This window comes from Pongo abelii, chromosome 3 (assembly GCF_028885655.2).
Source record: "Pongo abelii isolate AG06213 chromosome 3, NHGRI_mPonAbe1-v2.0_pri, whole genome shotgun sequence".
Taxonomy (NCBI): domain Eukaryota; kingdom Metazoa; phylum Chordata; class Mammalia; order Primates; family Hominidae; genus Pongo; species Pongo abelii.
The window spans coordinates 90,657,062-90,718,009 of record NC_071988.2 but is presented as its reverse complement, the minus strand read 5'-3'; the positions used below and the strand labels follow the sequence as shown (position 1 = coordinate 90,718,009).

At 36.7% G+C, this 60,948-nt stretch overlaps 1 protein-coding gene across 5 annotated transcripts; it reads left to right on the top strand.

Annotated features, from left to right (window-relative positions):
• Window positions 1-10,510: 10,510 nt before the first annotated feature.
• Window positions 10,511-55,260, top strand: UGT2B4 (UDP glucuronosyltransferase family 2 member B4). 5 transcript variants are annotated; one of them, XM_009240048.2, is made up of 7 exons: window positions 10,511-10,838; window positions 40,210-40,479; window positions 41,787-41,935; window positions 46,044-46,175; window positions 48,956-49,043; window positions 50,232-50,451; window positions 54,744-55,260. In XM_009240048.2, exons 1-7 carry the CDS (start codon window positions 10,796-10,798, stop codon window positions 55,018-55,020), a joined length of 1,179 nt encoding a protein of 392 aa, XP_009238323.1. In that variant the 5' UTR covers window positions 10,511-10,795; the 3' UTR covers window positions 55,021-55,260. The 5 variants fall into 5 exon arrangements, with proteins under 5 accessions (XP_009238323.1, XP_024101796.1, XP_024101799.1 ...); XM_024246030.2 differs by lacking the exon at window positions 10,511-10,838 and adding an exon at window positions 39,759-40,068 and having other exon boundaries at window positions 40,420-40,479; XM_024246028.2 differs by lacking the exon at window positions 10,511-10,838 and having other exon boundaries at window positions 39,715-40,479.
• The last annotated feature ends 5,688 nt before the right edge of the window (window positions 55,261-60,948 follow it).

The window sequence follows — 60,948 nt, the reverse complement described above, 5'->3', positions numbered from 1 at the left end:
TTCTTCATTTTTATATTATAATATCCTATTACATTACATACAATTAATAAAACCAAATTTATTCATATACTACATAGAAAAAATTCAAAAAAGATTCCAGTATCACAGTTTCTTTATCACAACCAAGTAGAGATAATAAAAAGACCCACCTAATTTTTTACTTCATACTATATATGGACTTCTCTCCTATATGAGTGTAAGGAAAACTCCCTCATTATTATTGAATCAATGAGAAGGTTTTACCATATAAATGTACCAGGGACAACTTATAGACATATGAGTTATTTTGGTACTATCCATGATAATGGTTGTATTAGGGTTCTCCAGAGGGACAGAACTAATAGGATATATATCTGGGAACCTGCCCCAATAGTCACGTAGTTTCTTTTCTATTTTTCCTAAGCATTGGCCGGTTTGAGAAATAAAGGGACAGAGTACAAAAGAGAGGAATTTTAAAGCTGGGCATCCGTGGGAGACATCACACGTCAGTAGGTTCCGTGATGCCCCACAAGCCGAAAAACCAGCAAGTTTTTATTAGGGACTTTCAAAAGGGGAGGGAGTGTACGAATAGGGTGTGGGTCACAAAGATCACGTACTTCACAAGGTAATAGAGTATCAAAGGCAAATGGAGGCAAGGCAAGATCACAGGACCACAGGACCGGGGCTAAATTAAAATTGCTAATGAAGTTTTGGGCACCATTGTCATTGATAACATCTTATCAGGAGACAGGGTTTTGAGAGCAACTGGTCTGACCAAAATTTATTAGGTGGGAATTTCCTCTTCCTAATAAGCCTGGGAGTGCTATGGGAGACTGGGATTTATTTCATCCCTACAGTTTCCGCCAAAGAAGATGGCCACACCAAAGGGGGCCATTTATAGACCCACCCTCAGGGGTGCATTCTCTTTCTCAGGGATGTTCCTTGCTGAGAAAAAGAATTCAGCGATATTTCTCCCATTTGCTTTTGAAAGAGGAGAAATATGGCTCTGTTCCGCCCAGCTCACTGGAGGTCAGAGTTTAAGGTTATCTCTCTTGTTCCCTAAACATTGCTGTTATCCTGTTCTTTTTTCAAGGTGCCCAGATTTCATATTGTTCAAACACACATGCTCTACAATTTGTGCAGTTAATGCAATTATCACAGGGTCCTGAGGTGATATACATCCTCCTCAGCTGACAGGATTAAAAGATTAAAGTAAAGACAGGCCTAGGAAATCACAAGGGTATTGATTGGGGAAGTGATAAGTGTCCATGAAATCTTCACAATTTACGTTTAGAGATTTCAGTAAAGACAGGCATAAGAAATTATAAAAGTATTAATTTTGGGAACTAATAAATGTCCATGAAATCTTCACAATCCACGTTCTTCTGCCATGGCTTCAGACAGTCCCTCTGTTTGGGGTCCCTGACTTCTCACAACAGATATATGTATGTATAACAGTGTTTATTAAAAATAATTGGTTCACACAATCACAAGGTGAAGTCCCATGATAGGGCATCTGCAAGCTGGGGAAGAAAGAAGCTAGTAGTGGCTCAGTCTGACACCAAAAGCCTTAAACACAGGGAAGCCTGAGAGTGCACCTTTCAAACCACTAGAGTTAAGTTTAAGAGCCCAAAGGCCAAAAAACCTGGAGTCTCATGTCCAAAGGCACGAGGAATAGGTGGAAGCATCTAGCATGAGAGAAAGATAACAGCCAGAAGACACAGCAAGCCAGCTTATTCCACTTTCTTCCTTCTGCTATGGTCTAGCCATGCTGGGAGCTAATTTGATGGTGCTCGCCCACATTGAGGGTGAGTCTTCCTCTCCTAGTCTACTGACTCAAATTTCAATCTCCTCTGGCAATACCCTCACAGACAAGCCCAGAAACAGTTCTTTACCAGCTATCTATGCATGCTTTGATCTAATCAAATTAGCACCTAATATTTACTATCACAAGTCCATCCCTTGTCAACATGGCACTAATACACATCTCCTGAAATCATATTAATCACCAAATACAGAAAATAAAAAGATTATATTTACATCTAACATAATATAGCTATTCTTTCTACAACTGGAAGTACATTAATCCTTAACCAAAATGCTATTACGTTAAGTTAAAAACACTTAAATGCTAATATGAAGTAAATAAATCTTATGTTACATTATAAAGAAAAAAGAAAGGAAATAAAATGAAGATATTTTCATAGTACAAGTGTATACATGCACAAATGTATTCTTAATAAAATAAGGAGAAAATACTCATGCCAATTACAGTTGTTGTTTCTGCAACTGTTTATGTGGTCATAGCTGGTGTTAATAACTACCTTCTACTACACATTCTGTATTCCCTTTGCCTTCAGCAGGCAAATCAGCTGTTGGTCATTTTTTAGTTGGTGGGCTAACCCAAAACCTTATTTTTGAAGGGTCTGAGCCATTTGTAGTCCTGCCTGAATTTAGTTGTTGTAGTTTCCCACTGATCTTAATCAAAGGGCATGGTAATAGTAAGAGATGCCCTAAGGAATCTCCTGTATTCCAGAAATACTGTTCCTTACATCCATTATGGAGTTGTAGTATAACTTCATTTTAATAATTCAGGTCAATCACTCCAGCCAACATGATATCTCCCTTCTTAGTCTGTTGGCTTAAAGAAAGGAGGAGCCCAAAGTGGCCAGGTCACAATCTTGACTTCCAGTTTAATAAAGTAATTGTTGTGTCTACTTGTGGCAGCATTCCTCCCTGCCTGACAGGAGTGACAGAAGCGGATGGAGAAGCTGGCTGAGTGGTGTCCACAGAAGGGGTCATCCTAATCACTTGATTATTAAAGGCCTCTAGGCCAGTAGAACAAAATGTTGTGAAAACAGGAAGCAAAATTTATTTTAGAGGTAATGGTGAGTGGCGCTACTTCCACTTCCACTGCTTGATTCCTGGACCCATGAACCTTGGCTATGGGAGAAACAGTAGAATATATTGGACAGCGATTCAGAGTATACAGAGGCTTCTGGAAAATTTTGTCCCAGCCCTGCAAAGTATTGTCACCTTGTTGGTGATGTAATTGTGACTTCAAAAGGTCATTCCACCATTCAACAAGCCAGTTGACTCAGGATGATGCCATGCCTCAGAGAACATTGCAAGACCAGTGAATTCCATGTACATGAGCCCACTGCTGCACTTCTTTTTTGGTGGAGTGAGAGCCTTGGTCAGAGGCAATGCTGTGTGGACTACGATGACAGTGGACAAGGTATTCTGGGAGTCCACAAATGATAGTCTTGGAAAAAGCATTGAGTGCAGGATTGGCAAATTCATATCTGCAGAAAGTGTCTATTTTAGTGAGGGCAAACAACTGCCCTTTCCATGAGAAAAAAAGAAAAAGTCCAGTGTAATCAACCTGTCAGCAAGCAGCTAGCTGATTACCCTGAGTAATGGTGCCATATCAAGGGCTTGGTGTTTTTCTCTGCTGCTGGCAGATGGGACATTCAGTCGTAGCTGTGGTAAAGTCAGCCTTGGTGAGTGGAAGTCCCTGTTGCTGAATGCATAATCTCCATTCCTGCCACAATGGCTACTGTGTTCATGAGCTCACGGGGCAATGACAGGAGTGGACGGAGAAGGAGGCTGAATGGTGTCCACAGAATAGGTCATCCTAACCACTTGATTATCAAAATTCTACGGAGGTCACCTTTTCATGAGTATTCACATGAAACAGAAATACAGTCACAGTGTTTGACCACTCGGAGAGGTCAATCTACATAGTTCTTTTCCAGATTTATTTGTCAAAAATGTTTCGATCATGCTTCTTCTAAGTCCCTGACCATCCAGCCAAATCATTGGCTACATAGCCCATGAATCAGTATATAATCACGAATTTGGCCATTTCTCCTTCCAAGCAAAGTGCGCAACCAGGTGCATTGCTCAGTGTTATTTATGGGTGTGCTAGAAAGGGGCTGTAGTGGTGCAGCTGTCCACTTTTGGGTGGTGTCTGCTGGATTAATCAGGATTCCCTAGAGGTACAGGACTAATAGGATATATGCATATATGAAAAAGAGTTTATTAGGGAGTATTGACTCACATAATCACAAGGTGAAGTCCCACAACAAGCTGTCTGTGAGCTGAGGAGCAAGGAAGCCAGTCTGCATAACCAAACCTCAAAAGTGGGGAAGCGGACAGTGCAGCTTTCAGTCTGTGGCCAAAGGCCCGAGAGCACCTGGCAAACCACTAGTGTAGGTTCAAGAGTCCAAAAGCTGAACAACTTGGAGTCTGATGTTTATGGGCAGGAAGCAACCAGCATGGGAGAAAGATGGAGGCCAGAAGACTCAGGCCAGTCTAGTCTTTCCACGTTCCTCTGCCTGCTTTTTCCCCAGCTGTGCTAGCAGCTGATAGATGGTACCCACCCAAATTGAGGGTGGGTCTGCCTCTCCCAATCCACTCACTCAAATGTTAATCTCCTTTGACAAAACCCTCACAGACACACCCAGGAACAATAGTTTGCACCCTTCAATCCAATCAAGTTGACACTCAGTATTAATCATCACACCTCCATACCATGCAGAACCATCTGTAAACCACGTCTCTTCCTCTGCCAACTGCTCATAGGGAACTCCCCACGAGGCCATGTGTGTGGGCTGGGAGAGAGAAAGCAGGGTGACAGAGGTGGGGCCTATGGAACTTCAGCTACTTTCTTATGTAACTTACTTGTGCCGTTAGAAGCAGCTCGAGCCCAGTCAAATATATACCTCTTCCATTTGATGATAGAGCACTGCTGTGCACGTCCAACTTTATGGCTAGATAGGTGAGAAAGCACTCAGGTCATAATAGGTAGTTCAGATGGCATGGTAACTTGGTGACTCATATTCAAACATTCAGTTTCTAACAAGACCCAGTAACAGGCCATGAGCTGTCTCTCAAAAGGAAAGTAGTTATCTGCAGAAGATGGCAGGACCTTACTCCAAACTCCTAGAAGCTTCCATGTGATTCCCCTATGGGGGCCTGCCAGAGGCTCCAAACAACATAGCTACCTCCCACTGACACATCAATCATGATTGGATTTGCTGGGTCATATGGCCTAAGTGGCATATCAACTTGGACAGCAGCCTGGACCTGTTACAGAGCCCTTGCCTGTTCTTGACACCATTCAAAACTGGCAGCCTTTCAGGTCACACAATAAATAGGCTGGAGTAACACACCCAAATGAGGAATGTGTTTCTTCAAAAATCTAAATAGTCCCACTAGGTGTTGTGCCTCTATCTTGGTTGAAGGAGGGGCCAAATGTAACAACTTATTCTAACCTTAGAAAAAATATCTTGATAGGCCAATGTAACTAGACCCTAAGAAATTTCACTGAGGTAGAAGCTCCCTGAGATTTAGTCAGCTTCATTTCCTATAACCTGACATGCAAATGTCTCACCAAAAAGTCCAGTGTGGCTGCCACTTCTCACTCACTGGGTCAGTCTAATCAGTATAATGTCATCAATGTAATGGACCAGTGTGATACCTTGTGAAAGAGAAAAGCAATCAAGATCTCTGGGAACAAGATTATGACACAAAGCCAGAGTTAATATACCCCTGAGGCAGGAGAGTGAAGGTATTTTGCTGGCCTTGCCAGCTGAAGGCAAATTGCTTCTGGTGCACCATATGCACAGGAATGAAGAAAAAGGCATTTGCCAAATCAGTGGATGAATACCAGGTACCAGGAGATGTGTTTATTTGCTCAAGCAACGAAACCACATTTGTTACAGCAGCTGCAATTGGAGTCACCACTTGGTGAAGTTCACAGTCATTTACTGTAATTCTTCAAGATCCGTCTGTTTTCTGCGTAGACCAAGTATGAGAGTTGAAGGGGGCTGTGGTGGGAATCACCACCCCTGCATCTTGCAAATCCTTGACGGTGGCACTAATCTTTGCAGTCCCTCCGGGGATGCAGTATTGTTTTTTATTTACTATTTTTCTAGGTAGAGGCAGTTCTGACAGCTTCCATTTGATCTTTCCCACCATAAGAGCCCTGACCTTACTGATCAAGGAGCCAATGTGGGGATTCTACCAGCTGCTAAGTATGTCCATTCCAATTATGCATTCTGACACTAGGGGAATGACCACTGGATGAGTCCAGGGACATATTAGAGCCCCTGTAATTTGGACCTGAGCTAAAACTCCATTAATTACCTGACCTCCATAAGCCTCTACTCTATCTGGAGGGCTGCTGTGACATTTTGTGTTTCCTGGAACCAATGTCAGCTCAGAGCCATTGTCCAGTAGGCCCTGAAAGTTCTGATCATTCTCCGTTCCCCAATGCACAGTTACCCTGATGAAAGCCTGGAGGTCTCCTTAAAGACGGATGGGAGAAAAATTAACAGTACAAGTTTTTGGTCATATAGTGGGGTCCTTCCTCAAGGAAACCTGGCTCTCACATTATTCAAGGAGTTCTGGGTCTATAAACTGCCTCAAGTCTGGAAATTGATTGAAGATCCATGACTGTCTACTTTCGTAATTCAAATTAGTATTTTGTCCACTTTATCTGGAAATTTGCTGCATTTACAAATTAAGTAAGAATGTAGTAGGCTTCCTAGTGATTTCACTTCTAAAAACATCAAAAATAATTTGCCAATGCCAGAGGTCTACATGAGTCAGACTATTCTGATTGCTGATTTGCCTGTGCTATTATCGTAACTATGCCCGCCTCACTTTTGACAATTGAGTGCTACCACTTGGCCACTGCCACCTTGGGGTTCAATTATTCCCATTGCATTTAAGTTTTCCAATTGAGTGACTGTGGTTCCCACTGTAAGATCTGGCATACAGAGAAAAGCAATTGCAGAGCTCTTCAAGGATGAGTGTACTCCCCTCACAAATCTGTTTTGCAAGGTGTTGATGAAGCATACGTCTTCTGGGCCCTCTCAGTTGGGATGAGTAGGTCTAAAGTGATAAATCCACACTAGAATTTCAATTTCCCTAAGCCTTTGGATCCCTTCCTCTATATTAAACCAGGGGAGATCAGACATTTCCAGCTTGCTCACAGTGGGGGATTTTTTAAGCCATGTTTCAACTAACCAAGAAAATAAACTATTAGAACGTTTTTAAACTCCCTGAGATGCAACATTAAATAGAGAATCTTGTTTAGTGGATCCATATCAATACATTTATCCTGATCCAACTTTGTGTTTCTTCTACCATTATCCCACATCCTTTAGATCCATTTCCATATTTCTGTCTATATAAAATAGAAAACTCAAGTAGTTCTTTTGGAATGTAGTATACCTCCTCATGGGTCACACTCTGAACCTCACCTTTAGGGGTCTGCTGGGACGTGAGTCTAGTTACAGATCTAGAAGTAAAGAGGAGTGGTGGGTATGGGTTTTGAGTAGAATTAGCATTGTCTTGCCCGACAACTCCCTTGGGGGAGGTCATAATTATTGCCTCACCAAGTGTAAATTTAATATCCTCAGAGTTGGAAAGGCTGAATGAATCCTGGATCAGGGAGGAAATGTTGATGGTGGGGAAGTCAATTTCTCCGGCAAAAATGGCTTATCAGAATTTAGGAGCTCAGTGTCCCCAGCTTCATCAGGACCCTCTCAAACATCCAATTCCAAGTTACAGGGTTCCACTCTTTCCCAATCAATGCCCTCACTTTAAGTTGACACCAGAAGAAGCTGAGCATGCACCTCTCCTTGTAGGTCAGCCAATCTCATGGTGAAGGTTTGTGATCTCATTTTCCACAATTTCAGCCCTTTGCCTATGGAAGATAAGACTCTCACCAAGGACAATCTTGGGAGATTTGCAGCTAAGTATGCACTTCTGGAGCCAGAAGATAGAATCCCTGAGCTCATCCTTTCCTTTTATTAGTTTTTCCAGTGAACACAGGAGCAATCAACTAATTTGATTATATTCCTTGGTTCTCCACAAATGGTCAAAGGCATCATGAACTGGGCAACTAAACTCTTTGCCTCTCAGGAGTGGTGAATCAGGATTATCAAATGCATTTATTTTCCATAACTCTCTAACGTGTTTTTGTTAGGGACTATCAGTGTTCTACATATTATTTGAAGTAGAGTTCTTAGCATTTTGGAGTCTAATCAGATTAAACAGCCAACTCCAGAAACCTCAAAACCAACCCTAAAAATCCATCCTGAAAATGCTGTTCCTCTAGAAACACTCCTGGTACCAATATTTGTATTACTCAGGGTTTTCCCTAGAGAAAGAACTAATAGGATATATATATATATATATATATATATATATATATATATATACACACACACACACACACACACACACACACACACACACAATCACAAGGTGAAGTTTCACAATAGGCCATCTGTGACCTGGGGAAGAAAGAAGGCAGTAATAGCTCAGTCTGAGACCAAAAGCCTAAAGACAGGAAAGCTGACAGTGCAGCCTTCAGTCTGTGGCTGAAGGACTGAGAGCCCCTGGCAAACCACTGGTGTAAGTCCAAGAGTCCAAAATCCAAAAAACCTGGAGTCCCATATCCAAGGGCAGGAGGAATAGAAGGAAGCATCTAGCATGAGGGAAAGGTGAAAGCCAGAAGACTCAGCATGCCAGTTTATATTGCCTTGTGCTTGCTTTGTTCTAGCTATGCTGGCAGCTGATTGGATTATGCCCACCCACATTGAGGGTGGGTCTTCTCCTCCCTGTCCAATGACTCAAATGTCAGTCTCCTCTGCTAACGCCATCACAGACACACCCAGAAGCACTACTTTACCAGCAATCTAGGCATTTTTCAATCCAATCAAGTTGACACCTAAAATTAACCATCAGAATGGTTCAGTGAATATTCTTGATGTACATATTGTAACTAAATCTTAGAATATGTTACTGACAATGGAATTTCTGGTTTAAAAATCTAACATTTTTAACATTTATTCATAATGTTTTATTATGAAAGTCCACGTTGATTTTTAACTAATTAAAGCTTATTGAAGGGGTGATCCAAAAAGATAAACACTGTTAAATTTCTCAGACTATAAAAATATAGTCATATCCATTTTCCACAACATAGCGTATTGTCACAGGTCTTTCTTAAGTTTATTTAAGATTTATTAAGATTTATTAAGTTTATTCATTATTTATTCAGGTATGTTCCGTTACCTAAGTTTTACTTCCCTTAAAACTTTCATCATCTTTGCGTTCATTCTTAATTACTGTAAGCCACCACTACTTTGGAATTAGTAATTATATTCTATAGTCTTTGTACATTCATTCACTGGTGAGTCAAATATTGTATTTTGTCTACCTTTCTGTTCTGCAACTTCATGTTTTGCTTTTTATTTATATAATTTTTATTATGTTGTTACATAATACTATATCATACTATATCATAATCTTAACTTTACCTTAAGGAGTGCATGTATACCTATTGAAAAGATTCTCTATTTTCCAGAAATACTTTTCTTGGAATTCTCCACGTACAATCTCTAATGTGAAGACTTTGTTATCTAGGCATTATGTGCCTATCTTAGTCATCAGTATCTCTTTGTCATTGTGCTCAGTTGAGTGTACAATTTTTAGGTCTAGTATTTTCCTCTTTATGGTCATGTCTCCTAAGTCTTCTAGTAGCTTCCAGGGAAACAGTACATTCTCAAATTTGTTACATACTGGCAACTTACTCCCAAGAAAAATTTTTTAAAAATTATATTCTGCCACCAGATCATATGAGTATCTGCTTGGCCTCTCTGGATAGGGTCAAGTTTCTAGCATAAGCAAAATTCACTTTTATTTGGCATATATATTGCAAATATAATCTTCCCACAGGACATTGGTCTTTTGCTATTATTAATAAACTTTTTAATCCAATTTGTGTGTTTCACAGAAGTGATACAGCCATACAGTAATCCTAGCATGCCTGAGCTTTATATACAGCTTGAAAAGAATATTTCCTTTCAAAGAGTTTTTAATTCAGTTTCTTCAAAGAAATTTCCTCTTTTACTATGTTTTTGCATTTTTTTCTTTTCCTCTGGAGTGCCATTCATTGTCTCAATTGCTACAAGAAACCCTATTACAATCTTGCCTATTTATGAAAGAAAAAATTATCCAACTGCTAATTATAAATCTTCCTCTCAAATAGGTTCTGCTAAATAAATTACCCTGAGACTCTGACACATTTGTTGTATCCAACAAAAACAAAAACAAAGAAAAAAAAATTACCAGAAACTATAAAATCTCTGATCCTTTCACCCTCTCTCAAAAATTCCATCGATGACTATATCGCCCAATTTGCATATGGTTCTCTTCTTAGCAAGGAGAAGATATTAAATTTGGTTTGGGTTTTAAATAGCATTCCTTTGACTTTCTAAGCACTTAGGGACATGTCACAGCTGAAGCATAGCTTTATCTGAAAGAATTAAATATGTTTGGCTTTCTGTACTAAATATTCTTTAAACACCCTTCACTATGGACTATCTCTATTGGAGCCCCTTTTTTTTTTTTTTTGAAACGCAGTCTGGCTCTGTGGCTCTGTTGTCCAGGCTGGAGTGCAGTGGCATGATCTCAGCTCACTCTAAGCTCTGCCTCCCGGGTTCACACCATTCTCCTGCCTCAGACTCCGGAGTAGCTGGGACTACAGGCGCCCGCCACCAAGCCTGGCTAATTTTTTGTATTTTTAGTAGAGATGTGGTTTCACCGTGTTAGCCAGGGTGGTCTGGATCTCCTGACCTCTTGATCCACCCGCCTTCGCCTCCCAAAGTGCTGGAATTACCGGTGTGAGCCACCTCACCCAGCCTGGAGCCCTTTCTTTAATATAAACATAAATGTTAGTCAACTTGTTTAAATATAAACATGTGAGCTGCTTGAGCACAGGGACTATATCATAATGTTTTTTGCTCTCTTACATGTATCATCAACGAATGGATTAGGTAAGTTCTATAAATTGTGCATTGAATGTGTAATGTGAAAAAATGGCAGGTGCGTAGATAGCTGAGTTGATAATTTATTGTCTAACCCATATCTTGAAACTATATCACATTGTCCAAAAAATGAGTCTCCAAAAATTTATAATTATTTATATGGAAAAGACATTAAAAAATTAAGCTCTGAAGGAACACAAATTTCAAATGGTTCATATTTTTTTTCCAAACATGCCATTCATGTTTGGTATCATACTTTAGCTAATATCATTATCTGTGTTTTGATCATTCATGTAGAAACCACATCAGTGCCTTTGCTTTTGTGCATTTTGTGCATTTCTTCTAGTCTCAGATGTAGTCAGTAATCACAAATTTAATCTCTGTTCTTCACATTTACTATTATCAGGACAGGTCCCAGCCCTTACGGTCTCATACTTAGCCTACTAATATACATTTTAATCATTTTTCCTACTTGTGAGCTCTTGACTTTACTTGTCAATCTGTGTTTGGCAACAAGAGTTGATTGCTTAAAACAATATAAACAAACAAACAAACAAAAAAAAACACTTGACATTTTGACTGGCTTTCTTAAATACTTAGTTATTTTTCCTGTAAATTAAAATAAAACCCCATATATGCTATACAAAGCTATATAAGGTCTCCAATTTCAACCAATTTTTAAAAATAATCTCTGGCACACAATTTACTCTAAAATTCATACTTACTGGAATGCTTTCTAAATATCATGACCTTTTCTAATTCTTCTACTCACTGTGAATTCTTTCCGTTACCCACACTCTGCATAGATCCTGCCAAAGCTTTTGTCTTACCCTGTATGTTATCTGTCACACCAGCTTTTTCTGATTGCTCCATAGAGGGGTCATTATGTTCTCTGGTTTTCTGATCACTCTGCACCAGAAACATGATGCATTACAATATATTTCATAGTATAAGCATACCTTATTTTATTGCACTTTGTTTTATTATGCTTTGCAGATATTTGGTTTTTTTTCTCATAAGTTGAGGGTTTGTGGCAATCTTATAATCAAACAAATCTATTAACATGATTTTTCCAACAGCAAGTCACCAATTTATATCTTTGTGACACATTTTGCTAATTTTCATAAAGTTTTAATCTTTTTCATCATTGTTATATTCATTATGTTGATCTGTGATCAGTGATTTTTCATATTACTATTGTAATTGTTTGGGGGTGTCACAAATTATGCCCATATAAGATGTCAAACTTATTATATGTTATTTGTCTACTGAGTGCCCCACGAACCACTTTTTCCCGTCTCTCTCCCTCTCCTCTGGCCTATTCCTGAGAAACAACAACCTTAAAATTAAACCAATTAATAACCTTACAAAGCTCTCTACGTGTTCAACTGAAAGAGAGAGTACCACATGTTTCACTTTAAATCAAAAGCTGGAAATTATTAAGATAAGTGAGGAAGGCATGTTGAAAGCTGAGATAGGCTGATATCTAGGCCTCTTGCAGCAGTTAACCTAGTCGTGAATACAGAAACAAAAAGTTATTGAAATAAATTACAAGTATTACTCTAGTGAATGCACAAATGGCAAGAAGTTAATCTGCATTATTGTTGATATGAAGAAAATTTAATCTAGATAGATCAAACCAGCCACAAACATTCCTTAAGCCAAAGCCTAATCCAGAGAAAGACTCTAGCTCTTTTTAATATGTGAAGCCTGAAATATGTGGATGAAGCTGCAGAAAAAAAGCTGGAAGCTAGCAGACATTGGCTCATGAAACTTAGTAAAAGAAGCTATCACCATAACAAAAAAGTGCAAAGTAAAGCCACAGGTGCTGATGTAGAAATTGCAGAAAATTATCCAAACAATCTAGCCAAGATAATTGGTGAAGATTAACACACTAAACCACAGATTTTCAATGTAGACAAAATTGCCCTTTATTGAAAAAATATGTCACTTGAGTCTTTAATAGCGAAAGATAAGAAGTCAATGCCTGACTTTAAAGCTTTAAAAAGCACAGGCTGACTCTTTTGTTAGTGTGTAATTCAACTGGTGACTTTAAGTTGAAGACAATGTTTATTTATCAGGAAGTCTAACAGCCCTTGAGAATTATGAAAAATCTGCTTTGTGTCTGCTGTATAAATAGAATGACAAAGCCTAGATGACAGCACATCTGTTTACAGCATGATTTACTGAATATTTTAAGCCCAGTATTGAGATCTATTGCTCAGAAAATAAAGACTCCTTTCAAAATTTTACTGCTCAATGACAAGGCACATGCTAATGCGAGAGCGCTGATCAAAATGTACAAGGAGATTAATGTTATTTTCATGCCTGATAACATTACATCTATTCTGCAACCCATGGATCAAGGTATAAATTTGACTTTCAAGTTTTATTATTTAAGAAATACATTTTTTAAGGATATTGCTATCTTAAATTGTAATTCCTGTGATTGATATGGGCTGAGTAAATTGAAAACCTTCTGTAAAGTATTTACCATTTTAGAAGATATTTGAAGTAGTCATGACTTATGAGAGCAGGTTAAAATAACATTAAAAGGAGTTTTGAAGAAGTTGATTTATTTATTACAATTCCTATGAATGACTTTGAAGAGTTCAAAACTTCAGTTAAAGAAACAACTGCAGGTGTGGTGAAAATAGCAAAAGAACTAGAACTAGAATTAGAGCCTGAAGATGTAACTGAATTGTTGCAATCTCATGATGAAACTTGAATAGATGAGAATTTGCTTCTTCTGCATTGGACAAGAAAGTGGTTTCCTGAAATAAAATTTGCTCTTGGTGAAAATGCTCTGAACATTGTTGAGATGACAACAAAGGATTTGGAATATTACATACACATGCTTGATCAATCAGCAGCAGAGTTTGAGAGAATGAACTTCAACTTTGAAAGAAGTTCTACTATGGGTAAAATGCTGTCAGACACCATTGCATGCTAAAGAGAACTCTTTCATGAAAGGAAGGGTCAATCAATGTGACAAATGTTATTGCATTAGTTTAAGAAAATGCCGCAGCCATCTCAATCTTTAGAAACCACTCTTCTGATTAGTCAGCAGCCATCAATACGGAGGCAAAAACCTTCCAGCAACGAAGAGATTACCACAGGGCTTAAAGATCAGATGATTGTTAACATTTTTGCAATAAATGTTTTCAATTGAGGTGTGTACATTGTTTTTTAGATGTTATTTGCACACTTAATAGACTCTCTAATACTGTAAACATAACTTTTATATGTACTGGGAAACCACAACATTTGTGTGATTGAGTTTATTGCAATGTTTACTCTATTGCAATTGTCTGGAACTAAGACCGTAATATCTCTGAAGTTTACCTGTAGATTTTTCATGTTTGTTACCTCCCACCTAGCGGATAGTCTACATGAGAAAAATGATTGATAATTCGTATTATTCTTAATTATCAGAAACATTCAAACTTAGGTTTTGTGTAATGTGTTTTTGATTGTGTGTATGTGTGTGAAGTAAATATGATGATTTCTAATTTCTTATTTTTTCTCACTAGTAACCTAGATATTAAATGTAAACCTATATTATTTATTTTAATTTTCATATTCTAGAAGGCTGAAACATTTTTAACCGATATATTTGCATCTTTTTCCATGTCTCAGTAAACATCAGTTAATTACTCACCAACCAATGATCTTTTCCTCAGGAACACATCATCTCTAAATCTTGGATAAAAAAGGCTATATATGCCCATTAAATCATCATCAGTGTTAGAGTCTTCTTGCTCAAATCATTAATATACTACTACACTTGCTGCATCATTTGATATATCAGTCCCTGAAAGAACAGTGACAAAATTTCTGTGATGATGGCTAATTGTTATATTCTGCTTATAATGAGAAAATTCCTGCTTTATAGAATTTAAGGTGATCATGTTAGCTACCTTCATATAACAAATTATTATAGTTTCCTAGTGTCATGGGATCCTCGGGATGTCACTTCACCAGCCAGAACCCTTTGTGTGTGGTGGCACTTTCTGCCTAACAATTGCATGCACCTGCTGGGCTCATTCCACCCACTTGGCCCAGCAGGCTTCACTTGACTCTTGCTACCAGCCTGGATCCCACACTTGCCAACATCAAGCTAGGCATGAAGTGCTGAGGCTTGTGTAGAATAGTGAGTGCAAGGTCCAGCCACTGTGCACAGCCAGGCATGTTGGCTGCTGCAGAGAGGTTGGCAGCTCCAGGCACCAGCACAGGTACCAGTTCTGTGTGAAGCTGCAGCTGGACCAGACGTACTGCACACAGTTTCTGCTGCAGTCGCCCACATCTGGATGAGGGGAATGTGGTGGCACCTGGAAGCTTGGAGATGTCAGGAACTGCAGAGCCCCAAAGAGGGTGTCACATCCCTGATTGGGGAGACCTTAGGTCTGGGCTCCCCAAAGAGCTACAGCTCTTCTCTCTTTCTTGTCACCTGCAATATGGCAAGTAGGGAACATGTTTCAGGCTGGTTTGTGTTACAGATGTTTCAGTCCCACCATTAGGTGGTTCCTGAGTTCTTGTCCCATGTCCAGGAAGAATTAGGTACACAGTTAAATGGTGGGTGAGCAAAGCAGAGAAGAGCTTCACTGAGTGACATAATAGCTCTCAGGAGACCCTAAGTGGGTAGCACCTTTCCACAGGCAGGTCATCCCAATGTCTGTTAGAGTCTGACTGTATCTGGAAGTTTTTATGAGCTCAGAAGGGAGGAACTGCTTGCTGATTGGTCCATGGGCTGAACATGGGTGGGCATGGAAAGGGCACCATAATTTCTTACTTCCAGCAGCAGCCTTCGTCTTGAACTGACATATCAGCCCCCAGGCTTTAGGGTGCCCCTAGCTTGAAGGTGGGGCTTCATCAGGGATCTGCCTCTTACCGCCCAGGAGTCTGTCTCCTGTGCCATGAACAAGTCATCCATGGCACTCAGGCTGTTAATACCGAGGGGCACCTGCAGGATGGTGCTGAGACATCCTCAGTCCCCACTTGGCTGCCTTCCTATGTTCGTCTGTGCTCAAAGTCTGGAGGGGGCTGAGGTGTCATGGGGCTGGTGTGTCAGCCTTGCCCCAAGCATGCACATGCCCAGCCACATCACAATAGTGCCCAGGCTTGGACACAACTTTGCTCTACCCCAGACTGGGTCCCGGGAATAAGGAGAAGCCAGGCAGCGGGAGCTGGCACTTCTGAGCTTTCAGGAGCAGGGGGGCTTCCTGAACCCCCATGAATACAGGGATGCCCAAGTCTGTAGCCATAGCTGGGCAGCTGCAGCAGCATCTGGGAGCACAGTGCTACCACCCTGCCAACTCAGAAAAGGATGGGGCTCCTGCCTGTTCTTGTTTCCTACTGAGTCCGTGGAGCATGCAGCCTCAGCAGTACTTCCCGACTCCAGCAGTGGCTGTGTGGTATGGGCTGAGGGCTGTCATCACTAGTGAATTAAATATTTTGTTATTACTTTTCATTCCTTTTTTTATTTTTGGTAATGTTTTTGAATTAAAATCAGTCATTTTCTAATGTCTGTAATTGTGTCAAGCATATGTGATATATTGTGATATATATGTGTGTGAAAAATATATGTGATATTTTTCTTAAGTTTGCTTCAAGTTTTTTCTAATTTAATATTTTACATGTGTGTTTTTGATTGGAAATAAGTAGACTTTTTAAAAAATCTATTGTTATATGTGTAGTTTCTAAACATAAAATTTATAGCTACTTGTGTTTGTGAGATACTATATTTCATTTTTAATATCTTTTAGTAGACTTTACACTTTTCTGATTATATTTCCTCATCTTTATTTTGTGAGAGTGGGACAGAGCAATAGTCATTTATGCATTCATCTATCTCAGTGAATCTGCAATTTTACACATGATAATATTGAAAAGGCAGAGGAAGCAGTAAGTTACACATTTGTCTCAGGTGAGTAGAGGAATTACTTTGAGTTCTGTCCTTTGTTCCAAACCTGTGAAGATTAACTCTCAATTTACATTGCTGGGGTGAAATTCAACAGAACTGTTTTAGGGTAAAGATCTTGGTGCACACAAAAGAAGACCCTAATGACAAAATTGTGAAGGAGGTATTTAGAGATTTTATTTTTGTAGCTGTCTTATTTAGGAATAAAACGGGAGGCAGGTTTGCATGACACAGCTCCCAGCTTGGCTGTTCACTTTGACTTAGTGATTTTGGGGCTCTGAGATTTATTTTCCTTTCACAGAAAGATAGATATCTGAGTAGATGGAGGAATGCTACTCATTCCCTATCTTAAAATGCTGCCTTTTTGCCTAACCCTGAGTATTGAAGGTCCATAAACATTGTTTATGTACCTAAATCTGCATATCCATAGTCCATAAAAACATTTATACAGAGTTGGTTTTAATCACTAAATCAATCAGTGCAGAAAAAAAAATGCCAGAAAGATTATATTTATTCTAAAACTTCCTGCTAATTGTGGGCATAATATTTTTCCTAATGACATTATCAAACTTTTGCTCATTCACACAAAAACAACATGTGTGTTTTTTCTTCTATATTTTTTTTCTGATCTCAGATATAATAAATAATCACAAGTCCCATCAGTTTCTCACATTTACTATAATCAGTTCACTTTTCATCAGGCCATTTGGATGACATACTTAGGTTACTAATGTACATTTTTAATCTTTTTGTCATTTTAAAAGTTTTGCTTTTATATGCCAATTCATGGCTATCTGTTAGAATTACTTGCTAAAACCTTGAGCTTAAGACCGTCCTTTAAAATCTGAGTAAATCTTTTTACCTATAAACTAGAATTCAAATCCATAATTTGTCGTTATAAAGACTACATTCTCCTATTTCAAGTTAGCTTTCTTCTGTAGCCTTCTGCTCTCAACTTTCTCTGTGATCTATACCCACTGGGAAGATTACCAAATATCTTTTCTATTTCTTCTAATTATTATGAAATTCCTTCTTTGGCAACACTGTATAAATCCTACCAAACCTTTCATCTCACCTCATAAGTCAACAGCATTACTAAGGCTTTTCTTAGTTGTTCCATATGAAACTTACTGTATTTTTCCTCTGGAATACTGAACACCCTGTACTAAATATATATAATTTATCAAAATGGTTCTTATAGGTCTTGAAATGTATTTTTATTATTAAATCATTGGGTAGTCAAAGTGAGCAAGTAATGTCAAACAGTATTCCCCTAAGCCATCTGGAACCTTGGACTTATTGGGCAATGGATGTCAATTGGTTTATGTGTTTATGTTTCAGTGTGTAAAACATTAACTCTAAAAGTTATTGTTTAATTTTTCTTAACATCAATCTAGGTAATAAAATTATCTCTATTTTATGTATTTTATTTCCAAGTTCTAGACAGTTGCATAAACTTTTCCCTGACATATTGTATTTCTGTTTGATTTCCTCCAAAAATATTAAACTTACAAAAAGCTAATAATCTTTAATATTTAAAAATTAACTTTTAACTTGTTTGCCTAAATTATCATTTTAACTCTGCTCAGTAAACACTCAAACTCTGCACAGCAGTGTGTGAGGTGGCTGCCATCATGGTGTTTGAGAAGTGGGTTTTCACAATTCTGTTACCTCAGCTCTGCTGTGCTGGCTGTGGATTCTGTGAGAAGGTACTGGGGCAGCACTGTAACATCAGCCATGGCTTAATGTCAAGAATATTTTGGAGGAACTCATAGAGAGGGGTCACCAGGTAACAGTGTTGACTCACACACACAGGCTTTTTCATTGACTGTAGGAAGCCTTCTGCGTTGAACTTTGAGGTGGTCCAAGTGCCACATGACAAAGTGAATTTTGAGAATGTACATAATGAATTTCTGGACCTAGTCCAGAATGTCTTGTCAAGCTTGACCTCCTGGCAGTCTGCCAAAGAGCTGAATAATTTTTCTGAATCTAGAGAAATTTTTAAAACTCTGTGTGAGAGTTTTGTCTACAATCAGACAGTCGTGAAGACTCAAGAGGAACCCAACTAAACTGTAGTGCTTATAGACTCTGCCATTCCCTGTGGGAAGTTTATTGCTGAGTTGCTTGCAGTTCCTTTTGTGCTCAAACTTAGAGCTTCTGTAGGTGGCAATACTGAGTGAAGCTCTGGGAAACTTCCACCTCCACCTTCATATGTATCTGTGCCTATGACAGGACTAACGGACATAAACACCTTTCTGGAAAGAGTAAAAAATACAATGCTGTCCATCTTTTTTAACTTGTGGCTCCACGATTATAACTTTTGGATTTTGGAACAGTTTTTGGAACAGTTTTTTAGGAAAGAATTAAGTAAGAAACTCTTTATTTTTAACGTAAGTATCACAAAATAGAATAAAAATTGTCATATATAGAACATCACATATATGTTTAGTATAGTAAGTTTTTATTTTTGAAAATGTTGTAGCTCTTCTTGCTAAGGTGAGAATAATGTTTGTTTTAAGAGTTGAACAGCCAACTTTTCTAATACCAGTAATAAACTGAAATACTCAGCATTAATACAGAGATTTTATTTGGTTCTTTCTTTAATTAGCCTACTGACTACACCACAGATCATTGAGAACTACTGATTGTTAGTCTGAATTTTATTCCATTTCTATTAAAATAAGATGGTCATCATTCTTATATCTGTCATAAATTTTAGAAGAATCTTCAGAAAATCCTTTTTTGATAGTTTTATTATTGCTGGTTATATTGAAATATTTCCCAGGATGTTTTATACTTCTTGGGGGGAGTGCTAAACTAAAATTTGAGAAAAGATTAGAAAACTCTAAAAGACTTTGGTTCTAGGGGAGCAAAATATAGTAGAATATTTACTTCACTGATGTACACATTTTTCTTCTTTTTAATTATTTTCCATTTCAGCTAAAAATGATTTTGGTTTTCCCAAAAGAACACATACAGAATGGAAGAAAATTTTTGAAGCCTATCCGTACAACAAAGGTCTAATTAAGTCATAATCTACAAGGTATTTAAAGTAATTTTCAAGAAAAACGACTCCAGGGAAATTGGGCAAAGGACATGAACAGATGTTTCTCTAAAGAAGACATACATGCAGCCAAGAAAAATATGTTGAAAAAAAAAAAAAAGAAGACTTTGGGAGCCCAGGGTGGGCAAATCACCTGAGGTCAAGAGTTCGAAACCAGCCTGGCCATCATGGCAAAACCCCATCTCTACTAAAAATACAAAAATTAGCCAGGCGTGATGGTGGGTGCCTGTACTCCCAGCTACTCCGAGAGGCTGAAACATGAGAATCCCCTGAACCTAAGAGGTGGAGGTTGCAGTGAGCCGAGATCACACCACTGCACTCCAGCCTGGGCAACAGAGCAAGACCACATCTTAAATAAATAAATACATAAATAACAATGAAATGTCCACATCACCAATCATTACAGAAATGAAAATCAAAACCACAATGAGTCACCATCTCACACCAGTCAGAATGGCAATTATTAAAAAGTCAAAAAACAACAGTTGCTGGCAAGGGTGCAGAGAAAAAAGAACAGTTTTATACTGCTGCTGAGAATGTAAATTAGTTCAACTCTTGTGGAAGACAGTGAGGCAATTCCTCAAAGACCTGGAACCAGAAATACCACTTGACTCAGCATTCCCATTACTGGGTATATACCCAAAGGAATGCATATGATTTTATTACAAAGATACATGCACATGTATGTTCACTGCAGCACTATTCATAATGGCAAAACATGGATGTTCATCAATGATAGGCTGCCTAAAGAAAATGTAGTACATATACACCATGGAATACTCTGAAGCCATAAACAGGAACAAGATCATGTCATTTTCAGGGATATGGATGCAGCTGGAAGCCCTTACCTTCAGCAAATTAATGTTGGAACAGAAAACCAAACACCACATTTTCTCACTTATAAATGGGAGCTGAACGATGAGAAGACACAGACATATGGCAAGGAACAACACACACTGGGACCTGAAGGAGAAACAGGGGAAGGGAGAGCATCAGAAAAAATAGCTAATGAATGCTAGGCTTAATACCTAGGTGATGGGTTGATCTGTGCAGCAAACCACTATGGCACATGTTTACCTACATAACAAACCTGCACATCCTGCACATGTACCCCATGTTTTAAATTATCTCCAGTAATAATACTGTTTTCTTTGTTTGATTCATTGGTTTTTAATTTTTTTAATTCTTTTCTCTTTTCTTCTTTATTAGTCTAGCTAGTGGTGTATCTATTTTATTAGCTTTTTCAAAAAATGAGCTCCTGGATTCATTGAATTTTGAAGTGTTTTTTCATGTCTGTATCTCCTTCAGTTAAGCTCTAATCTTGGTTATTTCTTGTCTTTATCTAGCTTTGGGGTTTGCTTGCTTTTGGTTCTCTAGTTATTTTAGTTGAGATGTTAGGTTATTAACTTGAGTCTTTTCCAGCTTTTTGATGTGGGCATCTAGTGCTATAGATTTCCCTCTTAACACTGCTTTAGCTGTGTCCCAGAGATTCTGGTGCATTGTCCCTTTGTTCTCATTAGTTAAAGAACTCTTTAACTTCTGCCTTAATTTTATTGTTTGCCAAAAAGTCATTCAGGAGCAGGTTTTTCAATTTCCATATGTTGGTGTGGATATAGTGAATTTCTTAATCTTTAGTTCTAATTTGTGTGTGCTGTAGTCTAAGAGACTGTTTGTTATGAATTCAGTTTTTTGTGTTTGCTGAGGATTGTTTTGCTTCCAATTATGTGAACAATTTTAGAGAAAGTGCCATGTGGTGATAAGAATGTATATTCTGTTAAATTTGGGTAAAGAGTTCTGCAGATATCTATCAGGTTCACTTGATCCAAAGCTAAGTTAAGGCCCTTAATACCTTTGTTAATTTTCTGTCTCAATGATCTTCTAATACTGTCAGTAGGGTGTTACAGTATCCTACTATTATTGTGTGGGAATCTAAGAGTCTCTGTAGGTCTCTAACGCGTACTTTATTAATCTGGGTGCTCTTGTGTTGGATGCATATGTATTTAGGATAGATAGATCTTCTTGTTGAATTAAACCCTTCCCCATTATGTAATGCCTTTATTTTTCATTAATGATTTTTGTTGGTTTAAACTAGGACTGCAACTCTTGCTTTTTTCTATTTTCCATTTGTTTCTAGATTTTCTTCCATTCCTTTATTTTAAGCCTATATGTGTCTTCACATGTGAGATGTGTCTGTAAGGTTGGCTCAACATATGCAAATCAATAAGTGTGATTCCTCACATAAACAGAAATTAAGACAAAACCATGATTAACTCAATAAACCCAGAAAAGACCTTTACTAAATTTCAACACTTATTCATATTATTCATATTAAAAATTTTCCATAAAGCAGGTATTGAGGGAACCTATCTCAAAATAACAAGAGACATATATGACAAACCCACAGCCAACATCATACTGAATGGGTGAAAACTGGAAGCCTTTCCTTTGAAAACCAGCACAAGACAAGGATGCCCACTCTCCCCACTCCTATACAACATAGTATTGGAAGTTCTGCCCACGACAATCAGGGAATAGAAAGAAATAAAAGGTATTCCAATAGGAAGAGAGGAAGTCACATATTTGCACATGACATAATCCTGTATCTATAAAACCCCATCATCTCAGCAAACTATCGCAAGGACGAAAAACCAAACACTGCATGTTCTCACTCATAGGTGGGAATTGAACAATGAGAATACTTGGACACAGGAAGGGGAACATCACACACTGGGGCCTGTCGTGGGTTGTGGAAGGCGGGGAGGGATAGCATTAGCAGATATACCTAATGTAAATGATGAGTTAATGAGTGCAGCACACCAACATGGCGCATGTATACATATGTAACAAACCTGCACATTGTGCACATGTACCCTAGAACTTAAAGTATAATTTAAAAAAAGCATATGCAAAATTTTAAAGATTTTGACATTTATTCATTTATTCAGATTTCATTCTAGGCATTAGGGATAGTAATAAAAAAATAAAAAAATAAAATAAAACCCCATCATCTCAGCCCTAAAGCTTCTTAAGGTGATAAGTAAATTCACCTTACTCAGGTGAATTTACTCAGGCTCAGGATATAAAATCAATATGCAAAAATCGCTGGCATTCTTATACATCAACAGCAGGGAAGCAGAGAGCCAAATTATTAATGAACTCCCATTCACAATTGTCACAAAAAAGAATAAAATACCTAGTAATATAGTTAATAAGGAGAGTGAAGGAACTCTTCAAGAACTACAAACCACTGCTTCAAATAAATCAGAGAGGACACAAATAGAAAAACATTCCATGCTCATGGATAGGAAGAATCAGTATTTTGAAAAGGGCCATATTGCCCAAAGTAATTTAGAGATTCAATGCTATTCTTATTAAACCATCATTTGCACTGTACACAGAACTAGAGAAAACTATTTTAAAATTTATATGAAAAGAAAAAAGAGACCAAGGCAATCTTAAGCAAAAAGAGCAAAGCTGGAGGCATCACACTACCTGACTTCAAACTATACTACAAGGCTACAGTAACCAAAACAGCATTGTACTGGTACAAGAACAGACACATAGACCAATGGAACAGAATAGAGAACTCAGAAATAAGACTGCACACCTACAATCATCTGATCTTCAACAAACTTAACAAAATAAAATAATAAAGAAAGTACTCTCTATTTAATAAATGGCGTGGGGAGTGCTGGCTAGCCATATGCAGAAAATTGAGACTGGACACCTTCTTTACATCATTTACAAAAATCAACTCAAGATAGATTAAAGATCTAAATGTAAAACCCCAAACTGCAAAAACTCTAGAAGAAAATCTAGGGAATACTGCTCAAGACATAGGCACACGCAAAAATTGTATGATGAAAACACCCAAAGCAATTGCAACAAAAGCAAAAATTGGCAAATGGAATCTGATTAAACTAAATAGGTTTTGCACAGCAAAAGAAACTACCATCAGAGTGAACACACAACCTACAGAATGGGATAAATTTTTTGCAATCTATCCACCTGACAAAGGTCTAATATCCAGATTCTACAAGGAACTTAAACAAATTTACAAGAAAAAAAACAAACAACCCCAGTAAGAAGTGGGCAAAGAACATGAACATACACTTTCAAAAGAAGACATATATAGGGCCAACAAACGTGAAAAAAAGCTCAACTTTGTTGATCATTAAAGAAATACAAATTAAAACCACAATGAGACATCATTTCATACCAGTCCAAATGGCTATTATACAAAAGTCAAACAAAAAACAAAACAAAACAAAACAAAACAAAACAAACAAACAAAAAAACAGATGCTGGTGAAGTTGCAGAGAAAAAAATGGTTTTACACTGTTGGTTGGAGTATAAATTACTTCAACCATCGTGGAAGACAGTGTGGCATTTCCTCAAAGACCTAGAGGCAGAATGGCCATTTGAGCCAGCAATTTCCTTACTGGGCATATACATGTTAAGTCACAAAGCAAATGTTAACAAATTTAAGATTGAAATCATATCAACTATGTTTTCCAGCCATCTAGAATAAACCTCAAAATCAATAGTGGAAATAAAAGTAGAATAGTCAAACTTATATAAAAAATAAACAACACACTGTCGAATAAGCAATACATAAAAGAGCAAGTGAAAAAGAAAATTAGATAAAAAATTTGAGACAAGTGAAAATAAAAACACAACATACCAAAATTTACGGGATGCAGCAAAAACACCCCTAAAGGGGAAGTTTATAGTGGTCACAACTATATTAAAAAAGAAAAAAAACAAGATATCCAAATTATCAGGCTAACATTACACATAAAAGAGCTAAGAAAGAACAAACTAAGCCCAACGTTGGCAGAAAAAAAAGAAATAATATATGTTTGAGCTGAAATACATGTAATTAAGAATGGAAAAATGGAAAATAAATCAACAAATCTAAGATGAGGTTTTTTTTTTGAAAAGATAAAATTGTCAAATAGCTAGACTGAAAAGAAAAATAGAATAATCAAATAAAATAAAAAATGAAAGAGGCATTGCAACTAATGCCTCAGAATAGAAAAGATTATAACAGCCTACTATGAACAATTATTAACCAACAAACTGGACAACTTAGAAGAAATTGATAAATTCATAAGAACGTACAACCTACTAAGACTGAGTCATGAATAAATATATTTTCAGAACCTAACAATAATGAACAAGGAGATTGAATTAGTAATCAAAACTTCCCAACAAAGAAAAGCCAGCACCAGATGGCTTCACTACCAAACACTTGAAAAATAATTAATGCCTTTTCTTTATAATCTTTTCCAAAAATCTGAAAAGAAAAAGATACTTTCAAACTCATTTTATGAGGGCAGCATTATACTGATAACAAACCCAGACAAACACGCGACAGAAATAGAATAATGAGGAGAAGAAGAAGATAAAAAACAGTCCAATATTGTTAATAAACATAGATGAAAAATTCCTCAACAGAAAATTGGGAAACTTAATTCCACAGCATATTAAGAGGTTCATTCATCATGACTAAATGAAATTTATCCCTAGAATGAAGGATTGTTGAACACACAAAAATCAGCAAATGTGATACACATTAACAGAATGATGAATAAAGACCACACAAACATCTCAGCAGATGCAGATAGAGCGTTTGACACAACTGAACAATAGGTTATGAATAAAAAAGAAAAAAGTCTCTCAACAAAATAGAAATAAAAGGAAATTACCTTAAAATAAGAAAGAACAGCTGAGAGCGGTGGCTCATGCCTGTAATCCCAGCATTTTGGGAGGCCTAGATGGGTGGATCACCTGAGTTCAGCAGTTTGAGACCAGCCTGGCCAACTTGGTGAAATCCGATCTCTACTAAAAGACAAAAATTAGCCAGCGTGGTGGCATGCACTTGTAATCCCAACTACTTGGGAGGGTAAGGGAGGAGAATTGCTTGAACCTGGGAGGTAGAGGTTGCAGTGAGCCTACCTAGTTTGTGCCACTGCACTCCAGCCTGGATGATAGAGCGAGACTCTGCCTCAAAAAAAAAAAAAAAAAAAAAAAAGAAAGAAAGAATATTTATGAAAAGCCCACAGCTTATCATATTCAATGGTAAACAACAACAACAAAAACAAACTGAAATGTTCTTACCTAATATCAGGACAAGGCAAGGACCCCACTCTTGCTACTTCTATTCCACATAGTACTGGAGTACCAGTTGAAACCATTAGACAATAAAAAGAAATAAAAGTCTATAACACAGAAATGAAAATCACCTCTGTTTGAAGATGACATGATATTATATGTGAAAAACCCTAAGTACTCCCCAAAATACTCTTAAAACTAATAATTCAGTAAATTTGCAGAATACAAAATCAACATACAAAAATCAGTTATCTTTCTGTATACTAACAAAAAATAATTAGAAAAAGAAATTAAGAAAAAAAAACCTATACAGAAACAAGTACATAGAAATAAACAAGTAGGTGAAAGTGTTGTTATCAAAAACTACAAAACATTGATGAATGCAATTAAAAAATACACTATTTTGGAAAGGTATGTTGACAGAAAAACAATACTGTTTAAAAATTCATGCCATCTAAAGCAAGTCACTAATTCAATATAATTCCTATTAAAAGACCCATGACATTTTTTATAAAATTAGATATTATTTTTAAATTCATAATGAGCCATGAATGCTCATTGAAGACTCATGAAGGAGCCGAAACAATCTTGAGGAGAAAGTCTAACAAAGCTGGAGGCATCACATTTTCTTATATCAAAATATATTAAATGCTACAATAATTAATATAGTCTGCTGTTCAAATTAAGACAGATATAGAGACCTATGTCACAGAATAGAGAGCCCAAAAATAAAGCCACAAATATACAGTCAACTGATCTTCAACAAGAATGCCAAGTACATTCAATGAGGAATGTCAGTCTCTTAAATAAATAGTACTATGAACACTGGATATCCACAAACAGAGAAATAAAATTTTATCCTTACTATTCACTACACAAAAAATCTACTCACAATAGATAAAAGTCTTAAACATAGGACTTGAAACTATAGACTTCCCAGAAGAAAATATAAAGCAAAAGCTTCATAACATTGGTCTGGACAATTTTTTTGAATATGACCTGAAAAGCACAGACAACAAAGCAAATACAAACAGGTGGAATTGTGTGAAACAAAAAAAAAATATTCTACACAGCAAAGAAAACAATCAACAGTGTATAAAGGCAATCTATGAAACAGGAGACATACTTTCAAGATATGAATCTGATAAGGGGTTAAAAACCAAAATATATAACTGTGACAATAACAAGAAGCAATATAACTGTGACAATAACAAGAAGCAAAAAAAAGAAACTCTAATTAATAAATGAAAAAATAAATGGAAAAATACCTGAAAAAACATTTCTCCAAGGAAGTTACACACATGGCCAATCAGCTGTATGATAAAATGCTCAATATAATTAATCATCAAAAAATCAGAACTGTAATGATATATCAATTCACAACCCTTAGGATGTATTTTTTAGCACAGATGCACACAAGCAAACACACACAACAATTGTTGGCTTGGATATGGAGAAATCAAAACTCTTGTACACTGTAGGTGAGAATATAAAATATTGCAGACACTATGGAAACAATGTAGAGGTTCTTAAGAAATTAAAAATAGAACTTCCACATGGTGAACCCCATCTGTACTAAAAATACAAAAATTAGACAGGCGGTAGTGGCATGCGCCTGTAATCCCAGCTACTCGGGAGGGTGAGGCAGGAGAATCGCTTCAGCCTGGGAGGTGCAGGTTGCGGTGAGCCGAGATCCTGCCACTGCATTGCCAGTCTGGGTAACAGAGTGAGACCCTGTCTCAAAAAAAAAAAAAAAAAAATAGAACTTCCATATGATCTAGCAATCCTGCCATATGTGACAACATAAAAAAAAACCTTCAGAAAATAATATTAAGTGAAATAATGCAGAGGCAAACACTGCATGCTTCCACTTCTGTAAGGCATCTAAACCAGTCAAACTCATAGAATCAGAAAGTACCATGGTGGCTTCCAGTAACTAGGAAAAAAGAGAAATTGGGAGTTGCTATTCAATGGGTATAAAGTTTTAATGAAACAAGATGCATAAGTTCTAGAGATCTGCTGCACAATGTTGTGGCTATACTTAACAGTACTGTATTTTACACTTAAAATATATGTTTTTTATTTTAAGTTCCGGGGTGCATGTACAGGTTTGTATAGGTAAATTTATGTCATGGGGGGTTTGCTGTGCAGAATATTTTATCACCCGGGTATTAAGCCTAGTGCCTTGTAGTTATTTTTTCTGATCCTCTCCCTCCTCTTGCTCTTCAGCCTCTAATAGACCCTAGTGTCTTTTGTTCCCCTCTGTGTGTCCATGTGTTCTCATCATTTAGCTCCCACTTACAGATAAGGACCTGTGGTATTTGGTTTTCTGCTCCTGCATTAGTTTGCTAAGAATAAAGACATCCATCTCCATCCATGCCCTGCAAAGGACATAATCTCATTCTTTTTTTGGGGGGGGGCTGCATTGAATTCTATAGTGTAAGAGGGCATCCTTGTCTTGTGCAGGTTTTCAAGGGAAATCTCTCCAGCTTTTGTCCATTCAGTATGATGTTGACTGTGGATTTGTCATAGATGTCTCTTTTTATTTTGAGGTATGTTCCTTCAATACCTAGTTCATGAAGAGTTTTTAACATAAATGAATGCTGAATTTTATCGAAGGCCTCTTCTGCATCTATTGAGATAATCATGTAGTTTTTGTATTTAGTTCTGTTTATATGAAGAGTCACATTTATTTATTTCCACAGGCTGAGCCAACCTTGCATCCTGGGGATAATGCCTACTTGATCATTGTGGATAAGCTTTTTGACATGCTGCTGAATTCAGTTTGCCAGTGTGTTGTTGAGGATATTTGCATTGAGGTTTACCAAGGATATTGGCTTGAAGTTTTCATTTTTTGTTGTATCTCTGCCAGGTTTTGGTGTTAGGATGATGCTGGCTTCATAAAATGACTTAGGGAGAAGTACTTTTTCCACAATTCTTTGAAATAGTTTCAGTAGAAATAATACCAGGTCTTCTTTTTTATGTCTGGCACAATTTAGCTGTGAATCTGTCTGGTCCTAGGCTTTGTTTGGGTGGTAGGCTATTTATTACAGCCTCAATTTTAGAACTTGTTGTTGGTCTGTTCAGCAATTCAATTTCTTCTGGGTTTAGTCTTGGGAGGGTGTAGAATTCCAAGAACCATTTCTTCTACATTTTGTAGTTCTTGTGCATAGAGGTGTTCGTAATATTCTCTGATGGTTTTTATTTCTGTCAAGTCTGTGCTAATCTCCTCCTTGTCATTTCTGATTGTGTTTATTTGAATCTTCTCTCTTTTTTCTTTATTATTCTAGCTAGAAGTCTATTTATTTTATTAATTTTTTTGAAAAAACATTCTTGATTCATTGTTCTTTTGAATGTTTTTATTGTGTCTGTATCTCTTTCAGTTCACCTCTGATTTTCATTATTTCTTGTCTTCTGATAGCTTTGGAATTTTTTTGGTCTTGGGTCTCTTTTTTTTTTTTTTTTTTTGAGACGGAGTCTCGCTAGGTCGCCCAGGCTGGAGTGCAGTGCGGTGATCTCAGCTCACTGCAAGCTCTGCCTCCTGGGTTCATTCCATTATCCTGCCTCAGCCTCTGGAGTAGCTGGGACTACAGGTGCTGGCCACCATGCCCTGCGAATATTTTGTATTTGTAGTAGAGTTGGGGTTTCACCATGTTAGTCAGGCTGGTCTCGATCTCCTGACCTAGTGACCCGCCCTCCTTGGCCTCACAAAGTGCTGGAATTACAGGCATGAGCCACCACGCCTGACCCCCCTTGTTCTTTTAGTTGTGATTTTCAGGTTGTTGACTTCAGATTTTTCTAGCTTTCTGACGTGGGCATTTAGTCCTATACATTTTCCTCTTAACACTGCCTGGGTTTATCCCAGAGATTTTGGTATGTTATATCTTCGTTCTCATTAGTTTCAAAGATCTTCTTGATTTCTCTCTTAATTTCATTATTTGCCCACAAGTCATTCAGGAGTCATTCAGGAGCAGTCATTATTTGCCCAAAAGTCATCCAATCTAATTTTATGGTTTGGAGTAAATTTCTTAGTCTTGATTTCTAAGTTGATTGGACTGTAGTCCAAGAGACTATTTGTTATAATTTCAATTTTTTGTGTTTGCTAAAGAGTGTTTCACTTCTGATTGTGTAATCAATTAAAGAGAAAGAGTCCTGTGGCAATGAGAAAAATGTATAGTATTCTGTTTGTGGTGGAGAGTTCTTTAGATATCTATCAGGTTTATTTGATCTAGTGCTGAGTTCATGTCCTAAATATTTGCTAATTTTCTATCTAGATGATAGGTTTAATATTACCACTGGGGTATTAAAGAGTCCCACTATTATTGTTTGGGAGTCTAAGTCTCTTTTCAGGTCTCTAAGAACTTGCTTTGTGAATCTGGATGCTCCTCTGTTGGGTGCATTTATATTTAGGATAATTAGATCTTCTTGTTGAATTAAACTCTTTATCATTATGCAGTGTTCTTCTCTGTCTTTTTTGTTCTTTGTTTAAATTCTGTTTTCTATCTGCTTGGTAGATTTTTCTCCATTCATTTATTTTGAGCCTATGTATGCCATTGCAGGTCAGACTGGTTTCTTAAATACAGCATACCAATGGGTCTTGGTTCTTTAACCAGCTTACCCCTCCGTATTTTTTGATTAAGGCATTTAGCCCATATACATTTAAGGTTAATATTGATATGTGTGGATTTGATCCTGCCATCATGATGTTAGCTGGTTATTTTGTAGACTTGTGTATGTGGTTGATTTATAGTGTCACTGGTATGTGTACTTCAGTGTGCTTTTGTAATGGCTGGAAATGTTTCTTTTTTTTCCTTCTACATTTAGTGCTTCCTTAAGAAGCTTTTGTAAGGCAGGTGTGGTGGTAACAGATTCCCTCAGCCTTTGTTTATCTAAAAAATATCTTATTTTTCCTTTAGTTATAAAGCTTAGTTTGGCCACGGGGTTGAATAATGGCCCCCAATCTCTTCTGGCTTATAGGGTTTCAGCTGAGAGGTACACTGTTAGTTTTATGGGCTTCCCTTTGTAGGTGACCTGGCCTTTCTCACTATCTTTCTGTAACATTTGTTTTTTTTTTCATTTCTACCAAGAAGAATCTGATAATTATGTGCCTTGATGATAATATTCTCATGGAGTATCTTACTGGGGTTCTCCGCATTTTCTGAATTTGGTTTCCAGGTTGATTCCATTGTCCCCATATCTTTCAGGCACTCCAGTTAGTTGTAGATTTAGACTGTTTACAAAATCTCATATTTTTTGGAGGTTTCATTCATTCCTTTTCATTCTTTCTTTTTCTATTTTTGTCTGCCTATCTTAATTCAGAAAGCCAGTCTTCAAGCTCTGAGATTCTTTTCTTTGCTTGGTCTATTCTGCTATTAATACTTGTGATTTCATTATGAAATTCATGTGGTATCATTTCCAGCTCTATCAGATTGGTTACATTCTTCTTTATACTGGTTACTTTGTAAAGTAGAGTTCTTTATACTATATTTTGCTCCTATGATAATTTATTATCATTTTCGGCTTTCTTGCTTTTGGGTTACAATGTACTTGTTTAGCTTAGGGAACTTCATTTCTATCCATATTCTGAATTTTAATTCTGTCATGTCAGCCATCTTAGCTTCAGCCTGGTTCTGAACCCTTGCTGGAGAGGTGATATGGTCATTTGGATGAGAGAAGGTACTGTGGCTTTTTGAGTTTTCAGCATTCTTGCAATAATTTTTTACCTTTGTGGGCCTGTCTTCAATTTTTGAGGCTGCTGACCTTTGCTTATTTTTCTTTTTGATCTTATTTAATTACCTTGAGGGTTCATTGTGATATAAGTGAATTCAGCCAATTGGCTTTGTTTCTGGAAGATTTGGGGGGACCAACGTTCTGCTCCCAACTCCTGGACCACGTGCTTTAACTCCATTGGACTTCTATTGGGTCTCAACTTTGTTCTCTGGCTCCTCAAGGTTTTGAGTCTTCTGAGCTACGGTGGCCCAGGTGAAGCAGCTGCAGCAGAGTGCTAGTGAATGCAGAGGTGTCTGCCTCACTATGGTTGCTCATCACGAAGGCTGAAGCAAGGCAACTGGAGGAGGAGTGGAAGGCCCCTGCTGGAGACTGTGTGCTGTACACCTCCAAGGAGGTGGTGTTGGATTAGGGTGGGTTGCTGGGCAGCACAATTCTGGGACTCTTCTCTGTGCTCCACAAGTTAAGAGAGATCACTTAGGTTATAGGAGGATTTCCTGTTCTCTGTGCAGCTTTAGCACAAGGGTGGGGGACTGGGAGGGTCAGGGCTTTCTGGTTCTGTGCCTGCCAAGGCTACGTCTGCAAAGGCTGTCAGTAGGGGGGAGGGGTGCAGTAGGAGGGTGTACTGCACTCATGTGTGCTGCTGGGCCAAGTAAAGCTAAACTCACTCATGCAGATTTGCATCAGCACAGTGGCATGGGGAGTTGCTGTGGACTCAGGAGAAGCTGCAGTCTTGGGAGAGAACATGTAGACTGAGTGCATGGCTATAGGAGCCACCTTGCTGGAGTTCTCCAGTCAGGCACAGTCCACTGTTGCAGAAGCTATGGTGTGAGCCCCCAGGGTACCAAAGACTACCCTGTAAGCAGTCATGGCCAGGCTGGGGCCCTGGGGAAAGGCAGAAGTCCAAGGAGTGCTCAAGTTGAACCAGCCTCGTCTGATGTGCAGAATTGCCCTGAAAAGACCAGGTTTGACAGTTCCCCTAGGGCTAAAGTCTTATTGCGTGAGCAAGCTGAGCCTAAAGAGATGGCCATTGATGGCCACGCTTTGCTACAGATGCTCCCACACCGACCCCTCTTGGCTTCACATCAGCTGGCTTACTGCTCCACTACTTTGTTTGTCTCCTGGAGGATCCATACTGGAGAGGTGCTGGTCAGCAATCACTCAATGCAATCATCCCAGGATGGAGATGCTGTTCTGTGGGCCCAAGCCAGGAGTTCCCTGTTTTGTGACTAGCAGTGTGATGTGTGGGATCCATGGGAGATGGTCGGGCCTCCTCTTCCTGAATCAACTGGAGCTTGTTGGGGGTGTGAATATGGCATTTAGGGTCTTTGCTCCTTTGGTAGTCTGAGGGTAGCAAGGTAAGCTCCACCACAGAAGCTGTGGCAGAGAGGCTTTCAGGGGCCCCTGGAGGCTCTGTCCAGGGAGTTTCCAAGTTGCTAATAGCTCAATAGTTCTGGCAGGGAGTGGCTAGAGGCCCAGGCTTGGGAGATCTGCCCGGTGAGGAGATATGGGAACAGGCAACCACATTACAGTCCAGTCACTTTACTGTAGGGCTGCGGCAGTATGCTGGGGGCCCACTCCAGCCTCTAGTTGCCTCAGATTTTCCAGTACCTGAAGGTATCACCAGTGAAATCTGAGAAACAGCAAAGATGGCAGCCTGCTCTTTTTCCTAATAGCTCTGTACTAGGGAGGTACAGACCTGTTGTGGGCCCAAACACACCTCTAAGAGGTGTCTGGAGACCCCAGTTGGGAGGTCTAACACAGTCAGAAGGACTGTGTTAATACCTCGGTGATGGGTTGATAGCTGCAGCAAAATACTATGGCACATATTTACTTATGTAACAAACCTTCACATCCTGGACATGTATCCTGGAACTTAAAATAAAACAAATACAATGAACAACAACAATAAAAATAAATTATTAACAAATGACAACTGAACCAAGAAAAGAAAGAAAGAAAGAAGGAAGGAAGGAAGGAAAATAAAAGAGAGACAAGGCAGGATGATGTCCCACCCAGGAGCAGTGCAGAGCCAAATGAACCTCCCAGGGAAGTGATAAGTGAATGTGAAACCCCAGGTAACATGCTTCTCCCACAGATCTCTGCAACCCTCGGGTCAGGAAGTTCCCTCATGAACCCACTCCACCAGGGCCTTAAGTGTGACACACAGAGCTACGTGGAGTCTAAGTAGAGCAGCTGACCACATTTTTATAGAGCAGCTGTGCTGTGCTGGGGGTACATATCAGCCCCTGGTCACCTTGGAACCTCCAAACCTCAAAGGCAGGATTGGTTAGGTTGCCCAAACAGCAAAGATGACAGCCTGCCTCTTCCCCGGAAGCACTATACTAACCCTATACCTGAAAACTCTGTCAGCTGAGGAACACCGGTGGCGGTACCCAAAATCCCTGTTGGGAGACTCCACCCAGTGATGAGGAACAGGGTCAGGGATCCACTTAAAAAAGCAGTCTGCTCACACATTTTTGTAGGACTGCTTTGCTGTGCTGGGCTATCACTTTCACCCCAGTCATCTCGGACTCTTCAAAGCCTCCAAGTTGAAATTGCTAAGTTGCCCAAAGAGCAAAGATGGCAGCCCACACCTCTTGGGAGCTCTCTCCCAGGGTGTTTTCAAATCTCTAGTGGCGGGAGAACACTGATTGGGGTGGCTAGAAGCCCCTGTTTGGAGGTCCCGCCCAATGGGGAGGAACAGGATCTGGAACCTGCTTAAAGAAGCAGTCTGGTCAAGTTTAGGTAGAGTAGATTTGCAACAGCTGAGGGATTCCTTCCACCCCCCCGCTCCCAGTCCCTTTGGACTCTCCAAAGCTCAAAGGGCAGAACAGCTAAGTTGCTCAAACAGCAAAAATGGCAGTCCTCACTGCACACTACCCCTCTGCACCCAACCCCCAGCTCCATCCCCGGTAGGCACAACACTGCTACCATGACTGTCTGGAATTCCAAGCCAGTAGGCCTTATCCTGTGAGGTGTTGTGAGGGTGGCGCTTACAGACTGTCACTGCTTGGCTGCCTGAATTCAACCTCTTTGCTGGTAATATAGTCACATTCCTAACCTCCCACTTTGCCAGAGCTACAGCTACTTTTGCCAGGAAGCCCAGAATGCTGGGATGTCTAAAACTCCCAGGTCTCTACACATGCCTGAGCTGCCGCTCTGCCTAAACTCCATGTAGCTCTGTGTGTCACACTTAAGGCCCTGATGGAGTGGGTTCATGATGGGATTTCCTGACCCGAGGGTTGCAGAGATCTGTGGGAGAAGCATGTTACCTGGAGTTGCACATTCACTCATCACTTCCCTGGGTAAGGAAGGTTTGCTTGGCTCTGCATTGCTCCTGGATGGACCATCATCCTGCTTGCTTTCTTTTCTCTCTTTCTTTCTTTCTTGCTTGCTTGCTTGCTTTCTTGCTTTCTTGCTTTCTTTTCTTGCTTTCTTGCTTTCTTTTTTTTTTCTTTTCTTTCTTTCCTTCCTTCTTGCTTTCTTGCTTTCTTTCTTTTCTTCCTTTCTTCTTCCTTTCCTTGTTCAAAGGTCTTTTATCAATAATTTATTTTTGTTGTCATTCTTTATTGTATTTGTTTTGTCTTAAGTTCCAGGATACATGTCCAGGATGTGCAGGTTTGTTACATAGGTAAATATGTGCCATGGTGGTTTGCTGCAGCTATCAACCCATCACCGAAGTATTAAGCCCAGAATGCATTAGCTATTTATCCTGATGCCCTCCTTTCCTAACCCAACAGGCCCCATTGTGTGTTGTTCCCCTCCATGTGTCCATGTGTTCTCATTGTTCAGTACCCACTTATAAGTGAAAACATGTGGTATTTGGTTGTCTGATTCTGTGTTAGTTTGCTGAGGATAATGGCTTCTAGCTGTATCCATGTCCCTGCAATGGGCATGGTCTCATTCTTGTTTATGTCTTCATAGTATTCCACAGTGTATATGTACCACATTTCCTTTATCCAGTCTATCATTGATGGGCATTTGGGTTGATTCTATCTCTTTGCTATTGTGAATAGTGCAGCAATGAACATATGTGTGCATGTATCTTTAAAATACAATAATTTATATTCTTTGGGTATATACTCAGTAATTGGATTATGACAATATTAACCTTAAAAGTAAATGGGTTAAATGCCCCAATTAAAAAATACTGAATGACAAGCTGGATAAAGAGTCAGGACCCATCAGCATGCTGTATGCAACAGACCCATCTCACTTGCAAAGACACACATAGGCTCAAAATAAAGGGATGGAGGAAAATTTACCAAGCAAATAGAAAACAGAAAGAAGCAGGTCTTGCTATCCTAATTTCTGAAAAAACAGACTTTAAACCAAAAAGATCAAGAAAGATAAAGAAGGCCATTACATAATGGTAAAGGGTTCAATTCAACAAGAAGAGCTAACTATCCTAAATATATATGCACCCAATACAGAAGCACCCAGACTCATGAAGCAAGTTCTTAGAGACTTACAAAGAGACTTAGACTCCCACACAATAATTGTGGGAGACTTTAACACCCCACTGTCAATATTAGACAGAGTTTTGAAACAGAAAATTAACAACAATCTTCAGGACTTGAACTCAGCTCTCGATCAAGTGGACATGACAGATATCTACACAATTCCTCACCCAGAAACAACAGAATATACGTTGTTCTCTGTACTACATTGCACTTACTCTAAAATCAATCACAGAAATGGAAGTAAAACACTCCTTAGCAAATGAAAATAACTGAAATCATAATAAGCCAGTCTCTCCGACCACAGCACAATCAAATCGGAACCCAAGATTAAGAAACTCACTTAAAACCCCACAACTACAGGGAAATTGAACAACCTGCTCTTGAATGACTCCTGAGTAAGTAATGAAATTAAGGCAGAAATCAATGAGAACAAAAAGACAATATAACAGAATCTCTGAGATGCAGCTAAAGCATTGCTAAGAGGGAAATTTAAAGGACTAAATTCCCACATCAAAGAGCTTGACAGTCCTCAAATTGACGCATATATCACAACTAAAAGAACTAGAGAGCCAAGTGCAAACAAACTCCAAAGCTAGCAGAAGACAAGAAATAACTAAGATCAGAGTGGTGCTGAAGGAGATAGAGACATGAAAAACTATTCAAAAAATCAACAAATCCAGGAGCTGTTTCTTGAAAAAATAAAATAAAATAGACAGCAGTCTAGACTAATAAAGAGGAAAAGAGAGAAGAATCAAATAGACACAATAAAAAATGATAAAGGGGATATGACCACTGATTCCATAGAAACACAAACCACCATCAGAGAATACTATAAACACTTCTATGCAAATAAACTAGAAAATCTAGAAGTAGATAAATTTCTTGACACATACACCCTCCCAAAGATGAACTGAGAATAAGATGAGACCTATAACAAGTTCTGAAATGGAGGCAGTAATAAATACCCTACCAATCTACCAAAAAAAAAAAAAAAGCCCAGGATCAGATTTATTCATAGCTGCCTTGTTTTTCTCCATTCTCTGTGTATCAGTTGCTTCCTTGATTAATCCCAATGCAAGTATCTGAATGTTTCAGCTGAAGGTGCTGTATTTACTCACTCCATCTGTTTCTCTCCAAAAAGAGCCATGCATATGAGCTGCTTCTAGTTGGCCATCTTGCCCACTCCCCCACTTATAACAATTTTCAAGAGTATACCTCATATTAAGTGATTTTGCTAACACAAGAAATACTTCTGAGATGTTGCAGATTTGGTTCCAGGCTACTACAATAAAGCAAAACATGCAATAAAGTGAGTCACACAATTTGTTTTGGTTTCTCTGGCACATAAAAGTTATGTTTACACAATGCTGCAGTCTATTAATTCTGTAGTAGTATTAAGTTCAAAAAAGTACACACCTTAATTAAAAAAACTTCATTGCTAAAAAGTAGTAACACTCATCTCAGCCTTCAGTGAGTTGTAAACTTTTTTCATGGTGGAGAGTCTTGCATCAATGTTGATGCCTACTAACTCATCAGAGTAGTGTCTGCTAGTAGTTGGTGTGACTGCGGCACTTTCTTAAAAATAAGAAAACAATGGCATATGCCACATCCACTAACCCTTCTTTTCACAAAAGATTTCTGTTTAGCATGCATTTTTGTTTGATAGCAATTTTCCCATAGTGGTACTTCTTTCAAAACAGGAATCAATCCTCTGAAAGTCTAATGCTGCTTTATTAAGTAAATTTAGGTCATATTCTAAATCTATTGTTGTCATTTCAGCAATGTTCACATAATCTTCACCAGGAGTAGATTCAATCTCAAGAAACAAGTTTCTTTTCTCTTCCATAAGAAGCAACTCCTCATGTATTTGTTTTATCACAAGATTGCAGCAATTTACTTACATCTTCAAGTTCCACTTCTAATTTGAGTTATCTTTCTATTTCCACATTTGCAGTTATTTCCTCCACTGAAGTCTTTGTTATAGGGCCAACAGGTTCATATGCCCACTCTGCAATAATAGACCAATTACAATGAGACATTATGTTTTGCAGCAAAGAAAGAGTTTGATAATTGGAGGGCACTGAGAAGGAAGATAGTTGGAGACCCTCAAACTTACCTCCTCAAGGAAATCTGGGCTGGAGTTTTTAAGGGGATAATGGAGGGTGATGGACTGAACAATTGGAGTCATAGATTAGTCAGGATAATGAAGATAAAATCAGTAGGAGTTGGAAACTGCATTCTTTGGTGAGTCAGCTCCTTGTGGGGTCCTTGAGACCAGCTGGCATCAGGGAGGTCCCTCAGACCAGCTGAGTCAGTAGTTTCATCAGTATGCTGGACCTGAAGGAATACCTCAAAGAGAAAACCACATTTCAAAATGTTTAAGTTATTATCTATAGAACAGTTAAGATGAACTCTAATCTTGTAACAATGTCTGCATAATTCTAATACAGTAGCCAAAAAACTATGAGGAAGTGAGTCAGAGAGCAAGCTAACCTAATAATTAATACTGAATATACTACAGGCTTGGTTTACTTTTGTTTTTTTTTCCCCTCCCTTTGTCCTTGATTAATTCGACAAAGTCTATAGGAATAGTTTCATCTTGAAACTCTCTAAATCATACATGATGGTTGTAAGAATCAACACATAAATGCTATATCATAAATGAACCTTTAAAATATTATGCTAAGTAAAATAAGCCAGTCATAAAATATCACATATTGTATAATTCCATGTATTAAAAAAATGTCCAGAATAGGCAAATCTATAGAGATAGAAATTCAAGTAGCAGTTGCCCAGGATAGGACAAATGTAGAAAGAAGGGGTAGGGAGTAAAAGGCTAAAGATTATAGGGTTTATTTTTAGGAGATAAGAGTTCTCTAAAACTGACTCTTACAGTAGAAGCACAATTCTGTGAATATACTATGAAACATCAAATTTTACACAATAATTGATAATTTGTATGATATCTGAATTATATGTCAACAAATTTACAAAAGTTTTTGAACCACATTTAGCTATTTTATCTTTAGTTCTGTGTCAAAGAGACTGCAGGAACATGAGCCTCTCACTGCTACTCTTATGGACACTATTCTTAAATATATTACATGAGTCAGGTGATGTGTCCATCCAAGATCATTGATATTAGCTGAATTACAGCACTTAAAAATCTAGGGCTGGGTGCGGTGGCTCACGCCTTTAATCCCAGCACTTTGGGAGGCCGAGGCGGGCGGATCACAAGGTCAGGAGTTCGAGACCATCCTGCCGAATACAGTGAAACCCTGTCTCTACTAAAAATACAAAAAATTAGCTTGGCGCGGTGGCAGGTGCCTGTCTGTAGTCCCAGCTACTCAGGAGGCTGAGGCAGGAGAATGGTGTGAACCCGAGAGGAAGAGCTTGCAGCGAGCTCTCAAAAAAAAAAAAAAATCCAAAAAGAGCATTAAACTCACTTGTGTAAACAGGTCATCTACCTTTTATTTGTCTCTTTGTCATCCACATGCTCAGACTGTTAATATAATGTATTTACTTTGAAGTGTAAAAGTTACATTTTAACTTCTTGACTGATTTATACTGGATGTCACCATGAGAAATGACAGAAAGGAGCAGCAACTGGAAAACAAGCATTGCATTGCATCAGGATGTCTATGAAATGGACTTCAGCTCTTCTGCTGATACAGCTGAGCTGTTACTTTAGCTCTGGGAGTTGTGGAAAGGTGTTGGTGTGGCCCACAGAATTCAGCCATTGGATGAATATAAAGACAATCCTGGATGAACTTGTCCAGAGAGGTCATGAGGTGACTGTATTGGCATCTTCAGCTTCCATTTTTTTTGATCCCAACAGCCCATCTGCTCTTAAATTTGAAGTTTATCCTGTATCTTTAACTAAAACTGAGTTTGAGGATATTGTCAAGCAGCTGGTTAAGAGATGGGCAGACCTTCCAAAAGACACATTTTGGTCATATTTTTCACAAGTACAAGAAATCATGTGGACATTTAATGACATACTTAGAAAGTCCTGTAAGGAAATAGTTTCAAATAAGAAACTTATGAAGAAACTACAGGAGTCAAGATTTGATGTTGTTCTTGCAGATGCTATTTTCCCCTTTGGTGAGCTGCTGGCTGAGCTACTTAAAATACCCTTTGTCTACAGCCTCCGCTTCTCTCCTGGCTACGCAATTGAAAAGCATAGTGGAGGACTTCTGTTCCCTCCTTCCTATGTGCCTGTTGTTATGTCAGAATTAAGTGATCAAATGACTTTCATGGAGAGGGTAAAAAATATGATCTATGTGCTTTATTTTGACTTTTGGTTCCAAATATTTGACATGAAGAAGTGGGATCAGTTCTACAGTGAAGTTCTAGGTAAGTAACTTTTTCGATTGGTAACATGAAGATCTAACTTTCTTATACCTTTGAAGCTGAGCTTGTATAAAGCCATGCAGTCAGGTAGTGGGGTATTTTTGTAATGAATTTATCAAATGAAATTGTAAGATGATCTACCAAACTCACAAACACTATAGAAAATATAAATTATAGGATCAGTTAAAACTCTGTGGCCATCACTCATACAGAAGACTCCAGGAAGTCATAAACCTGTATATTAGTGCACCTAAGATTTCTTTAAGCAATCACATATCTGTTTTATTATACATTTTTTCATCTTAAAAAAAAGTCAGACTTATCCAGAAACATCTTGATGAATGCATACTGGTAGATTGAGTAGTTACACATTTTTCTAGAACTATCTATACAACATTGCAGAATTGTTTTTTCTTGTATATTTCAGTCTCGTTATTTAGTAATTGAAATATGTACCCATGTTACTAGAAGGTTTCCTCCACAGTTGAGAGAAATAATGTCTTCATTTCAGAATAAAAAACCAATGCATGTTATTTGAAGTTTCCAGTGTTTCTATTCTCCTTCACTAAAGGATTGGAAGCCATTCATTTTAAGGCTAATCATCCTGTCAACATGTGAACATTAAGTTATAACTGTATAGTTTTTTTTGAAACTATGTCTCTTTATTTAAAAATATGAGCCAAATTAAGGTTGGATGCAAATTTCTATTTCAATAATTTCTCAAAATTTTCTGGCTGTAATTTGCAAACATATTTACCTAAAAACTAATAGTATTATGAGGTTAGCATGAATCAAAAGCAGTAGTAGGTACAAGGATTTCAGCCATAATTTCAAAATAATCAATAGTTAACTTGAAGAACCAAAGATAAAAGGACTAGATTAATGAATGGGAAATTGGACTATTTCTTAGAAAATTGTTTTTATGGGTATGATAGAATTAATTGATCATGGAGCTCAAAGAGTGGTTTATATGTATATCTGCTACTATCGAAGCTTTACAAAATAAAGAAATGGAGATTAATTCTCTACGGCTTGTTTGTGATTGTGAATATACTGATGTGACATGAGGGATGTAGTTTTCCCTCATGATTCTCTCACCACTTTGCCTTTCTTGTAAATACACATGGGTAAAATATATAATACATAAAAATTAAATTATGCCCATATATGAATATATGTACATATTTTGCAAGGCACAAACACTTCGCCTACATTTTTGCCTACATTATTCTAACTTCTTTCAGAAAATTACCTAGTTTAATTATCTTGTGTCATCTATCTTTTCTTTTTTTTTTTTTTTTCCCCGTCAGGAAGACCCACTACATTATCTGAGACAATGGCAAAAGCTGAAATATGGCTTATTCGAAACTACTGGGATTTTCAATTTCCTCACCCACTCTTACCAAATGTTGAGTTCGTTGGAGGACTCCACTGCAAACCTGCCAAACCCCTACCTAAGGTAAACTATCACTGTTTGTTTTGTCTGCTTTGAATTTTCAGTGTGAATGGTTCTATATTCATTCAGAGTGTTTGACTTTCACTGGAAGAAAGATGGAAGTGGGAAGAGTAAAGCAGATACCAATTAGAAACTCATGTACATGTTGATACTATCACAAGTTTCTGAATTTCATCATTATTACCAATAAAGAGGGATACTAAAGAGAATTTGAAAATAGGGTTGGTAAATTAAAGCTTTGATTATGCAACATATAAAAAGGTACTGGCCATTCATTCAAAGAATATTTATAAAGAGATTAGCACACACCACAGGTAAGTGTATGGGACACAGTTTCTATCCCAACACACCTTACATTCTACTTTGAAAGATAGAATATATGCAAGTAATAAAAACTGTGTAAAAACTATTATCTCCAGAGAAAAACCAATGCTAAGAAAGCATCCAGTGTAGATAATAGAGAGTATCCTGGAGTCACTGATATTAATAATTTAGATGAGAGCTGAACTATATGCAGGAATAGGTAAAAGAATGAAGAAGAAAAAAAACATAAAAAGAAAAGCAGGTAAAGTGTTCAGGACAGTTCTCAAGACAAAGTTTAGTTTGCAAGTGAGATACTGAGTAAGAATCAGATGATGCTGAGAGGCAAGATAAGAGCCAGATACTCCTCAGGAGCTGAAATATTTATTAAGCACATTTAGGGACTACTAAAAAGAGTTAAGAAAAGAAAATATGTGATAAGATTATATTAAAAAAAAAAGATTCCAAGATGTTCGATGGATTAAATTGTGGAAGGGCCAGACTAGAAAGAGCTGACCATTGAGGACATTTTGTATGAATTCAGATAGCAGATGATGGAAAAATGGACTAGAAAGTGGATAGAATTACTTATGCCTACTTTTACAGTAATACTACTAACTTCATATTGTGTTGTGGGGAAAAAAGTTAATACAGATAAACCACTTAAAACGTCTCTGGCATATAGTTAGTGATTCAGAAATATTATTTTGCAATTATGGTTATTTTTGTTATTACTAATACTATGAATTACTTAACATGTGTAAGTCACTTGAGATATTATTCCTCATTTAATAGAAACTAATTATTCAGCATTTCAAGATTATATTCTCTAACAAAGTCCTATGGTCTTCTATATGACAGATACCCTGTAGACTTGTTTAAAATAAGACATATCAGTTTTGACAGTAAGATGAGCAAACTGAAATTGTAAAATTCTACCGTAAGTGACAAGGATCTTCACCAGTATTCTAACTTATAAGAAAATAATCCCTTACCAATATAAATGTGTGATTCTATTAATATTTGCAGCCAGACCCAGTGTTCACTTGATTTTACTGAAGCGTTTAAATCATTCTGCTTTGAGATCCCAGAGGTTTACATCTTAGCATAAACATACCCTATTAGAGCAGGTGTTTTCTGCCTTAAGACAAGCAACACAGTAAAGCTTCCTGGGATAGCTTGTGTCTCGACATCATAGGTGCCTGACAAAGAAGCACAGAAAAAATGAACAATGCATGTATAATAAAGACCAAATAATTTCTACCACTCGTATCTGAATCGTGCCCTTAGTTTACAATAACGAATTCTGTCATCATATAACATTATATTCTTTATGGAGGAATATAAGAATGTAATATATTTTAAATTGATATCACCCTTCTAAGAAATAGGTAGAAAGTAATCATTTTTATTACATTATGTATCTCTTAAGAGATAATTTTTGCCTACCTCCTTATTAACAGCAACATGAAACTGATATTTTATTCCATGGTTAAAATCCAGTATCTATGTTGAATGCAAATTGTATGGGCTTTATATGGTAACTTTCTAAAGAGACAAAAGCTGAGGTAAGACTAATGAAAATTCTGTCCCACCCTATCCTACTCTTGAAAGATTTCCCCACTCACATTAAGGGAAACTGACAGTGCCAGTAAGAGGGAGAAGAGAGTACGAGGTGTAGAAGGATAAGAAAAAGATTGAGTCATAGGACATGTGATAATTACTAATACTAGCTGTTGTTACTAACTTGTAGAAAGCTTTGAATGCAAGTCAATGGTTGTGAAAGCCATTCTCTAATTGTTTATTATGTAAAATAACTGCAAACCCAATTTTCTTTCTATTCAATTAAATATTAGATTCTCAGATAATTTATGCATACTTTAAGAGAAAAGGACACTTGGCAAACTTATTAAGTATTAAAAATGCATATAGCCATTGGTTTTATAATATATTCACATGAAATCATACAGAGAAAAAATAAATCAAGATGTACATATTTAATATTTATGGAAAATATTCATAAAATAAACATCAAAAGTAATCAAACATCTTAAATTAAGGAATAATTAAAAACATATACTAGATGCATACTATAGCATTACAACGATTTTATCAATAAAATATTCAATTACAATCAGCTATAATACAAGTAAAGTGAGGTAGAAAATTATAAATATTACAGGCTGACACATTTTTTGTAGGAGGAAAAGGTATATACAATCAGAATAAAATTGTCTAAATAAATGTCACAAGTGTACATTGAGCTATAAAGATAGAACAAAAGCCATGATGAAAACATATGTAGTTTACAAGGTGACATCTCTCAACAGAAATTTTAGAAAAAAAATTATTTTCTTTTTAGAACTTCAACTACTTTTATAAAATACCTTACATACATAGTGTATTATTATTTTAAAGTTGTCACAGAATGGGAAACAACCAGTCCACATCAATAATGAATCCCCTTTAGGGATTATATTACTTTAACACTGGGTAGATGAAGGCAGCTCTGGACATCAAGCCACTGAAACAAAACACTGAACGTTAAGTTACATCAAATGTGGCTACAGGTAACTGCAATCACACACAATACCTGGATATCCTATGTATTACCTTGAATAGCAGAACAATGACTCTCACATCATTAACACTGATGTCTTAAGATTAAAAATCATATTTTAAAAAATACTCAGCCATATGTGGTCTGCAAATAAACATTTGGAATCTTTTTTTCTTTGTTTTGTAGAAAACACTTAAGAAAAAGTTTTACCCCAATTATTAAAACTGAAAGTATTCGAATTTCAAAATCGGCGTAGATTGGGGAACACAGGTCAGAATGATTCCCAATAAATTCCAGCCAATTACATCTTCACTAAGATTTTTATGTAGTGTGAGTGAGCTACTCAAGAGGGTGACCAAATCTCTGCAGAAAGGTCTGGCAGTCTCTCGCATTCTGGTGCAAGTGTTGCTGCCTCTGAGACACAGCAAAGTGATGATGAGAGTTCCTCACATGCAGTTATAAATAGCACATCAATTTAACAGTGTGATTTCAGGGAAAAATTGTTCCACTTAAACAATCACCTGAAAAATATAATCATTCGACTATGTAACTACATACTGTACAATTCTGCATTACAAATGAGACTCTTAGAATTAATTCATAGAAATTCCGAACCACAATAGCAGATTCCAGAATGTCAGTGATTCTTAACCACCACCTTTTACAGTTACTTTTTTTCTCTTTTGAAAAAAGACTGGAAAACTCTGACAAACTTTAAGTGAAGTGTAAAGGATTATAGAATAAGATAAATGTAGGTTTACATAATCCCAGCTGTGAGTAAATTTTCCTCAGTGCTCAGAGTCAGGGAAGTCAACCACTAATGACTTCAAACCAAAATAATTCTATAGAAAACCTGCCTAAAATAAGCATATGTGATTTAGCAGAACAACAATATAGCATTAAAGCAAACTGGTGACACTTTAAAGAACCTATATTAGTACTTATAATATGATAAGTGAAGAGTTTGGGTATCTCCTCAAATACTGTGTAATAGCTCTATTTCATTTCTCCCTTTCACAAACGCACACACATACACACACACATATTTACACAAAGACCCTTAACAGAGGCAACCTATCTCGTATTATACATATTGCAAAAAAAAACTGAGTAATTGAGTCAGTTAAAAAACATCCTTTACTCCAATAATTCCTGATAATACTTGATTTTCTCTCTTTTTATAACAATTCTTTCACAGTGCTTGCTGTGCTGATAATCTATTATGATGGAACAAATTCTTTTTTTTCACAGGAAATGGAAGAGTTTGTCCAGAGCTCTGGAGAAAATGGTGTTGTGGTGTTTTCTCTGGGGTCGATGGTCAGTAACACATCAGAAGAAAGGGCCAATGTAATTGCATCAGCCCTTGCCAAGATCCCACAAAAGGTAAGATAAAATGTTTTAATGGTGTGAAAAACTACTGAAAGAGGCTGTTAAAGTTTGTAAAGAACCCAATTGTAGAAACTTCTTGCCTATAAATTTAGCTGTTGGGAAAGCACTAATTATCTCAGATATTAATTCAAAATCAAAAATATATATGGAAGATGCTAAAATAATACGGAAGGTGTTTTTCATTGGTAATTAATTTGGCATTAATATTGTGATCAGGAATAAATATAATTAAGAGTTGCAGGTAAAGTTTTGGTATTATCATGATATTGGGGTCAGGTAAGAGCTATCATCAAATTCTGCCCCTGTGATTTGATCCTTTTGTTTAAGAACTCCTGAGGGCGATGTACACCCTACAGATGTTAGAAAACGTTACATTTTAGTGAGTAACTTCACTAGCACAATAACAATAGCAGGTATTTCAAAAAGGCTGACATGCATCGTGCAGTTTAGTGTTGCCATGTTACCCAGCCTCATGTACTTTCTGTACATTTTGGAATAGGCCTATTCAAGTGATATTCAGGGTACTATTCAGAGAAAGGAAGGCCTAGGCTGTCAGACAACTAGTGTAAGGACCCGCAGAGCTAGGCAGATTTGGAGAAAAAGAAAAAGCAGCCTGCTTTGCTGGACTGGGCCCAGCCAATGTCTGAAGTAGGAAGATGAAAGAGAAAGAGTGGAGATGCATCCTGCTCTGAGGGTGGACCCTGTGTAGCATAAAATGTGGCCCCACAAGGACGCTGCACTATGAGATTAACAACTCCTCCCAATGGAGGCAGCAGAATGAAATATAGGACGAAATGAAGCAGAAGGAAGCCAGGCAGGGGAACAGGTTCAGGTGCCCCCTCCATAGAACATAGTAGGAACATATTTTCTTTTATATAGAATAAAATGTGTATTTGTCACTTTTTAGTTCCCTGTCTGACATAGCCTTCTTGTAATGACCTATGCTAATATTTTGCCAAAAACTCAAAGTTACTTTAACACTGATGTAACAAATAGAACTTAAGCACTGTAAATTATTATTTTTTTAATTTATAAGGATTCCTTAGGGGTTCCAAAATTAGTAACTTAAACATAAAAATGTCTCAGCTATAGCAAAACATATGAATCACTGTTGTCAAAATTTTGTAGCATATTTTCTAAGTGTTAACCATCAGTTGACCAAAATTCAGCAAAATACAATTTTGAATTTATTCAAGAGTTGTATTTTTATTTATGGTACCAACAGGTTCCTCATTTCTACACTGACAAAATATCCAAAATTAGCAATACTGAGAATACTCTGAATTTGTGTCAAAAATTGTCACTTGAAATTTTTCTTGGAAGTAGTTCTTGATAATTTATAATTTCCAAGAAGTTATACATGCTACCTTTGCAGCATTAATTGACTTCTTCCAAGTAGCTTATTTTATAGACTTGCATTTTTGTCAATCAAAGGACATCAAAAGACTTGCATTTTTATCAATCAAAGGACATCAAACTCTATTAAAATGACTTATAGACAAGTAGATATAAGCGAACTACTTCCCATATTACTCAAAAAATGAATAAATTAATATGAAATTTGGTAGATAAAACTCATAAAATATGTAAAACAAAATAAGCATATAGGTCATTAGTAAATTGTTATTGCTTTTTCACACTAGAATTATTACTACCTAAAATTGTTAATGCATATAATTATTAAAATTTTTTATCTTTTTAAAATTAAGTTTTATTTTTTAACTTTTAATTTCAAGGGTAAATGTGGAGGTTTGTTACATAGGTAAACTTATGTCTTGGGGTTTGTTGTACAGACTGTTTCATCATACAGGTAGTAAGACTAGTACCTTTTAGTTATTTTTCCTGATCCTTTCTCTCCTCCCAACCCCCACCCTCCAATAAGCCCCAGTGTATGTTATTCCTCTCTATATATTCATGTGTTCTCATCTTTTAGCTTCCACTTATAAGTGAGAGCATGTGGTATTTGGATTTCTCTTCCTGTGTTTGTTTGCTAAGGATAACGGACTGCAGCTCACTTATGTTCCTGTAAAATACATGATCTTGTTCTTTTTTATGGCTACATAATATTTTGTGGTGAACATGTACCACATTTTCTTTATCAAATCCATCACTGATGGGCATTTAGATTGATTTCATGTCTTTGCTATGGTGAATAATAGTTTTATATAGAATAAAATGTATATTTGTCTGTAATAAACATACATGTGCATGTTCTAATTTGTAGTCCTTTAGATACATACCCAGTAATGGGATTGCTGGGTTGAATGGTATTTCTGCCTCTAGGATTTTGAGGAATCGCCATGCTGTCTTCCACAATGGTTGAACTTACAGTCCCTTCAACAGAGTATAAGCATTTCTTTTTCTATACAACATCACAAGCATCTGTTATTTTTTGAGTTTTCAATAATGGCCATTCTGACTGGTGTGAGATGGTATCTCTTTGTGGTTTTTACCAGTGATGTAAAGCTTTTTTTCATATAGTGGTTTGCCACATATAGTTTTCTTTTGAAAAGTGTAACAACTTTTTAAATACTTGAACTTTTCATTGATACTCTTATTTGTCTAAGCTACTATTTTGAAAAATCATGATTTCCTTATATACCTAACTAATTATAAAATTAAGGAAATGAAATATGAGTGTTCTATTTACATCAGTCTGAATAGTTCTTGTTACTTAACATCCCTTGTTCTCATTGTTAATCTCTTTAGATTTCTAACATTCTATGACTTTTGAGTTCCACTCATGGAATAAGATATTTTCTTCACTGTAACAGGTTCTGTGGAGATTTGATGGGAATAAACCAGATACTTTAGGACTCAATACTCGGCTGTACAAGTGGCTACCCCAGAATGATCTTCTTGGTAAGTCTCTGGAGAACAAATACTGAATATATTAGTAACAGATTATTAGAGTGTTAATAGTTATCATGAAACAAGCTTACTGAACATTTGTTATGGAAAAACTTAAAAATAAAATGAAACTTCTTTATATTTATTTCCCAGTCCTAGGGGGAAAAGAATAAATGATAATTGTTGGCATTTTATAATATGCACCCACATTCTTTATAATCAGAGTCAGAGTATCTTTATTTCAGGTGTTATTACCTCTCACAGAATTTTTCTGGCACTTCCTGGGTTGTCTTCCTTTCTCATATTTCTACAACTTTACACCTGTTCTTTCCTCCTCTGTAGGGTTATTTCAAATGTCACTAAAAATAACAGCTCTTCTGCTATCACCAGGGACACTGCATTTTCTGTAGGATTAAATCCCTAATCTTAATCAAAAAGTGATGACACATTTCATAATGAAATGTGACCTGTCTTTCCTCAGTTCTAGCACCACCACCATCTCACTGCCTGCTGCCTTGCACACTCTACATACCACACTCCATGACTGTACTTAAGAGAACACATTCTGGCTGGGCACAGTGGCTCACGCCTGTAATTCTAGCACTTTGGGAGGCTGATGCAGGTGAATTGACTGAGCTCAGGAGTTCGAGACCATCCTGGGCAACATGGTGAAACTCCGTCTCTATTAAAATACAAAAAATTAACCGGGCATGGCTGTTTGCCCCTGTAGTCCCAGCTACTCAGAAGGCTGAGTAGGAGAATTGCCTGAACCCGGGAGATGGAGGTTGCAGTGAGCCGAGATTGCACCACTGCACTCCAGCCTGGGCAACAGAAGGAGACTCTGTCTCCAGTAAAAGCAAAAAACAAAAAACAAAAAAACAAGAACACATTCTTACATGCCCATCCCTTTTCCGTTTTGTTTTCCTTCTTTGCATATTATATTTCCTTATGTAAATTGCACTTTTCTGTTAGTTCAACTGGTAATCTTGTATTAATTTTTTCAGTCTGAAGTTAAACACACTACATAGCCTTCACTTACATCTCCAGCAGAAGTAGGTGCTCCTTCCTCTGGAGTCTCAAAAGCAATTTTAATTCAGTTCAGTGTGTTATCTAGGAAACACTATCACATTCAGATTCTTCCATTGTGCATTTCTCATTTTATTCCTATGAATAATTTTGCTAAAATTCATCCAATCCTAGGTCACCCAAAAACCAGAGCTTTTATAACTCATGGTGGAGCCAATGGCGTCTACGAGGCGATCTACCATGGAATCCCTATGGTGGGCGTTCCATTGTTTGCAGATCAACCTGATAACATTGCACACATGAAGGCCAAGGGTGCAGCTGTTAGTTTGGACTTCAACACAATGTCGAGTACAGACTTACTCAATGCCCTGAAGACAGTAATTAATGATCCTTTGTGAGTATAACTTTTTTTTTACTCGGTGGTATTTATAGATAGGTTCTCTTGTCAATAGTGAGTATGACTTTTATCTTTTTTATAAGGGACTGATTTTGAAAGAATGTAAATGATTTAAACAATCTGAAATCTGCTTTTATTTTTGAGTGGTTATTTAAAAATTTTATTTGAACCACATACATTTAATGAATAATCAATTATTGAAATAATTTTCTACACAAAAATAATTTTAAAGTAATATAGATAATAAGACATTTTAAAATAAATTTGATGTAATCGATCCACAGTAGAAAGGAAAGATAAACTTGAAGTAATATAATAAAATATTTTAATTCAATATCTAAAATGTCTCAAAGTATATCTGTTTTCTCACTGAAAAATTTTTTTATTATCATTATTGTAACAGACTTGATAATTAAATTTAATTTCCATAGCATAAAACCCACCTATTTAAGTATAAAATCCAAATATATTTAGTATGTTTACAGTCATGAAGCCATCATCAGCATATAATTTTAGAACATTTGTATCAACGTAAAAGAAGCCATAATGGTATAGAAGTCACTTCACATGATCCCTTAGCCCTAGGCTAACACCAATTTGCTTTCCTTCTCTATAGATTATTCTCTCTACATATTTCATATAAACTGAATCATATAATTTATGATGTGTAAATGACTTCTTTCACCAAGTACAGTTTTTGTTTTTTTAATGGTTTTTAGCTTTATTTATATTGTGTGTATTAATAGTTCATTTATTTTTGCAGCAATATATTTTATAATATGGGTATACCATATTTTATTTGTCTCTTTATTAGCTCATTCACCTTTTGATTGTTTCCAGTTGTGGCTATTAGGAACATTGCTACATGTTTTTGCATGAACATGATTTCATTTCTTTTGGGTAGATACTAGAAGTGGAATTCCTGGCTCTTGTAGGAACTGTGTGTTTATGAAAATTGCCAAACTGTTTTCCAAATGCTTGTTCCATTTGTCATTACCACCAGCAGTACAGGAGGGTTCCAATTCATCCACATTGTTGCCAACACCTGTTATTATTTGTCTTTTTGTTATACCATTCTTGGTGGGTGTAAAAAGACCTCTCATTGTAGCCTTGGATTGCATTTTGATTATGGCCAGAGATGTTGGTGATCTTTATATGTGGTTACTGACCATGCATATACATTCTTTGGAAAAATGTCTATTTTAATCTTTGAAACATTTTAAAACTTTGATACTTGTCTTATTATTGAGTTTTATATAAGAACTATTTATGTATTATGGATACAATCCCATATGAGATATATAATTTATAAATATTTTGTCTCATTCTTGGTGCACTAACATTTTACATTTTTGATGATGGTCTTTGAAGCACACAAATTTTATTTTTAGTGAGTAAAATTTTTGATAATTGATTTTTTCATACTCCAAAGAAAACAATGTGCAAAATGCCTTGCCCAACCCAGCTACTATCAATTCAGCATTCATAACTACTATTAATAATGTTTTTATGTAAAGAGGGCTTCACCCAAAGGAATACTTTAAAAGTACTTTATCACAAAGAAAATAGAAGGATAATGAATGACAAAGCTACCTTTAAAGAATACAGGAAATAATTGGAAAAGAAACATAAAACAGTTTAGACAAATAGAAAAGAAATATAAAATAAGGTAGTAGATTTAAATGTGAATATACAGATACTTCCATTAAATCTAAACTGACCTGAAAAATAAGACCAAATAATGAGTAAGGACATAAAACATTTGAAGAACACAATTAACAATTGTAATGTTGTAATGTAACATAAAACACACACACACATATATAACTCATACATATGTATTCTATATATCAATTGGAAGGCATAGTTTTCTAGAGCATGTTGAATAGGTAATAGTTATTTGAAGTTACATGGGGAGGGTCATAAATCAAGATTCAGTATGTATGAAAAGATTCAATATCATAAAGAGTATAAGATCCAGCCATAGTGAATGTGAGAAATTATAAAAATGATAACTAAACAATCTTTAAATTTTGAATATTAAATACACTTTAGAATATTTTAAAGTAAAAAAGTAAATCGTAATTATGCATGCACTTTTATTTCAACAATTCCACTCTCAATTATATAGGAAAAGATATGTATAAATTTGTAAGCCTATTGCCATATACAAGAATGTTTATGACAGAATTATTAATAGTGTCCAAAAATTGTTGGCACTCAAATATCTATTGATTATAAACTAAAAAGATAGTCTGTGGTATTCTCAACCAATGAAATACTACACAGCAACAGAATTAAACCAACAACCGCTACATTAAAAAAAAAAAAGGCACTTTGGGAGGCCGAGGCAGGTGGATCACGATGTCAGGCGTTCAAGACCAGCCTGACGAACATGGTGAAAACCTTGTCTCTACTAAAAATACTAAAATTAGCCGGGCATGGTGGTGCGTGCCTATAATCCCAGCTACTCAGGAGGCTGAGGCAGGAGAATTACTTGAACCTGGGAGGTGGAGATTTCAGTGAGCCGATATCATGCCACCGTACTCCAGCCTAGGTGACAGAGTGAGACTCCATCTCAAAAAAAGGAAAAAAAAAAAGGAGTATATATTACATAATTAATTTAATTACATAAGCATGCAAAGCTGAAGTATGACATTTGAAGTCACGTTAATACTTAATTGGAGGACAAAAGCAGTGACTAAAATGGTCCAGGAAAAGAGAGTTCTTTCTAGGAAGATTCTGATACCCTCTATCATGATCTGAGAGATAGTGGTATCTTCACTTCGAAATAATGTTTAAGATGATCTTACCTTATTGGGCCATTTCACTTAGTGTATGTACACTTATGTTATGTGTTTTATGCTTAAATATGTATTTTAGAAGACATATAATGTATTTTAAGATTATAGGAATCAAATAGGTTCAAAATAAGCACAAAAAGTAGAGGAAATCCTAGGGGTTCTATCATAGTGTGGCCAGGAAAAGCCTCTCTTATTGGTAACATTTAGAGGGTTGCCTCAAAAAGAGATAGAAGCATGCCTTGGGTTGTTGCAAGAAAGAATACTCCAAGCATGGGTAGAGGGGATGCAATGCGTAAGACGCTAAGACAGGAGCTTAAAGAAAAATGTAAGGCCAATGTCCCTAGAAGACCTAGTGTGCATGGGAAAGTGTTTGGAGAAGAGCTTGCCAGTTTCTGATAATGCAGGATCCTGAGGACCAAATAACAGAGTTGGATTTTATTCTTGATATAATGAAAAGTCAGGCAAAAGTCTTAATCAGAGGAGTATCACAATCTGACTTTTATTTCAAAAAAAAATCATTCTGGCTACTGCGTGGGAAACAGTAGGACACAAAGAGTAGAATAGAAGCAGAGCACGTGGCTATGAGGCATTTCACCCACATGACACAATTCCTCTTTAGAAACTTAAAGATGACAATTCTCAAATTGTATTTTAAGGTGTATATCTTTCACCACTTAAAACAGCTCATGATGCTGACCATGATTTTATACGCCTGCTGGAGAACTAAAGGAGTGTAATTGGATATTTCATAACACAAAGATAAATGCTTAAGCGATGGGTAGCCTTTCTTCATGATGTGATTATTTCACATTGCAGCCTGTATTAAAACATCTCATGTACCTCATAAATAAATACCCCTACTATGTACCCACAAAAACTAAAAATTAAAAACAAAATTGCTCATATGTTCTCTGCCTCAAATAATTAACTTTCTCACCTGACCTTCCATTTTTACTTTAAGAATATTTGTCAATTATGAAATTCCAATTTAAAAGCCAAACTTTCTTTGATAACTCAAATTAAAATACACACATTCTATGTCAGTTCTATGACATTTACTTTGAATCATTTGGCACTTTAAAAACCTTTCATGGACTTGATGTGCTCAGGCAAATTAACTTACCTTCTCTTTTTTTGAGAGGGAAGTCTTACTCTGTCACCAGGCTGGAGTGCAGTGGTGTGATTGTGGCTCACTGCAACTTCCGCCTCCTGGGTTCAAGCGATTCTCCTGCCTCAGCCTCTCAAGTAGCTGGGACTACAGGCATGTGCCACCATGCCTGGGTAATCTTTTTTTTTTCTTTTTTTTTTTTTTCATATTTTTACTAGAGACGGGGTTTCACCGTGTTAGCCAGGATGGTCTTGATCTCCTGACCTCGTGATCTGCCCGCCTCGACCTCCGAAAGTTCTGGGATTGCAGGTGTGAACCTCCGCGCCTGGCCAAATTAACTTACTTTCAATGTTGATACCTTTCTGCTTATCGTTTAGATATAAAGAGAATGCTATGAAATTATCAAGAATTCATCATGATCAACCAGTGAAGCCCCTGGATCGAGCAGTCTTCTGGATTGAATTTGTCATGCGCCATAAAGGAGCCAAACACCTTCGGGTTGCAGCCCACGACCTCACCTGGTTCCAGTACCACTCTTTGGATGTGATTGGGTTCCTCCTGGCCTGTGTGGCAACTGTGATACTCATCATCACAAAATGTCTGTTTTGTGTCTGGAAGTTTGTTAGAACAGGAAAGAAGGGGAAAAGAGATTAATTACGTCTGAGGCTGGAAGCTGGGAAACCCGATAGATGAACTCCTTCAGTTTATTACAACAAGAAGAGGTTGTGATACAAGAGATTCCTTTCTTCTTGTGACAAAACATCTTTCAAAACTTACCTTGTCAAGTCAAAATTTGTTTTAGTACCTGTTTAACTGTTAGAAATATTTCATGTCAAGGAGGAAAACATTAGGGAAAACAAAAATGGAATAAAGCCATATGAGGTTATATTGAAATGTATTGAGCTTATATTGAAATTTATTGTTCCAATTCACAGGTTACATGAAAAAAAATTTACTAAGCTTAACTACATGTCACACATTGTACATGGAAACAAGAACATTAAGAAGTCCACTGACAGTATCAGTACTGTTTTGCAAATACTCAGCATACTTTGTATTCATTTCATGCAGGATTGTGTTGTTTTAACTTTTGTTGAGGAAACTAATAAATAATTAAATTGTATAGAAAGTCTCTTCCTCTTGATATTTTGAGATTATTAGTGCTGCTTGGCGTTTATTGTGCATCCTGCTTCAACATCACTTTTTTTCCTGAAAGGTATGATAAAAGTGCTTACCATTTTAGAGTTTAAGTCATTTCCCAGTGAATAGTATGTGGAATTAGAAATACAGCAACTCCTACCTGGTTTCTGCTACAAAATGAACTAATTTTACAATGCGTTTGGTTTTTGAGCCAATTCTATTTTTCTGTTCATTTGAAAATATTCATCTTTTTTTATTCTTTGTTTTTTAGTTATTTCAATAGCTTTTGGGTGACAACTGGTTTTTGGTTACATGGATAAGCTCTTTAGTGGTGATTTTTCAGATTTTGGTGCACTCATTACTCAAGAAATATACACTGTACCCAATGTGTAGTGTTTTATCCCTCACCTCCCTCCTACCCTTCCCTCTGAGTTTTGAGAGTCCATTATATCATTCTTATGCCTCTGTGTCCTGATAGCTTAGGTCCCCCTTATAAGTGAGAACATACATTGTTTGGTTTTATATTTCTGAATTACTTCACTTAGAATAATGGTCTCCAACTCCATCCAGGTTTATTTTGTACCTTTTGATGGCTTAGTAGTGTGTATATATATATATATGTGTGTGTGTGTGTGTTTATATATGTGTGTGTATATATATATATATTCCCCAACTAGTGGATAAAATAAATGTGATATTTATATATAATATATATTATATATATAATTATATAGGTATGTGTATATATATATAATTATATATGTATGTGTATACACACACACACACACACACACACACACACACATATATATCACGTTTTCTTTATCCACCCATTGATTGATGGGAATCTAGGCTGGTTTCACAGTTTTGCAATTGTGAATTGTGCTGCTATAAACATGTGTGTATATGGGTCTTTTTCATATAATGACTTATTTTCCTCTGGATAGATGTCCAGCAGTGGAATTGCTGGATCAAATGGCAGTTCTACTTTTAGTTATTTAAGGGATATCCATATTGTTTGCCATAGTGGTTGTACTAGCTTGCATTCCCACCAGCAGTGTAAATGTGTTCCTTTATTACTACAATGCCAACATCTATTATTTTTGGATTTTTAAACTATGGCCATTCGCCATTTGTATATCTTCTTTTGTAACTTGTCTATTCATGTCCTTAAGTCACATTTTGAGGGATTATTTGTTTTTCTCTTGCTGATCTGTTTCAGCACTTTTTAGACTGTGTATATTAGTCTTTTGTGGGATGTGTAGTTTGTGAAGATTTTCTGTAACTCTGTGAGTTGTCTGTTTACTTTGCTGATTATCTCTTTTGCTGTTCAGAAGCTTTTTAGTGTAATTGAGTTCCATCTATTTATCTTTGTTTTTGTTGCCTTTGCTTTTGGGTTCTTGGTCATGAAGTCTTTGCCTAAGCCAATGTCTAGAAGAGTTTTTATGATGTTATCTTCTACAATTTTTGTACTTCCAGGTCTTAGATTTAATTATTTGATTCATCTTGAGTTGATCTTTGTATAAGGGAGAGATGAGTATCCAATTTCATTCTTCTACATGTGTCTTGCCAATTATCCCAGCACCATTTGTTGAATAGGCTGTGCTTTCTCCACTTTATGTTTTTGTTTGCTTTGTCAAAGACTAGTTGGCTATAAGTATTTAGTTTTATTTCTGAATTCTCTATTCTGTTTCATTGGTCTACATGCCTGTTTTTATACCAGTATCATGCTGTTTTGTTAACTATAGGCTTGTAGTGTAGTTTGAAGTCAGGTAATGTGACACCTCCAGATGTGTGTTTTTTGTTGTTGTGGTTGTTTGTTTTTTTGCTTAGTCTTACTTTGGCTATGTGGACATCAAAGCTGAGAATCAAATAAACACCTCGACCCCTATTAAAGCATCTGCAATAATAATAATAATAATAAAATAAATACTTAGAAATATACTTAACCAAGAAGGTGAAAGTTCTCCACAAAGAAGACCACAAAACACTTCTGAAATAAATCATAGGTGATGCAAACAAATGGAAACACATCCTGTGTTCATTTGTGGCTTGAATAAATATTGTGAAAATGACCATGCTACCAAAAGCAATCTATAAATTCAATGTAATTTCCATTAAAATACTATCGTCATTATTCACAGAACCAAAAAAAAATTCTAAATTTCTTGTGGGTTCTATTGTCATTTTTCACCTTTAATGACAAATGTTAAGTTCTTAATTTTTGGTTGTAATGATATAGGAATTTCATTATAAAGGGATTAAGCGTATTTTTAATCTTGCTAAACATACATGTACATATACATGTCCATTTATTTTAAAATAAGACACTGCATCATTTAGTTACCTAATAGATACGTGGTAAAATTCAATGTGTTTATCGAAGACAGTTTGAAATAATAATTATTATTCCACATACTATACTTCAAATAATCATGTCTAATTTTTCTCTTTTTCCACAAGGTCTTTTGATACATTTCTTCTCTAAATATAAAATAGAAGCATGAAATCTTTTAGCATGACAACAAGTATACAAAGTATACAATGAGTTTATAAATTTTGTGGAAAATAGCTAAATCAAGCCATAAACCTTCTTTAATGTACACATCAGGGAAGCACTTTATGATGAAAGTGGTCCAGATGGACAAAAACTTAGTTGTCTTTGTTGGTAAGAAGCCTTACTATTTACTAATTATCACATAAATATTCTTCAGCCTAAGGAATGATTTAAATATAAATATTATATATATATATATCACTACATATGTATATATATTTATATATGTATATATAAATCATGACTATATATATATATATATATATATACACACACACACAAACAGTATAACCTTGATGCTAGAGAAATTATACGAAAAGTTTATAAAAGAATATTTCATACAAATCATCCAGGGACTGATACATATATAAAGAAACACAGAACTAATATAGTGCCAAAGGTTAATAATGTTGTTTTATCATGCTTATAAACCTCTGTTTATTTACATTAAACCTATCCTACAACACATGTAACAATAGATTGGTATCCATTGTTTAGTGACAAGTACAAAACAACAACCAAAAAAGACAAACAATCTAATATAAAAGTTGATGAAAGTATGAATAGGGAATTCAAAGTAAAAATGGCAAATAACATATCAAAGATGATAAAGTTACCGATGCTCAATTAAATAGAAATAATGCCAACAAATTATTGCTATAAAAACCCCAAATAGAAGAGTCAGCATAACGTGGTGGTTAAGAGCTGGCACTCTGAATTCAGTTCACCTTGATTCAAATCTCTGAGAAATCACTAAATAATGGTGTCGTCGGTTGGACAAGGTATTTAAACTTTATTTGCCTCAGCTTTCTCACCAATGAAATGGCAATGTTGGTCACAGTATTACCTACCTCAGGGGTTGCTGAAAGAAGGAATTCACTAATATTTCAAAGCCATAGAAACAATTTTGTATACATCAAAATAAAATTTGCACTCTTATAATTAAATAAAAAAATTTCCACAAGTTTACTGTTCATAAAATTGCATAGTACAGCCTAGGCATGGTGGCTCACACCTGTAATTCCAGCCCTTTGAGAGACCAAGGTTGGTGGATCACAAGGTCAAGAGGTCAAGAACATCCTGGCCAACATAGTGAAACCCCATCTTTACTAAAAATACAAAAATTAGGTGGGCATGGTGGAGTGTGCCTGCAGTCCTAGCTACTCAGGAGGGTGAGGCAGGAGAATTGCTTGAACCCCAGGAGTCGGAGGTTGCAGTGAGCCGAGATCATGCTACTGCACTCTAGCCTGGTGACAGAGTGAGACTCTGTCAAAAAAAAAAAAAAAAGAAAGGAAAAAAGAAAACCAACAGATAAACAAAAAACAGTACAGTTTGAAAACATGATATGTTTGTAATGTAAATAATAAAAATGACATAATTTACTATTTCAAATATGTGGGAATTAAATTTATAGCATAAAGCAAGGGCTAACAAACTATGGCCTTTTGGTCAAATCTGGCCATCCACTTGTGTTCTTTTTTAAATAATTGGTTAAAAATTTTTATGCCACAAAATTAAGCACTTTTACCATTTAATGTGTACAATTCATTGGTGTTTAATATATTTGCAATATTTTGCCACTACCACCACTCTCTAGATCCAAAGTATTTTTTCACTTCAAAAGGAAGCTTTATACCCATTAGACAGTCATCTCGCATTCTCCCATCCTCTATCTCCTGCAACCTGGCATTATCTGTTGGCATCATTCTATAGCCTAGTAGATAATATTTTTTTAAAGGCAAATAGGTACATAACTTCAACAAAGTGCTTTATTTTTCCTTATTTTTACATCTCCTATTTCTTCCTAAATGAAAATTCTGTAATGTATAAGAATTAGTTTTTATTTCCTAATTGCTCTGTTATTAAATATATTCAGCAGTGTTGTGATTTATATTGTTATAATTTCTGTCCAATTTTGTATTGAAGTCTGTCCCTTGAGAATTGCAGTAAACCAAGCTCTGATGGAGGTGAGGAAGTGAAATTCAGATGTATGTGTCAGGTAAAACACAATGAAATAAAAAAGTAAAACCAAAATGCATAAAATACAGGAAATGTATTACTCACAGTTCTTAGAGATATTAAGGATAATGACATAAAACGGACAGAAAGTTCAGAAGTGACAGAGAGCTCAACCAGCTGCCTGGAAGTGGTAGAGAGAATCCCTGTGTGGGGGGCTGTGGGGGTGCCTTTCTTAAGGTCTAGGAGCATTATTTCCTAGTCTTGTCTGCTGGAGTTGTGGAGTGGCTATCTTAAGAAAACACACATAGTTTTTTGTTCTTGCAATAGTTTACAGAGAATGATGATTTCCAATTTCATCCATGTCCCTACAAAGGACATGAACTCATCATTTTTTATGGCTGCATAGTATTCCATGGTGTATATGTGCCACATTTTCTTAATCCAGTCTATCATTGTTGGACATTTGGGTTGGTTCCAAGTCTTTGCTATTGTGAATAGTGCCACAATAAACATACGTGTGCATGTGTCTTTATAGCAGCGTGATTTATAGTCCTTTGGGTATATACCCAGTAATGGGATGGCTGGGTCAAATGGTATTTCTAGTTCTAGATCCCTGAGGAATCACCACACTGACTTCCACAATGGTTGAACTGGTTTACAGTCCCACCAACACCGCATATTCTCACTCATAGGTGGGAATTGAACAATGAGAACACATGGACACAGGAAGGGGAACATCACACTCTGGGGACTGTTGTGGGGTTGGGGGAGGGGGGAGGGGGGAGGGATAGCTTTAGGAGATATACCTAATGCTAAATGACGAGTTAATGGGTTCAGCACACCAGCATGGCACATGTATACATATGTAACTAACCTGCGCATTGTGCACATGTACCCTAAAACTTAAAGTATAATAATAATAAAAT

Coding starts and splice junctions, on each gene's coding strand:
- UGT2B4 (XM_024246028.2), top strand. CDS start 39,759: ATGTCTATGAAATGGACTTCAGCTCTTCTGCTGATACAGCTGAGCTGT. Junction 40,480..41,786: donor GTTCTACAGTGAAGTTCTAG/GTAAGTAACTTT, acceptor TTTCCCCGTCAG/GAAGACCCACTACATTATCT. Junction 49,044..50,231: donor ACCCCAGAATGATCTTCTTG/GTAAGTCTCTGG, acceptor ATCCAATCCTAG/GTCACCCAAAAACCAGAGCT.